Source organism: Spinacia oleracea, chromosome 1 (genome assembly GCF_020520425.1).
Source record: "Spinacia oleracea cultivar Varoflay chromosome 1, BTI_SOV_V1, whole genome shotgun sequence".
NCBI classification, from domain to species: Eukaryota; Viridiplantae; Streptophyta; class Magnoliopsida; order Caryophyllales; family Amaranthaceae; genus Spinacia; species Spinacia oleracea.
Genome location: NC_079487.1, coordinates 84,434,094 through 84,506,182, shown reverse-complemented (window position 1 = coordinate 84,506,182; position 72,089 = coordinate 84,434,094). Strand labels below are relative to the sequence as shown.

The following is a 72,089-nucleotide window of genomic DNA, read 5'->3' as shown; positions in this document are numbered from 1 at the left end:
GATATCCAACTAAAATGTTTTTTCCTTCACGATCTAGTGAAAGTACTCCCTCCATTCCTTTTTGTTGTTCCCATTTCCTTTTTTGGCATTTCTTTTTGTTGTTCCCCTACTGAATCTTTACTATTTTTGGCCATAGATTTTTTACCAATTTACCCTAAGATTCCCCACTATTTACCAAAAAACCCTAAGATTCTACCCTTTTTCCAACCTAAATTTCACCACTTTCATTATTTTATTCATTCCCTCCCCCCAACTTACCCGTCCCTATCTTCATCTCTCTCTTCTTTTCATTATGTTATTCGGACCTCTCTCCTCCTTCCCCTCTCTCTCCTCCTTCCTCTCTCTGTTTCTCTAAAGAACATCTTCATTTTCCATCTTCCTCCTCTCACTTCTCCCTCTCTCCTCCTTCCTCTCTCACTTTTCTCTCTCTATTTCTCTCAAGAACACTAAGATGTTCTTCATTTTCCATCTTTCTCTCACATTTCTTTCAAGAACACTGAAATTCTAGATCGCCGCCACCACCACCACACCTCCGCCACCGCCACCACCTTCCAGAAAAAGTTGTAGAATACGTATTATGGCTTTAGATGGTGAAATTCGACTATGAAAACTCTAGATCTAGAGTTTTCATGGTCGAATTTGACCTCTAAATCCTCAAAATCGTGACATTGAGATAAAGTGAGTATTAATTTATTTTTGTGCGTTTTTTTGTCGAACTTTTTGGGTGATTTTTGTCGAAAATTTGGGTTGATTTTGGTTGTTATTTTGGCTGAATTTTTGGGTTAAATTTGGTCAAATTTGGTGGTTGATTTTGGGTATAATTTTCTCGAATTTCAAGGTTTAATTTTCTGTTTTTTTGGTCGAATTTCTGGGTTTAATTATCTCGAATTTGGTCGAATTTTTGGGTATAATTTTGCTCGATTTCTGGGTATAATTTTGGTTGAATTTTGTTGAAATTTTCGGTTGAATTTTGGTCGAATTTTTGGGTTTAATTTTCTCAATTTTCTGGGTTTGATTTTGGGTTAATTATGGTTGATTTTCTCGATTTTCTGGGTTTAATTTTGGGTTGTTTTTCTCGAATTTTTGGGTTGAATTTTCTCGAATTTCTGGGTTCATTTTGTACGGATCTTGCTTAAGAAATGAAGATTAGTTGTTTTTCTCGAATTTTCTCGATTTTTTGGGTTCATTTTGTCGAATATCCTGGGTTTTTTGGTCGAATTTTCTTGATTGTTTGTTTATCGATTTCTTGATTGTTGATTTCTTTTTCTTGATTTGGTTGAATTCTTGATTGTTGGTCGAATATTCTGGTTTGATTTTTCTTGATTTTTTGTTCGAATTTTTGTTGTTATTTGGGTTTTTCTTGATTTTTTGCTCGAAATCCTCACCCAGATTTTTTGTTGTTGATTTTTGATTTCAAAACTGGGTGATTTTTTTGATATCAAATCTGTTTGTGTTTTTGATTTTTTGATTTCCCCAATTTATCTTATTTATTTAATATTTTCTCTCTCCTTACTTTATTTTAAATATATAATCTCTTACACACAATCATTATTCTTACACCCAATCATTACTCATATCCCAATACAACTCAAGATTCCAGTTTTCTTAAAAACCCCCCAACATTCCTTATGGGAACAACAAAAAGGAATGGAGGGAGTATAAAATAGTTGCAAGAGTTATTACATAGTACTCGTAATAAACATTCATTATTTCAAGTTATATATATTTATTTGGAGTAAAAATCATATCAAGTAGTTGGCTAAAATGGTAAGATTTATGCCTTACATCTTGGTGGTCTCATGATCAAGCCTTGCCATGTGAAATTTTTGTATGCATATTCCTTGCTAAGTTGATGGCGTGTCATGTTTCTATTGAAAGAGAGTTCCACTTGTCATATATACTTTGTTACAAAGTACTTGTTAACCAGTGTTATTTGGTGCTTCATTTCTCACTCTTCTGTTATTTTCTTTCCGGGGGTTTACCAAAGCTAGAGTTCTCTATATAAGAAATAGTCAAATTTCTTCAGATAATTAGTTTATTTATGTATATTTCTCTTTAATTTATTTAAGTTTTGTTGTTAATTTTTATAATACTAACATTGTTTGATGGTAGTGAATGTCCTTAGTGTGTTCGTTCTTTTCGAGTTCTATGACTATAGTTTAGACACCGTATAAGTTATTTACTTAGTAATGATTTATTAGATCGAAAAGTGGTAAGTTCTTCGGATACAATACAACGAATCAAACAAAAATCATTGTCATGATAGAGCCCCTCATTAAAAAGGTCGATATCACAACCATTTTGGAAATTGTGGCATGCTACAAGAACTTGGCACATGTAAATCACGAAACCGTTTATTTTTGCCAACTCCAAAGTAAAAGGCACAACTAGAAACAAAAATAAGTATATTAATGAAAATAGTTGATTACCAAATTGGAGTCTTTGGTTATTGTTACAGAAAGTTGAAGTTCGAATTATCGATATGCAATGATCGTAATTTGTTGAAAGGAAGTTTTTATTTGATTCAATCGTTATATACAATGTATTTGTTAGATTCAAGTCTCACTTATAAACGTTGTATGGATTTGTTTATCAATTATTCAATTTTATTATAAAAAAGGTAGTGTTAGAGTTATGAAAGATTAAGAAATTAATACCAACATCAGGATTTAACATTGCATAAAGAAAGAGACGTAATAAATGCAATTAAATACTAATAAGAGAGAGTAAGGTGGTAGAAGTTATATGGATGATCCGCTCTAGAGAATACCCATTTCACAAATGTGACATTCTAGAAGAAATTGACACATGGAAAGCATGAAGCCAATTTGTGTTTGGTAATTCCTAGGTAAAAAAAACTCAAATTTCAGCTGAGAAACAAAAGAGAATTATGATTGAAAAGAATTGGGCAACCAAATAAAAGTGTTTGGTCATTGTTGATCAGGACTTGACGAGTGGGGTTGAAGATAGCAAAAACAATACTAGTACTAGAATGATTGAAAAGTGAGTGGTTTTGGGCAACCGTCGGCTATAATCTTAGAAACAACAAACAAGTTGTAAATGAGAAGGGATTGATAGTGTCCATAAGGAGATGGATAAACTATTCCGACAAAGTAGGGCCTAAAATGACATGGGAATTTTGGAACATTTCATTTGAGTGGCCAAGAAGAGTGTTGTTGTTTTTTTATGCTTCATCTTGGATTTGTGGCTGGAATTATTCTGTGTCATGGGCCTCGTGGAGTCTTGGCTATTGAAAGTCCGCAATGGCGACTTTGTGAAATCTACGATCTACTCCTTTAAATCTTTTTAGTTACCACTATTTACATGGTGTTAACACTGTCACATTGTGTGAACTTATTATCTCTGTATCAAAATAATATTTACTGTTATTATTTATACAAATATTAAGATAAAATAGATAAAATATGTAAAAATATGAGTAAGTAATAAAATATATACAATGTAATAGAAATGTGAAAATAGATGGGTGAATGTAAAAAAGATATGAATAAAGTAAGAGAAATTAATTAAAAAGTTGTAAATATTGTGGGATAAAAGTGATAGAATAACAAATTTTATAGGAAATATCTATTTATATTTATTATTATTACACAAGGTTGTTAGAGGTTGTTACACAGTTAGTTAGAGTTTGTTAGCCTAGGCTTTACTAGCTTGTATATAAGGCAACTTTAGCTTGTTTGTTGGGCAAGAAATCAGATAATAAAAATATCATTCTCTCTCAATTCCCTCTGATCTTCTGATATTCTTCATGGTATCAGAGCCAAATCTCTCTTCTGAGATTTAGGTTTCGTTTTTTTTTCCTGAAATTAGCACATTGAAATTGTGTGATTTCTCAAATTACTTGCTGCGAAATTTCTTGCAACTGCGAAATTTCTTGCGCAATACGACAATATCTTGATCAAAGTATTGTGATCGATCAATTAGTTGAGCGTAATGGTGATTGTGAATTCAGAAAATTCTGATTCTCAGGTGCACAATGGAGACAGTGGAGGTAATTTTGATCCATTCTTCATTGCTAATTCTGATAATCCTACTGCTTCTTTAGTTTCTGTAGCTTTTAATGGCATGAATTTCATTCGCTGGAGTAGAAATGTTAGGCGTGCATTGATAGCTAAGAACAAAGAAGGTTTTATTAATGGTGAGATACAAAAACCAGCTGTGAATAACAAAGATTACCATAAGTGGAAACGTGTGGATTTCATGGTAGTTAGCTGGATTTTGAGTTCTATGAACAATGAGCTTGCTGATGATTTTGGATATATTGACAATGCTGTGGAGTTATGGAAAGAACTGAATGAAAGGTTTGGTCAATCCAATGGACCTTTGATCTATCAATTGAAAAAACAGATTGATAATCTCAATCAGGAGAACATGACTATAGTCACATATTACGGCAAATTAAAGAAGCTTTGGGATGAAATGCAGAATCTAAGAGCATTTCCTTCATGTATCTGTGGTGCATTAAGTCAGTGTAGCTGTATGTTCTTGAAAAAGATGGCTGAATTTGAGGAAGAAGATAAGATGATGAAGTTTTTGCTTGGTCTTAATTGAGGTTTTGAAGGAACAGTTACTAATGTGTTGTCAATGGATCCATTGCCTAGCATAAATAAGGTGTTTTCTATCACACAACAAATAGAGAAGCAGAAGGAAATGAATAACATAGCAGCTGAAGGAATTGTTATGAGTAGTAGTGCTATGGCTGCACAAACTAACAAAGGAGGACAACAGTTTCAAAGATACACTGTTGGATCTGGCAAGAAAGATTGGAAGGAATTGAAGAAGGAGAAACTGAACAGAGTTTTCTCTCACTGTTGATCAATGTTTCAAGCTGATTGGATATCCTGATTGGTATAATTCAATCAAGGCATCTAAAGGCATTCAATCCAATGGAGGTAGACTTGCAGCTAATGTTCATACCTCTGAAATTGGAGATAATCCATTGGATGACACAACTGGAGATACTGGTACTGTAAGCAATGAGATGCTGAATGCTATTTGTCAAGAGGTTATGAAAGCAATGAAGGGCAAACAAACTCAGAATGGTGAAACCAGTGGCACGAATTGTTCTTTTGCCAACTATGCAGGTACAATATCTCACTCTTTTAATTGTACTGTGAGTGAATTGCCTGATGAATGTTTGTGGATTGTTGACTCTGGATCTTGTGATCATATGACATATGATGAAAGTATACTGATAAACAAGAAAACTCTGCTTAATCCTATTAAGGTTGGTCTGCCAGATGGAACTCAAATGAGTGTTGAAATCATTGGTGATACCTTTCTAGGGAACAATCTGATGTTGAAAAATGTTTTGCTGGTGAAAGGTTTTAGACACAACATTTTATCTGTTGGTAGACTAATTGAGCACACTGGTGTTAATGTCATATTTACTGGGAGTGAATATTGTTTCCAGTACCCCTCTAATTCTGTGCTGCTTGGTGCTGGAAAAAGGAGACATGGTCTTTACTATTTTGTCACACCTGCAGAGAACAAGTCTTCAACTATTGTGAGAAGTTCTGGCATTAATTGTCATGTTTCAAGTTGTAGTACAGTAGCTAATGTTGCTGAGGAAGTTGTGAATAATGTGAACATGATTAGATTACCAAATAAAACTGCTACTGGTATTTCTAAGTCTAAGAATAGTGACAGAAACAATCTTGATCTTCTACATGCTAGACTAGGTCATGCATCTCTGTCCAAACTGAAACATGTAAATGATGAATGTTGCAGAGGTATTTCAGAATATAATTGTGGTGTATGTTACAGCTCTAAGCATCATAAATCTCCTTTTCCTATCAGTGATAGTAAAGCATCTGAGTGTTTTGAATTGATACACTTGGATCTCTGGGGTCCATACAAAACCAGAAGCTTAGATGGTGCTTCTTACTTCTTAACCATTCTTGATGATCACAGTAGGGTTACTTGGACCTATCTATTACATAACAAATTGCAAGTGGAAAGAGTTGTATCTGAATTTGTGTCTATGATTGAGACACAATTTAATAAAAAGGTCAAGAAGATTAGGACAGATAATGGTACTGAAATTGTCAAGGAATCATGTAGATCATTCATTGCTTCTAAAGGTATTTTACATGAAAGGAGTGTTCCATATTCTCCTCAACAAAATGGCAGGGTAGAGAGAAAACACAGAAGTCTTCTTGAGATTGCTAGATCTCTACGGTTTCATGCTGGCCTTCCAAAGAAGTTTTGGGGGGAATGTGTTCTTACAGCCACTTATTTGTTAAACAGAATACCCTCAAAGGTGCTGAACTGGAAACCACCATATGAGGTTATGTTTGATACTAGACCTGTCTATAATAATTTGAGAGTGTTTGGTTCACTTTGTTTTGCCTACAATGCTCAAGTTAAGAAAGACAAATTTGATTCCAGAACCAGAAGATGTTTATTTCTTGGATATCCTGATGGTTTTAAAGCTTTTAAGTTGTATGATCTGGATACACACACTGTTTTTGTGTCAAGAGATGTTGTGTTTTTTGAACACACATTTCCTTACAAACTATCATCTCAGTCCATTTCTTCTGTCAACACCAATCCTCAAATGGTGCAATTTGGCACTGACTCTTCTTTTTTCATTCCCAATTCTTCTCATAATTTTCACTCTACAGCTCAACCTTTCACTCCTGATTTTGTACCTGATACTCCTACTTCTGAACCTTCTCTAGATAGTTCCTCTTCTAAAACACATCACAACTCTTCTTCTCCACCATCTTTAAACCATATTGCCTCTTCCCCTGCTTCTCATTCTTCTGATTTTAGTACTTCAGACAGTCACACTAATGACACTCAACCTATGACTGAACCTACACCAATTCTGGCTACAGAATCTCTTCCTCACACTGATACTGTCATTAGACATATTCCTAGACAAATTAAACCTTCCACTACTCTCAAAGGTTTTGTTGGAGGATATGTTCCTCACAGACATACAGAAACTCCATCTAGCAGTGATTCTCTTTCATTTTCAGTCAATTCCTGTTCTCCTAATTTTGAGAATGATGAAGCTTGGTTGATTGCAATGGCTCTTGATAGTTATGATACATGGGAATCTTTGGCTCTCTCTGTTGGTCTTGCTTCCAATGATCCTAAACACTACAATCAAGCCAAAGATGATGACAATTGGATTCTGGCTATGAATAAAGAGATTGAAGCACTTGAGAGCAATGAAACTTGGGAACTTACTCCTCTTCCTGAGAATAAAAAGGCTATTGGATCAAAGTGGGTTTACAGGACTAAACTAAATCCAGATTATACTATTGACAAATATAAAGCCAGATTAGTTGCTATTGGATATCAACAGGTTGAAGGCAAGGATTTTACTCAAACCTTCTCCCCAGTTGCCAAATTAGCAAAAGTCAGGGTTGTAATTGCTTTAGCTGCAGCAGAGGTTGGGATCTGTTTCAATTGGATGTTAATAATGCATTTTTGCATGGCTTTATTGATGAAGAGGTTTACATGAAGCCACCACCTGGTTATCTTAAAGCTCAACCTGGTGAGGTTTGCAAGCTGAAAAGATCTCTCTATGGTCTCAGACAGGCATCTAGGCAGTGGAACAAGGAGTTAAGCAAGTTCCTGAAATCTTTACACTTTGAGCAATCTAAGCAAGACTACTCCTTGTTTACCAGATCACTTTATGGAGAATTTTTGGTACTTTTGGTGTATGTGGATGATATTCTGATAACTGGTACTTCTGTTTCACAAATCAATGAGGTCAAACTTTTGCTTGATCAAGCATTCACAATTAAGGATCTTAGTCTTTTATCATATTTTCTTGGCATTGAAGTTCACAGAAACTCTAATGGAATTTTTCTTTCTCAAAGAAAATACATCAAGGATATTCTTCTTGATGCTGGCATGGATAATTGTACTGCTGCTCCTGCACCTCTTTCTTGTGGTTTAAAGCTGACCACTGATGAAGGTGATTTACTCACTGAGCCTGATGTATACAGAAGATTAGTGGGAAGATTACTGTATCTCAGTATCACCAGACCAGATTTATCTTATTCAGTGCAACACCTCAGTCAGTTTGTGAGCTCTCCAAGGGTTCCTCACTTAAGGGCTGCTCTTCATGTTCTCAAATACTTGAAAGGGACTATTGATGAAGGCTTATGGTATTCTGCTGATTCCACAACTCATCTGTCTGCATATAGTGATGCAGACTGGAGTTCATGTCAGTACAGCAGCAGATCCCTTAGTGCTTATGCTGTTTTTCTTGGTACAAATTTGATTTCTTGGAAAACCAAAAAGCAACGAATTGTGAGCAAATCTTCAGCTGAGGCTGAATACAGAAGTATGTCAGCTACAGCTAGTGAACTAGTTTGGATTCAGGGGCTTCTTGAAGACCTACAAGTCACTGTCCCATTGCCTGTGCCTCTATATTGTGATAATACTTCTGCTGAGCATTTGGCCAAGAACCCCATGTTTCATGATAAAACTAAACACCTAAAAAGGGACATGCACTATGTTCGTGAACAGGTTGAGGATGGATTCATCCAAACAGCTCATGTTTCAAGTTCAAATCAGTTAGCAGACTTGCTCACCAAACCCCTTTCTTCCTCCCAACATCGATTTTTATCTTCCAAGCTTGGCCTTGCTTCCAAAGTCCAGCTTGAAGGGGGGATATAGGAAATATCTATTTATATTTATTATTATTACACAAGGTTGTTAGAGGTTGTTACACAGTTAGTTAGAGTTTGTTAGCCTAGGCTTTACTAGCTTGTATATAAGGCAACTTTAGCTTGTTTGTTGGGCAAGAAATCAGATAATAAAAATATCATTCTCTCTCAATTCCCTCTGATCTTCTGATATTCTTCAAATTTTCATGTTAAAAAATAGTACAAATGCAAAGTAAAGAACAAAAGAAACATAATAAGGAGTACATAGTAAAACAGAAAGTGTATAACGATGTATATGAAAATTTTGGACATTGAGAATTATTCAGTGAGGTGGCGGTGGCGCTGACGCTGACGATGATGGTGGTAGTTGACTGGGCGACATGTTATTGCTTTAGCTGCAGTCAGAGGTTGGGATCTGTTTCAATTGGATGTTAATAATGCATTTTTGCATGGCTTTATTGATGAAGAGGTTTACATGAAGCCACCACCTGGTTATCTTAAAGCTCAACCTGGTGAGGTTTGCAAGCTGAAAAGATCTCTCTATGGTCTCAGACAAGCATCTAGACAGTGGAACAAGGAGTTAAGCAAGTTCCTGAAATCTTTACACTTTGAGCAATCTAAGCAAGACTACTCCTTGTTTACCAGATCACTTCATGGAGAATTTTTGGTACTTTTGGTGTATGTGGATGATATTCTGATAACTGGTACTTCTGTTTCACAAATCAATGAGGTCAAACTTTTGCTTGATCAAGCATTCACAATTAAGGATCTTGGTCTTTTATCATATTTTCTTGGCATTGAAGTTCACAGAAACTCTAATGGAATTTTTCTTTCTCAAAGAAAATACATCAAGGATATTCTTCTTGATGCTGGCATGGATAATTGTACTGCTGCTCCTGCACCTCTTTCTTGTGGTTTAAAGCTGACCACTGATGAAGGTGATTTACTCACTGAGCCTGATGTATACAGAAGATTAGTGGGAAGATTCATGTATCTCAGTATCACCAGACCAGATTTATCTTATTCAGTGCAACACCTCAGTCAGTTTGTGAGCTCTCCAAGGGTTCCTCACTTAAGGGCTGCTCTTCATGTTCTCAAATACATGAAAGGGACTATTGATGAAGGCTTATGGTATTCTGCTGATTCCACAACTCATCTGTCTGCATATAGTGATGCAGACTGGAGTTCATGTCAGTACAGCAGCAGATCCCTTAGTGCTTATGCTGTTTTTCTTGGTACAAATTTGATTTCTTGGAAAACCAAAAAGCAACGAACTGTGAGCAAATCTTCAGCTGAGGCTGAATACAGAAGTATGTCAGCTACAGCTAGTGAACTAGTTTGGATTCAGGGGCTTCTTGAAGACCTACAAGTCACTGTCCCATTGCCTGTGCCTCTATATTGTGATAATACTTCTGCTGAGCATTTGGCCAAGAACCCCATGTTTCATGATAAAACTAAACACCTAAAAAGGGACATGCACTATGTTCGTGAACAGGTTGAGGATGGATTCATCCAAACAGCTCATGTTTCAAGTTCAAATCAGTTAGCAGACTTGCTCACCAAACCCCTTTCTTCCTCCCAACATCGATTTTTATCTTCCAAGCTTGGCCTTGCTTCCAAAGTCCAGCTTGAAGGGGGGATATAGGAAATATCTATTTATATTTATTATTATTACACAAGGTTGTTAGAGGTTGTTACACAGTTAGTTAGAGTTTGTTAGCCTAGGCTTTACTAGCTTGTATATAAGGCAACTTTAGCTTGTTTGTTGGGCAAGAAATCAGATAATAAAAATATCATTCTCTCTCAATTCCCTCTGATCTTCTGATATTCTTCAAATTTTCATGTTAAAAAATAGTACAAATGCAAAGTAAAGAACAAAAGAAACATAATAAGGAGTACATAGTAAAACAGAAAGTGTATAACGATGTATATGAAAATTTTGGACATTGAGAATTATTCAGTGAGGTGGCGGTGGCGCTGACGCTGACGATGATGGTGGTAGTTGACTGGGCGACATGTTATTGCTTTAGCTGCAGTCAGAGGTTGGGATCTGTTTCAATTAGATGTTAATAATGCATTTTTGCATGGCTTTATTGATGAAGAGGTTTACATGAAGCCACCACCTGGTTATCTTAAAGCTCAACCTGGTGAGGTTTGCAAGCTGAAAAGATCTCTCTATGGTCTCAGACAGGCATCTAGACAGTGGAACAAGGAGTTAAGCAAGTTCCTGAAATCTTTACACTTTGAGAAATCTAAGCAAGACTACTCCTTGTTTACCAGATCACTTCATGGAGAATTTTTGGTACTTTTGGTGTATGTGGATGATATTCTGATAACTGGTACTTCTGTTTCACAAATCAATGAGGTCAAACTTTTGCTTGATCAAGCATTCACAATTAAGGATCTTGGTCTTTTATCATATTTTCTTGGCATTGAAGTTCACAGAAACTCTAATGGAATTTTTCTTTCTCAAAGAAAATACATCAAGGATATTCTTCTTGATGCTGGCATGGATAATTGTACTGCTGCTCCTGCACCTCTTTCTTGTGGTTTAAAGCTGACCACTGATGAAGGTGATTTACTCACTGAGCCTGATGTATACAGAAGATTAGTGGGAAGATTCATGTATCTCAGTATCACCAGACCAGATTTATCTTATTCAGTGCAACACCTCAGTCAGTTTGTGAGCTCTCCAAGGGTTCCTCACTTAAGGGCTGCTCTTCATGTTCTCAAATACATGAAAGGGACTATTGATGAAGGCTTATGGTATTCTGCTGATTCCACAACTCATCTGTCTGCATATAGTGATGCAGACTGGAGTTCATGTCAGTACAGCAGCAGATCCCTTAGTGCTTATGCTGTTTTTCTTGGTACAAATTTGATTTCTTGGAAAACCAAAAAGCAACGAACTGTGAGCAAATCTTCAGCTGAGGCTGAATACAGAAGTATGTCAGCTACAGCTAGTGAACTAGTTTGGATTCAGGGGCTTCTTGAAGACCTACAAGTCACTGTCCCATTGCCTGTGCCTCTATATTGTGATAATACTTCTGCTGAGCATTTGGCCAAGAACCCCATGTTTCATGATAAAACTAAACACCTAAAAAGGGACATGCACTATGTTCGTGAACAGGTTGAGGATGGATTCATCCAAACAGCTCATGTTTCAAGTTCAAATCAGTTAGCAGACTTGCTCACCAAACCCCTTTCTTCCTCCCAACATCGATTTTTATCTTCCAAGCTTGGCCTTGCTTCCAAAGTCCAGCTTGAAGGGGGGATATAGGAAATATCTATTTATATTTATTATTATTACACAAGGTTGTTAGAGGTTGTTACACAGTTAGTTAGAGTTTGTTAGCCTAGGCTTTACTAGCTTGTATATAAGGCAACTTTAGCTTGTTTGTTGGGCAAGAAATCAGATAATAAAAATATCATTCTCTCTCAATTCCCTCTGATCTTCTGATATTCTTCAAATTTTCATGTTAAAAAATAGTACAAATGCAAAGTAAAGAACAAAAGAAACATAATAAGGAGTACATAGTAAAACAGAAAGTGTATAACGATGTATATGAAAATTTTGGACATTGAGAATTATTCAGTGAGGTGGCGGTGGCGCTGACGCTGACGATGATGGTGGTAGTTGACTGGGCGACATGTTATTGCTTTAGCTGCAGTCAGAGGTTGGGATCTGTTTCAATTGGATGTTAATAATGCATTTTTGCATGGCTTTATTGATGAAGAGGTTTACATGAAGCCACCACCTGGTTATCTTAAAGCTCAACCTGGTGAGGTTTCCAAGCTGAAAAGATCTCTCTATGGTCTCAGACAAGCATCTAGACAGTGGAACAAGGAGTTAAGCAAGTTCCTGAAATCTTTACACTTTGAGCAATCTAAGCAAGACTACTCCTTGTTTACCAGATCACTTCATGGAGAATTTTTGGTACTTTTGGTGTATGTGGATGATATTCTGATAACTGGTACTTCTGTTTCACAAATCAATGAGGTCAAACTTTTGCTTGATCAAGCATTCACAATTAAGGATCTTGGTCTTTTATCATATTTTCTTGGCATTGAAGTTCACAGAAACTCTAATGGAATTTTTCTTTCTCAAAGAAAATACATCAAGGATATTCTTCTTGATGCTGGCATGGATAATTGTACTGCTGCTCCTGCACCTCTTTCTTGTGGTTTAAAGCTGACCACTGATGAAGGTGATTTACTCACTGAGCCTGATGTATACAGAAGATTAGTGGGAAGATTCATGTATCTCAGTATCACCAGACCAGATTTATCTTATTCAGTGCAACACCTCAGTCAGTTTGTGAGCTCTCCAAGGGTTCCTCACTTAAGGGCTGCTCTTCATGTTCTCAAATACATGAAAGGGACTATTGATGAAGGCTTATGGTATTCTGCTGATTCCACAACTCATCTGTCTGCATATAGTGATGCAGACTGGAGTTCATGTCAGTACAGCAGCAGATCCCTTAGTGCTTATGCTGTTTTTCTTGGTACAAATTTGATTTCTTGGAAAACCAAAAAGCAACGAACTGTGAGCAAATCTTCAGCTGAGGCTGAATACAGAAGTATGTCAGCTACAGCTAGTGAACTAGTTTGGATTCAGGGGCTTCTTGAAGACCTACAAGTCACTGTCCCATTGCCTGTGCCTCTATATTGTGATAATACTTCTGCTGAGCATTTGGCCAAGAACCCCATGTTTCATGATAAAACTAAACACCTAAAAAGGGACATGCACTATGTTCGTGAACAGGTTGAGGATGGATTCATCCAAACAGCTCATGTTTCAAGTTCAAATCAGTTAGCAGACTTGCTCACCAAACCCCTTTCTTCCTCCCAACATCGATTTTTATCTTCCAAGCTTGGCCTTGCTTCCAAAGTCCAGCTTGAAGGGGGGATATAGGAAATATCTATTTATATTTATTATTATTACACAAGGTTGTTAGAGGTTGTTACACAGTTAGTTAGAGTTTGTTAGCCTAGGCTTTACTAGCTTGTATATAAGGCAACTTTAGCTTGTTTGTTGGGCAAGAAATCAGATAATAAAAATATCATTCTCTCTCAATTCCCTCTGATCTTCTGATATTCTTCAAATTTTCATGTTAAAAAATAGTACAAATGCAAAGTAAAGAACAAAAGAAACATAATAAGGAGTACATAGTAAAACAGAAAGTGTATAACGATGTATATGAAAATTTTGGACATTGAGAATTATTCAGTGAGGTGGCGGTGGCGCTGACGCTGACGATGATGGTGGTAGTTGACTGGGCGACATGTTATTGCTTTAGCTGCAGTCAGAGGTTGGGATCTGTTTCAATTGGATGTTAATAATGCATTTTTGCATGGCTTTATTGATGAAGAGGTTTACATGAAGCCACCACCTGGTTATCTTAAAGCTCAACCTGGTGAGGTTTGCAAGCTGAAAAGATCTCTCTATGGTCTCAGACAGGCATCTAGACAGTGGAACAAGGAGTTAAGCAAGTTCCTGAAATCTTTACACTTTGAGCAATCTAAGCAAGACTACTCCTTGTTTACCAGATCACTTCATGGAGAATTTTTGGTACTTTTGGTGTATGTGGATGATATTCTGATAACTGGTACTTCTGTTTCACAAATCAATGAGGTCAAACTTTTGCTTGATCAAGCATTCACAATTAAGGATCTTGGTCTTTTATCATATTTTCTTGGCATTGAAGTTCACAGAAACTCTAATGGAATTTTTCTTTCTCAAAGAAAATACATCAAGGATATTCTTCTTGATGCTGGCATGGATAATTGTACTGCTGCTCCTGCACCTCTTTCTTGTGGTTTAAAGCTGACCACTGATGAAGGTGATTTACTCACTGAGCCTGATGTATACAGAAGATTAGTGGGAAGATTCATGTATCTCAGTATCACCAGACCAGATTTATCTTATTCAGTGCAACACCTCAGTCAGTTTGTGAGCTCTCCAAGGGTTCCTCACTTAAGGGCTGCTCTTCATGTTCTCAAATACATGAAAGGGACTATTGATGAAGGCTTATGGTATTCTGCTGATTCCACAACTCATCTGTCTGCATATAGTGATGCAGACTGGAGTTCATGTCAGTACAGCAGCAGATCCCTTAGTGCTTATGCTGTTTTTCTTGGTACAAATTTGATTTCTTGGAAAACCAAAAAGCAACGAACTGTGAGCAAATCTTCAGCTGAGGCTGAATACAGAAGTATGTCAGCTACAGCTAGTGAACTAGTTTGGATTCAGGGGCTTCTTGAAGACCTACAAGTCACTGTCCCATTGCCTGTGCCTCTATATTGTGATAATACTTCTGCTGAGCATTTGGCCAAGAACCCCATGTTTCATGATAAAACTAAACACCTAAAAAGGGACATGCACTATGTTCGTGAACAGGTTGAGGATGGATTCATCCAAACAGCTCATGTTTCAAGTTCAAATCAGTTAGCAGACTTGCTCACCAAACCCCTTTCTTCCTCCCAACATCGATTTTTATCTTCCAAGCTTGGCCTTGCTTCCAAAGTCCAGCTTGAAGGGGGGATATAGGAAATATCTATTTATATTTATTATTATTACACAAGGTTGTTAGAGGTTGTTACACAGTTAGTTAGAGTTTGTTAGCCTAGGCTTTACTAGCTTGTATATAAGGCAACTTTAGCTTGTTTGTTGGGCAAGAAATCAGATAATAAAAATATCATTCTCTCTCAATTCCCTCTGATCTTCTGATATTCTTCAAATTTTCATGTTAAAAAATAGTACAAATGCAAAGTAAAGAACAAAAGAAACATAATAAGGAGTACATAGTAAAACAGAAAGTGTATAACGATGTATATGAAAATTTTGGACATTGAGAATTATTCAGTGAGGTGGCGGTGGCGCTGACGCTGACGATGATGGTGGTAGTTGACTGGGCGACATGTTATTGCTTTAGCTGCAGTCAGAGGTTGGGATCTGTTTCAATTGGATGTTAATAATGCATTTTTGCATGGCTTTATTGATGAAGAGGTTTACATGAAGCCACCACCTGGTTATCTTAAAGCTCAACCTGGTGAGGTTTGCAAGCTGAAAAGATCTCTCTATGGTCTCAGACAGGCATCTAGACAGTGGAACAAGGAGTTAAGCAAGTTCCTGAAATCTTTACACTTTGAGCAATCTAAGCAAGACTACTCCTTGTTTACCAGATCACTTCATGGAGAATTTTTGGTACTTTTGGTGTATGTGGATGATATTCTGATAACTGGTACTTCTGTTTCACAAATCAATGAGGTCAAACTTTTGCTTGATCAAGCATTCACAATTAAGGATCTTGGTCTTTTATCATATTTTCTTGGCATTGAAGTTCACAGAAACTCTAATGGAATTTTTCTTTCTCAAAGAAAATACATCAAGGATATTCTTCTTGATGCTGGCATGGATAATTGTACTGCTGCTCCTGCACCTCTTTCTTGTGGTTTAAAGCTGACCACTGATGAAGGTGATTTACTCACTGAGCCTGATGTATACAGAAGATTAGTGGGAAGATTCATGTATCTCAGTATCACCAGACCAGATTTATCTTATTCAGTGCAACACCTCAGTCAGTTTGTGAGCTCTCCAAGGGTTCCTCACTTAAGGGCTGCTCTTCATGTTCTCAAATACATGAAAGGGACTATTGATGAAGGCTTATGGTATTCTGCTGATTCCACAACTCATCTGTCTGCATATAGTGATGCAGACTGGAGTTCATGTCAGTACAGCAGCAGATCCCTTAGTGCTTATGCTGTTTTTCTTGGTACAAATTTGATTTCTTGGAAAACCAAAAAGCAACGAACTGTGAGCAAATCTTCAGCTGAGGCTGAATACAGAAGTATGTCAGCTACAGCTAGTGAACTAGTTTGGATTCAGGGGCTTCTTGAAGACCTACAAGTCACTGTCCCATTGCCTGTGCCTCTATATTGTGATAATACTTCTGCTGAGCATTTGGCCAAGAACCCCATGTTTCATGATAAAACTAAACACCTAAAAAGGGACATGCACTATGTTCGTGAACAGGTTGAGGATGGATTCATCCAAACAGCTCATGTTTCAAGTTCAAATCAGTTAGCAGACTTGCTCACCAAACCCCTTTCTTCCTCCCAACATCGATTTTTATCTTCCAAGCTTGGCCTTGCTTCCAAAGTCCAGCTTGAAGGGGGGATATAGGAAATATCTATTTATATTTATTATTATTACACAAGGTTGTTAGAGGTTGTTACACAGTTAGTTAGAGTTTGTTAGCCTAGGCTTTACTAGCTTGTATATAAGGCAACTTTAGCTTGTTTGTTGGGCAAGAAATCAGATAATAAAAATATCATTCTCTCTCAATTCCCTCTGATCTTCTGATATTCTTCAAATTTTCATGTTAAAAAATAGTACAAATGCAAAGTAAAGAACAAAAGAAACATAATAAGGAGTACATAGTAAAACAGAAAGTGTATAACGATGTATATGAAAATTTTGGACATTGAGAATTATTCAGTGAGGTGGCGGTGGCGCTGACGCTGACGATGATGGTGGTAGTTGACTGGGCGACATGTTATTGCTTTAGCTGCAGTCAGAGGTTGGGATCTGTTTCAATTGGATGTTAATAATGCATTTTTGCATGGCTTTATTGATGAAGAGGTTTACATGAAGCCACCACCTGGTTATCTTAAAGCTCAACCTGGTGAGGTTTGCAAGCTGAAAAGATCTCTCTATGGTCTCAGACAAGCATCTAGACAGTGGAACAAGGAGTTAAGCAAGTTCCTGAAATCTTTACACTTTGAGCAATCTAAGCAAGACTACTCCTTGTTTACCAGATCACTTCATGGAGAATTTTTGGTACTTTTGGTGTATGTGGATGATATTCTGATAACTGGTACTTCTGTTTCACAAATCAATGAGGTCAAACTTTTGCTTGATCAAGCATTCACAATTAAGGATCTTGGTCTTTTATCATATTTTCTTGGCATTGAAGTTCACAGAAACTCTAATGGAATTTTTCTTTCTCAAAGAAAATACATCAAGGATATTCTTCTTGATGCTGGCATGGATAATTGTACTGCTGCTCCTGCACCTCTTTCTTGTGGTTTAAAGCTGACCACTGATGAAGGTGATTTACTCACTGAGCCTGATGTATACAGAAGATTAGTGGGAAGATTACTGTATCTCAGTATCACCAGACCAGATTTATCTTATTCAGTGCAACACCTCAGTCAGTTTGTGAGCTCTCCAAGGGTTCCTCACTTAAGGGCTGCTCTTCATGTTCTCAAATACTTGAAAGGGACTATTGATGAAGGCTTATGGTATTCTGCTGATTCCACAACTCATCTGTCTGCATATAGTGATGCAGACTGGAGTTCATGTTAGTACAGCAGCAGATCCCTTAGTGCTTATGCTGTTTTTCTTGGTACAAATTTGATTTCTTGGAAAACCAAAAAGCAACGAACTGTGAGCAAATCTTCAGCTGAGGCTGAATACAGAAGTATGTCAGCTACAGCTAGTGAACTAGTTTGGATTCAGGGGCTTCTTGAAGACCTACAAGTCACTGTCCCATTGCCTGTGCCTCTATATTATGATAATACTTCTGCTGAGCATTTGGCCAAGAACCCCATGTTTCATGATAAAACTAAACACCTAAAAAGGGACATGCACTATGTTCGTGAACAGGTTGAGGATGGATTCATCCAAACAGCTCATGTTTCAAGTTCAAATCAGTTAGCAGACTTGCTCACCAAACCCCTTTCTTCCTCCCAACATCGATTTTTATCTTCCAAGCTTGGCCTTGCTTCCAAAGTCCAGCTTGAAGGGGGGATATAGGAAATATCTATTTATATTTATTATTATTATACAAGGTTGTTAGAGGTTGTTACACAGTTAGTTAGAGTTTGTTAGCCTAGGCTTTACTAGCTTGTATATAAGGCAACTTTAGCTTGTTTGTTGGGCAAGAAATCAGATAATAAAAATATCATTCTCTCTCAATTCCCTCTGATCTTCTGATATTCTTCAAATTTTCATGTTAAAAAATAGTACAAATGCAAAGTAAAGAACAAAAGAAACATAATAAAGAGTACATAGTAAAACAGAAAGTGTATAACGATGTATATGAAAATTTTGGACATTGAGAATTATTCAGTGAGGTGGCGGTGGCGCTGACGCTGACGATGATGGTGGTAGACAACCTGATAAATGCAGATTGATTGAGTTAAGTTACTGTGTGTTATGGAATGAAGGAGCGATTTCTTGACATCACGTCAAAAAAAAAAAAAAAAAAGAAGGAAAAAAAACAATTCTTAACATGTTCTCATTTGGAATCATTGTAATAGTTCTTGAATAAAATCAACTTGTCATTTGAAATTTTGTGACAATTTGCTAGTCATTGTAATAGTTCTTGATGTTGGCAGCATTTTCTTTACATTCAATCACAATATATAGTAAGTTCAAACGATTTCATTATCGGTGTATCGTTTTCTTCCTGCCATATTTGACTCCTTTTTTCTTTGTTTGGTGGATTGCCTATAATTTGGAGGGATCCAGCCAAAGAGGCTAAGGAGTAAAGTCTATTATTTCCCCTCAATGGTTTTACTTGGCAGTCTAGGAGAATGGAAGGACCATTGAGGAAAACCTAGTTTTATTATTATTATTATTATTATTATTATTATTATTATTATTATTATTATTATTATTATTATTTTTATTTATTTTTTATGTGCGAATGAGCCACAAGAGCAGTATAAATTGATGAAAATCTAGTCAGTAGTGCTAATTGTAAATGCTAATCATTCTTTACCTTAGGCAACGGACTCAATAAGGATGGCTGTTTTCTTGACCAAGGAGGCCGCTTTTTATTTTTTTATTACTCTCTTCGTTGTTTATTTAAATGCATCACTTTGACTTCGACACTATTTATATAGTTTGACTTTTTTTTTCCCCCAATATGTAGAAATCAAATTTTATTAGGCAAATGTTGTTAGAGTAGTCGCTATATATATTTTGATAATATCTACTTTTTTATACTCCCTCTGTATTTAATTAATAGATACACTTTGACCGGCATGTAGCTTTAGAAGAGTGAGTTGAATTTATTAAAATAATATGAAAGTGAGATAGTGGATGAATTATTTATTGTAGTAAAAAGAAGATGTGAGTAAGTGTGTGGACCACAAGGAGATAAATATTAATGTAATTGGAAGTGTGGACCATGACATGCCAAAAAAGGTAAGTGTATCTTACAAACTTTTACATAAGGCGGTCTTACAAGAAAGACCACCTTGTTGTCATATAAGTTAAACAATGAAATCAATTAGTTAAGCATTGTAACTAATTAGTTAAACACTGGAACTATTTAGTTAAACATTAGAACTAGTTAGTTAAGCACTAAAACTAATTAGTTAAACAATGAAATTAATTAGTTAAGCAATCAAAATGGTCTTTCCGGTAAGGCGGTCTTACACAAAAGTTGCCGAAAAGCAGCTTTTGGGTGAGACCGCCCTACAGGCGCGTGTAGAAAAGACTAGATAAGACACCCACGCGCGCGTGTGGTCATGCACGGTATAAATTGTTGTTTTTTCTCTCTCCTCCCATTATTCTCCTGCAAACACGATTCATTTGTCTCTCTCCTACCAACGACTCTCTGCCCTTCCTCTCTCCTAAAATCTTTATTTTTTTCTTTCTCGTAAAACCCTAATTTCACGGCTGGGACTGGGAGGCACAACCATGGAGAGGGCCACGATTTTTCTTCCTCGTCGGCGGTAGCTGCTACGCCGATCTTTCTTCCTCCTCAAGTAATCTGGCGTCACTGCAACTCCTTCGGCTAATTCCATGGCCACCACCACCGAGGTACGACGGTGGTGTTACATCTATCTCGCCGCCAACTTCTCTACCTTCTCAAACTCGTTGGCGGTCTCTCTCCCTCCTCAAACCCTCCGCCTGTTTGGAAGCTTTTCCGCCGCCTCACATGGAAGAGCTACAGATCTAGGGTTCCGGTGAACAAACTCTACAACTCTGCAACTTCCTCTATCCTAAATCCACACTCTACCTCCACAACAATGGCACGAAATCTATCGGAGGAAAAGGCTAACCGTTTCGCTTTTTTTGAGATTGTGTAAGTATATTTTTTATATTCAATTTCACCACTCAATTCCCAGATATCTCTTGTTAATTTTAGTTTGGATTTGTGGTACTCTATTATGTGACATGCGTAGTTATGAATTAAATTAGTTAAGGATTTCTCATATTTAGTTATGTTTCTGTTGTGTTTAGTTTTCAGTGTGAATTAGTTAATGCATTGTCATATTTAGTTATAATTTTGTTTTGTTTAGTTAAGATGTTTGGTGCCTGTTTCTGTGTGATTGACCTGACTCTAGTCAAATTTGCAAATAGTAGACGAAAATATGTCAATAAAATTTGTAGTAACCGAAATCATGTCTGGTTGAGCTTGAGGGTTACTGACAGTTATGGAGTTAGAAAACAAATAGGACATTGTAGCCTTGTAGGTAGGACATTGTGTGATCTTGAACGAACAAGGGAAGCATGGCAGGATGAGGAATATGATGGAGCTAATAATCTAGTTAGCTTGGGTGCCTATATCTCACTTTTTTGTTGGTGATCTTCCAAGGGTGTATTCTGTTTACAACTGAGTTTCTGTTAGCTTTTCAATCAGACTTGATTTTCGTCTTTCTTAAACCCACTTCCGTCTTTCAATTTTCACATGGGACTTCCTCGAGTATTATCATTATACTTCCATCACATTTTGTTTATTGTTTTCCAAAACTTATCAGCATATTGTTCCATGGTTATAAACAGGAGTGTCAAACAAAACTTGAAGCTACTTATTTTATGAAGCTGCAGAAGAATGGACTGGTGTGCACTCCTGATGGAAAGCGCAGGCGAAGATCTAGGTTAGTAGAGTCAGTTGACTTAAATTCGGCGAGATGACATGAATTCAGAGTACTCCCCTGGGTAGGAATTATTGTGGCGTCACAATGTTAGTAGCCTCCCAGTGATGATTTATAGCTTCTAGAGTTCCTTATTCCATCTTTGATTTGCCCTTATGGTGCAGCAATTGTAAACAACTCTCTCCAGTCCTCTCCACTTACATTTTGTAATTTGTATCTATGATTGTAAAATAATTATATTCAGCTATGAAATAAAATGGTTTAGTTAAAAGTCATTTTTTGTTTAACTAATTGGTTTCAGTGCTTAACCAATTGGTTTCTTTGTTAACTAATTGGTTTATTTGCTTAACTAATTGAATTTCAGGCTTAACTAATTGAATTTAAGGCTTAGCAAATACTATCAGTAAATTTATTGTTTCCATTGCTTAACTAATTCATTTCATTGTTTAAATAATTGGTTCCAGTGCTTAATTAATTGGTTCCGGTGTTTAACTAATTGGTCTGATTGCTTTATTAATTGGGTTTATTGCTTTACTAATGTGTTTTATTGCTTTACTAATTGAATTTCAGACTTAACAATCAAACAGGAAAAGTTCATTAATTGTGCTCATTGCCCTAGTCTCCCGTTTTCGGGTGTAAGGTCTAATCTTTTCACGCTGGAACATGAATTCCTCGACCGTTTCATTCTTGTCTTCCAACATATGTAAAAAATCTCTGGAACCATTGCTTAATAATTAGTTTCAATGCTGGACTAATTGAATTCCATGCGTAACTAATTCGTTCTATTTCTTAACTAATTGGTTCAATTGTTTAACTAATTGAAATCCATGCGTAACTAATTCGTTCTATTGCTTAACTAATTGGTTCAATTGTTTAACTAATTGAATTTTATGCTTAACTAATTGAATTTCAAGTTTAACTAATTGAATTTCAAGCTTAACTAATTGAATTCCAGACTTCACTAATTGGTTTCATTGCCCAAGTCCAAAAAAAAACTACAACTTTTAAAATCTTAACTAAAACTAAAAAAAATGTAACTAAAACTTCTGAAATCTTAACTAAAACTCAACTCTTAACTAAAACTTCTCAAATCATTACTAATACTCACAAAATCTTAACTATAACTCAAAAAATGTAACTAAAACACAAAAACACGTAACTAAATTTTTGAAATTTTAACTAAAACTCGAAAAATCATAACTAAAACTTCTAAAATCATAACTAAACCGAAAAAATCTTAACTAAAACTTTCGAAATCATAACTAAACCTTGGAAAACCTTAACTAAAATTTCTGCAATCATGACTAAAATTCAGAAAATTGTAACTAAACCTTATGAAATCATAACTAAAATTCAGGAAATCTTAACTAAACCTTTCAAACTTATTACTAAACCTCAAACAATCATAACTAAAAAATAATAACTGAAACTCAAAAACACATAACTAAACTTCAGAAAATCTTGACTTAAACATAGAAATATTAACTAAAACAAAAATATTTTAACTAAAACATGGAAACACTAGACTAAAATTTCTGAAATCTAACTAAAACTCAAAAATACGTATCTAAAGTTTTTGAATTCATAACAAATTTCTAAAATCATAACTAAAATCCAAAAAACCTTAACTAAAACTTTAAAAATCATACTGAAACTCAAAAGCACATAACTAAAACTAGGAAATTCTTAACTAAAAACTCAGAAAACTTAACTAAAACTCAGAACATCATTACTACACCTTAGAAATTCAAACTTATCTAAAACAAAGTTAATCGTAACTAAAACTCAAAAAATAATCTTAACTAAAACTCAAAAAATCTTAATTAGCCCTCTAGAAATATGTTCTTGACTAAAATGAAATATTCTTAACTAAAACTATTCTATTCTTAACTAAAACATTAATATTTTTAACTATACAAAATGTAACTTTAACTAAAACAAAAGAGGACTTTAATGCAAAAAATATAACTAAAGCACTTTATTTCATCACTAAATATGCCAAAAGTATAACTAAAAAGGTATAATTATTAACTAAAACCAATTTAATTATTACTAAAATAAATAAAACAAAATTGCTTTACATTTAGAATACAGTTCGAAAATCATATTAGAAACGAGTAAAGCATGAATTTGAGCTGCCACCATCGACTGCTGGCCGCAACTGTTCCGCCTGCGCTTGCAGCCACCGCCACCGGCGCAGCCATGGACCACCATTGTTCCTTCTTTTGCAAGAATCGACGGCGAATTTGCTGCCTCTGTTTCTTAGTGGAGCATGATCTCCTTCTCTGCTTGTGCAAAGACATCGACAACCACAAACACCTGAATCGCATAGCCACTAGCGAAGTCATCGACTGCTTGTGCCGCATAACAACTAGCGAAGCCTACAACTGCTTATGCCGCATCGCCGACCATCTCTTCGATCTTCTCCTCGTCGCCTCTATTCATTCATGTCTTTCCACGATCTCACCGGAAAATTAACAAAACAAATCAAAAAATCGTAGGAGTTCCTCTTCTCAATGAATTTCTTCCAAATCAATAAACATTTAATCAAAAAATATATAAAAAAAAATTACAGCATTATAATTGCAGAAAATTCGCGCTTCTCAACAACAAATTCACTTTAAAATAATCAAAATCTATCGAAAATCCAAATCCAAATCCAAATTAATAAAAAAAACTCAAATTAGAAACCTAAAAGTAATAAAACCTAAAGTAGAAGGAAGAGGAGTGAGGGATACCGCATGTCATTCGAAGCGATGACGGAGGAGGACGAAAAGAATGTTCCAAAAACCTCGATCTCTGAGTCTCTTCCCTCGACCCGCGCAACGCCACCAACAACCTAGCCACCACCGCAAGGTTTCGATCGCCGGAATCTATGTCGCCGCCCATATTGAGTACTCATGGAGAGAGCCACAGACTTTTAGGACAGAGAATCGGCGAGGAGCTTTTAGGAGAGAGGATGGGCGAAAATTGTAGACTGATATTGATGAGAGAGAAAATGAATTAGGTTTTGGGACGAGGTAAATTATGTGTTTATATGACCCGAAAATGAATATTCGTGACCCATACCCATGGTTATAGACCCGCGAAAATTAAATTGAACCCAATTATAAGGTGGTCTTTTCTGTAAGACCGCCTTATACAAAAGTTTGTATTTAATTAAATACGGCCGATTATAGTAAGTGTATCTTTTAATTAAATACGGAGGGAGTAACTTTTACAAATAGAAACTAGAGATATTAATGGTCAAACGATGCAGCGTGCCTGCCCAAGTTATGCATTTAAAAAAAAATCCCGTTTATAAAGGCCGATTATGCTTGTTCTTTTTCATGTGATTTGTTGTACACTTGTAGTCAGAAACATTGTTAAGCATGAATACAATACTCCAGTCTTTAATATCACTATACTAAGGCTCATTGGCAAACAATTTTGGTGTAAGTTGTACGGTTTTAAACTCGTACATTACCATATGGTTAAGAGGTGAACCTAGCTTTAACTAACTAGATATTTCACACTGCCAATTTTCCTGGAAAGCTCCATTTTAAACATTTAGTGTATTTTAATTTTATTTAGTTTCAATCTCATCTAGCTGGGCCTTCAAATGAGGGTTGCCTTGTTGATGCAATTGTTAACTTATGCTATGTTGAAGGTATTATTAGTAACTGACTTCTTCACCAAGTTGAGTGAATGAAATTGTTTATTGCCATGTTGGTTTAGTTTATCATCACCAGTTGAAGCTTCTTCAGAAAAGTACCAATGAAAATTTATGTATTGAGTATTTGATCTGAGTTTCATCAAGATTTTTTCCTTGTGTTTTTTGAACTGTATTTTCAATACAGTTAATACCTGACCTTGCAAGCCTGAAAGGTCAGCCTGGCTGATAGTATATTGTTTTCATTTATGTTACGGAGTGCATAACCTCCGAGGATATCTAACATATAACAAATTATATGTGAAAAAGAAAGGGGGGGGGGGGGGGGGGGGGGGGGGATATGGCAGAAGCCATAGTATCCGATGTAGTTGTGAAGCTTCTTGAATATCTCGGGGAATCAGTTGTTGAGGATATAGCGCCTTATTTCAATAGGAGAAAGAAACTAAAAGAGTTAGAGCAATTGATGGGGATGATCCAAGCTCGGCTTCTTGATGCAGAGAGGCTAAGAGAAGAAGAAAATGAAGCTTTGATAAAGCTGTGGCTGAAAAGGCTCAAGCAAGTATTCTACCGACTGGAAGACTTGTTCGAAGAGGTCGTTGTGGCTGATCAAGACAATGAGAAAATTCCTAGAGGTAAGCTTACAAAACCGCTGCATGGTTGTTCTTCATGCTTAAGTCCCTTTAAAGTAAATAAAAAGATGGCTTTAGAAGGCAAAGCTAGTATGGAGGAGTTGAAAGCCATTACATCCGAAATGCACTGCCTAAACCTGATAGTGCATTCTGTTGATGTACAGCCTTCTGTTAGTCTGGTGAGTAGGAGAGAAACACACTCTTTCATGTTGGAGGAAGAGGTAATTGGGAGAGATGCTGATAAAAAGGAAATTACAGCAATGATTTTAGACTGTGATATTGAAGGAGGAAGTATCTCAGTTATCCCGATTGTTGGGATTGGTGGGTTAGGAAAAACAACTCTCGCTCAACTTGTCTTTAATGATGATAATATTCAAAAGCATTTTGAGCTTAAAGTTTGGGCTTGCATTTCTCAAGTCTCCAGTTTGGAAGAGGTAGCAAGAAATATTCTGAAATCCGTAAATCGAAGTGATTGCCATCAGCTGAACATGGAGCAGCTTCAATGTGGCCTTCGGGAAGCTGTCAATGATAAGAAATTCCTGCTTGTATTGGATGATTGGGATGAAGATCGAGAGAGATGGTTGTGTTTGAGGCGTTTGCTATGTGGCTGTAGAAGGGGTAGCAAACTAATTGTGACCTCTAGATCTAGAGTGGTGGCTGATAACATGGGTACAGTTGAACCCTATGAATTAGGGGTCCTGCAAGAAGACATGTCCTGGACTTTGTTTAAAAGCCTTGCATTTAAGCAGGGACAAGACGGGAATAATGAGCATCTGACCAGCATTGGCAAACAGATTGTTAGAAAATGTGGCCATGTTCCACTTGCTATAAGGACTATTGCTGGTCTTCTTTATGTTAAAGATACGGAGCAAGAGTGGGAGAATTTCAAGGAAAGTGAGCTTTGCATGATAGAACAATGTGAAACCAGCATTATGTCTTCTTTGAAGTTGAGCTATGATCACTTAACGCCACACTTAAAGCAATGTTTTGCTTATTGTTCACTGTTTGCTAAGGGCTGCGAGTTCAATAAAAATGGATTTGATTTATCTGTGGATGGCCCAAGGCTTCCTTAAGCCATTGAGGAATCATGAAACTCCAGAGGATGTTGGTAATGGATACTTCATGGATCTACTGAGGAGATCTTTTTTTCAAGACGTTAGTAGAAATGAGTATGGAGAGATAATAAGCTGCAAAATGCACGATTTGATGAATGACTTGGCCAAAAAGGTTGCAGGATATTGTTGTGTTCTTGTCTTGTAGATAAACCTACATTACAGATCATTGATAATACTGTTTGGCATGCAAGCTTTACTGCTGATTCAACATGGAATCCTCCTCCATGGTTGCTAGCTGCAAAGAAAATCCGTTCTCTTCTTCTGACCACCTACAGCCTTTCATTTTATGTACCAAATATTAATGAAATCTTTTCAAGTTTGAGGTGCTTACGCGCATTGGACTTGCCCCGGGTAGATAGTGATAACCTTCCAGATTCCATAAGGGGTCTGAAGCACTTAAGGTATCTAAGACTCAGTGTCTCGTCTAATACTCTTCCTGAATGCATCACGGGGCTACGGAACTTGCAGACATTGGATCTCCGAGAATGCCGGTGGCTTAGAGAACTTCCAAGGGGGTTTCATAAATTGACCAGCCTTAGGCACTTGCATTTCAGAAGTTCTAATGCATTGATTGATATGCCGCCTGGATTTGAGCTATTAACAACTCTTCAAACATTGGACTTATTTGCTGTCGGAGAATATACAGGGTTAGATGCACTGGCTAGCTTGAATGATCTTGCTGGAAAATTAAAAATCCGCTTTTCAGAACATGATAGGAAAGCTGTATCAGTAGACACAGGGGAAACTTTGAGGGGAAAGAAGCTAACTAGCCTGGAATTAACATGGTGGGCGTTGCGGAATGGGGAACTAGCTTGTAAATCTGACGAGGTAGAAGATGAGTTGGCTCTGAATTGCTTACAGCCCCCACCGTCTCTCAAAAGGCTACAAATTGAGGGGTGGAGGGGAGCAAGGTTCCCGAGGTGGGGGATGGATGAATTTCCTTGTTCATTCCCTAACCTCGTGTCTGTAGAAATCGCAGGATGTGAGAGATGCCAACACCTCCCACCATTTAGTCGATTGCCTCATCTCAGGTCTCTTGAACTCTGGTACCTGGGAGCTCTGGAATACATATGTATTGATGGAAACAATTCTGAGGTTAATTTCTTCTGATAGCACCCACCCTGGAACCTTTGTGCTTTTCCTTGGTGTCGCTCTCGCTGTTACCGCCTTCCCTGTGCTAGCTCGTGTTCTTGCAGAGCTCAAGCTTATCAATACCAAGATAGGTCGAATTGCCATGTCATCAGCACTTGTCAATGATATTTGTGCTTGGGTGCTCTTAGCCTTAGCCATAGCCCTAGCCGAGACCAGCTCTTCGAGTTTGACTTCAGTCTGGGTGATTCTCTCGAGTGCCGCCTTTGTGGTGGTGTGTATCTTCTTGGTTCGACCCGCAATCATGTGGATGGTCCGTCGTACACCTGAGGGTGAACCGTTCAGTGATTTTTACATATGCCTTATACTCACAGGGGTTATGATATCAGGGTTTATTACTGATGCTATAGGAACACATTCTGTGTTTGGGGCCTTTGTTTTTGGACTTATCATCCCAAATGGACCTTTAGGTGTAACCCTTATTGAAAAGCTTGAAGATTCTGTATCAGGACTTCTACTTCCTCTGTTTTTCGCCATCAGTGGTCTTAAGACTGATGTTCGTCAAGTTGGCGACTTTAAAGTCTGGCGTAATCTGATGCTTGTCATCATATTGGCTTGTTCTGGAAAGGTTGCTGGCACCACTGCTGTCGCTTACTTCTACAACATGCCAATCCGTGAAGGAATCACCCTCGGCTTGCTCATGAACACCAAAGGTCTTGTTGAAATGATCGTCCTAAACGTTGGAAAGGACCAAAAGGTCAGAAATTCATTTGATAATTTATTTACTCATCCTATTTCATTTTGGGCTCCATTTGGTAGGGTGTAAAACGTTTTCCCCCCTTTCTATCATTTTACGTTGTTTGATTTGACAAGGGGTGGAAAACAATTTTCCACAACTCCCTCAAAGGTGGAAAAACGTATTCCATGTGAAAGGGAGGGAACCCACTTTTCCACCTTTCCTCCTTACCCCCTCTCCCTTTTTCCCCTCATTTCCTTTGGAAAATGTTTTCCATGGAAAATCATTTTACACTAAAACATTTTACACCAAACCAAACGGAGCCTTAGAAGAAGAAAAAAATACAGATCTTAAAAACCAAAGATCTGCAGCAAATACATTCTGATGACCGTATTGAAAGTAATTGTATTAATAACAACAGAAGTATTACCACTTTGATAAATCTTCGTCTTCTGAGATCAATAATGTTATTGCAGGTAATAGATGATGCATCATTTTCGATCATGGTGATATCAGCATTGATAATGACTGGTCTGATTGCTCCCCTGGTCACCGCTATTTACCGGCCAGCAAGAAGATCTGTAGCATACAAGAGAAGAACCATACAGAAATCAAAACCAGACGCAGAACTCAAAGTATTGACTTGCATTCACACACCAAGGAATGTGCCGACCATAATAAATCTACTGGAAGCCAGCCACCCAACCAGAAGATCCCCAATATGTGTGTACGTGCTACATTTAGTAGAACTAACAGGGCGAGCATCAGCAATGCTCATAGTGCACAATACCAGAAAGTCAGGTCGACCAGCTCTCAACAGAACACAAGCTCAATCAGATCATATCATCAATGCCTTTGAAAATTATGAGCAGCATGCTCTAACTGGGTCTGTCTCGGTTCAGCCTTTGACAGCCATTTCTCCCTATAACTCAATGCATGAAGATATTTGTCATTTAGCACAGGAAAAACGAGTGGCCTTTATTATTATCCCCTTCCATAAGCAACAAACTGTGGATGGGGGAATGGAATCAACAAATCCAGCTTTTAGAACTATAAACCAGAATTTATTAGCCAACGCACCTTGCTCGGTTGGGATCCTTGTTGATAGAGGGCTAAGTGGGTCGACCCGTTTGGCTGCAAACCAGGTGTCACACAACATAGCAGTGCTCTTCTTTGGTGGGCCTGATGACAGGGAGGCACTTGCATATGCATTGAGGATGTCAGAACATCCAACCATCACTGTAACTGTAATGCGATTCATACCAGGTGATGATGCTTCTAGAGCAGCAACCGTGGAGCCAAGTCGTGAGCCTGGGGACCCGCGAGTGCTGACTGTGATAACTGATGCCGAACAAGACAAGCAACTGGATGAAGAATATATCAATGACTTCAGATCGAAGACAACCAACAGCGAATCAATCACATACACGGAGAGAATTGTAAACAATGGGGAAGAAACAGTGGCTTCAATAAGAGCAATAGAAACTGTTCACGATCTATACATAGTGGGAAGAGGACAAGGCATGATATCACCGCTTACAGCCGGTCTAACAGATTGGAGTGAATGTCCTGAACTTGGAGCAATTGGGGACATGTTAGCATCATCAGATTTTGCAGCAACAAGCTCTGTTCTAGTGGTGCAACAATATGTTGGTTTAGGGCCACAACATGAGTCTCCAGCAACTCCTGACAGCCCCACTGCTCCAGATCTTGATGAGCAATTAAACGCAGGATTACACCAGCAAAGACAACAACCAGGAAAGGGCCAGAATGCCTTCAATCTCTAAACTGTAGACAAGACCTAGTGAAACCACTCTCAAAGCAGAAACAATGCCTGAACATTTGATAAGAAGCAATGAGAACAATTTATTGCAGCATTTTCTAGCAGGAATAGGATCCCTCCCATCCACCCACCCAATTCCTCTCCCCAAAATATGTGACCTTTATTTTCTCTTTTTCAAAGAAATAGTTTTTATGATTTTGACTTCTGCCTACAACTCCTTTTTATTCACATTAAATATTTTGAAATAGTCTCATTCAAGAATTCCCGGTAACAAATATATCAAGGCCTTGGTTACATATGCCTTGGTGCACCATACCCTTCTCAAAGCAAACAAACAAAGCTATGCCAAGAGTGGATGGTTAGTCTAGCGGCCACGCACTGATGTACTGACAGACATTTGCATATTATTTATCTTATAGAATAAACAGTATACACAAATCTTTTTGCAAAGTCATATTCCCCCTTTAAACATAATAGTGGCTTGGTCGTGCCAGTTAGTAACATCATTCAAAAACATGAGTCTATGGACAAATCAAGCAAGCTATAAAACCGCAAGTATGAGAACTACTTGATAGATTCTTGACTTTAATATACAAAAATCAGGACGTTGCTCTGTTAATCCGATCCCACTCCACACCAGCAACAATAAACCCGCTATACATTCACACATAATATTCAAACCGTAACAAAAGATTTTCATTTCAAAGTTGTGAATTTGTGATGTTCAAATATACCTAATAAGCAAACAAACGATAAATGAAACTTACGAATAAAAAGGAATTGAATCATGTAATTAAGCAATAAAGAACCCTAGAATTAAAGATATCCGATGAACACAAAATCCGCACCAAATTATGATTAATTGTCGTAGGTTGCTGCAGTGAAGGACCTAGGACCATATTGTGAGTTATAAAAGAATAAGCAACTAAATCAAGCAAAATAGATAGAGAGAAAAATAGGAGAAGATAAACCATTAAAAGTATAGATCTTACCTAATTACTGATGGCCAATGGGTAACTCAACTGCTTCTTACAGTTGGCCAAATTAATTATTAGGCGAAAAAATTAGTCAAATCTCCAGCAAAATCAACAGCCAACAGAAATATAAAGTGAGCAAATAAAAGAACCCTAAAAAATAAAAGAAGTTCAACCATAAAAGTTACCTAATAGGGTATCAACCAACTTTGGACAAGCAACATTACCTATGGAGTTCTTTTAATGCGTGATATAATGAAGACCGACAAATTCAAGAATCAAAATAAAAACAGGAACTGTAGGTTGTTTTTGAAGTATTACCACAAGCAACAAATTTGAAGTACTTAGTCGTTCAGTCCGGTGGACAGTATTAGGGTTTGGCTGGAAGATTGCATTATTACCAGCTGTGGTGAATAGTAGTGCTCCCTTATCAATGATAAACCTTGACAATGACTGGTACTACTCTCGTGTGTGGCCACCAGCATCAATTTCCTCTTCACCTTGAAAGTTGAAACTATACAATCGCCCTTCAGATCCTGATTGGACCTCATACAAGTCTTCAAAAACATACACCCGCGAACACTTGTTCTGGAATCTGGATGGCCCAGCAAGGTGTTGCTCATGCTGTTGTCTGATTCTAGAACTAAAGTATGCCCTTTTGTTATCAAAATAATATACGGCGAGGTGCTTTCAACATCATATATAGACACCAAATTTTCCAGCAACTCTGGATTTTAACTGATAAATGCATCACCGGTGTTTGTCAGCAAACCTTGAAAATATGACAGCACTGTCAAATATTTTCTGAGTATCACCACCACAGTTTGGCAGGTGCCGAGGAAGAAGCATCAGCAGATTCTTTAACTTCTTGAGCAATAACATTTGTTTGATCCTGCTGAACAAATGTATTACTTGACTGCAGCTTTTCACAAAGAACAAAGAAAGACTCGATGAAAGGCAATCAGTATCCCCAACACTCATAGAAGCCATGATTGGTGATAAAGTGCTTGGTCCCAGCTCTGACTCGACTCTGCTAATACGGTTGCTAAGTGCCAGACACAATGGCTCCGGGGAAGGATTCAACTTCAACAAAATGGATTTCTCCTCCTCCATTCTGTTGAATCAAAGCAATTTAAGCTAAAAAATTCAAAAACAGAATTATGATACAACACAGAATAAATCATACTTCAATTCAGAGGCCAGCAAATGATAATGTAAATTTTGAGGACTGAAAGGTGGTTTTACACAAATATAAACTCCAATGAAACCGATAACCACATGGGATAATATAGGATCAATGTCAAGTAGTTTTCTAAAAACACAAGCAGACTTCTATGAATACTTGACTCTTTGAGTGACACTAATAGCACCTTCAAAGAGAAAAAAGAAGGAGATACAAAGGGACCCACAGGTCCAAAAACTGAGCTCTCTACATCACAATTTTTTTTATTTTGCAGTACTATAATTTTCTATTGCCAAGTAGTTTTTCAGTAGAATGTTTTTATTTGGTTTATTTCTTTTTCTTCTTCTTTGGAACCACCGGTTTTCTAGTTAGCCCCAACTTTAGAAGGGTTTTATAAGTACTTAGGATTGGTCTTAGAAACATTCACACTCCACAATATGATATCATATGTGAGAAGTCAAGCAAGAAACCAAGACATCATGATTCTCCAATGCAACAATATGATACTAATTCGTGCGGGCTAGGCCCAAAGCGGACAATATCATACTAATGTGGAGTCTTGATGGTGTGTGACCCGGCAAGGTGGGTGATCGAGGCCTAACAAAAGGTAGTATAACATGTACAGATTGTTGTTGCAAGAAGAAGTGATTCAGTAACTGAGGTAAACTTTCAACAATATAAAGTAAAATAATATGACGGCAAATATGCAATGAAAGTAAATCGACTGAGCCAGAACACATACCTGGGACATTAAGCTTTCCCAAAACTCAACCTCCTTTGTGCTTCCCAATCTGAACGTATTGTTAAAAGGGTAGCCATTTTCTGTAGGCAAACCGCCTTTTTCAACTGATAGATCGTTTCCATGAACCAAAATCAATAGATTGGAGTGATATTTCACCTAGATATAAGTCTTTCAGGTGCTGCTTACACAAACCAATGCGTCTTTTATTCAAACTGGGATGAATACAACTTGAAAATCCCGTATTCCAGCCAGGAAATTTTTGCCTTTCCATAACATGAAGAATGTAAACACACGGTGCTGCAGCTGAGCAACCCATAACAAAACAGTTACAAGGCCTGGACAAGCTCACCATCCTGGCAAGAGACAGTTGGCACAACCCACTGTAAGAAATTCCATACATCAATGCCTCGTCATTATCAAGACTACAAGTATCCAACATATCTTCACATATTCCATCCTCTGCATCCTGGCTGAGCAACATGCTGCTCAGCTGCGAACCAAAACTTTTCTCTATCTCAGATTCATGTATTCTATATTTTAGTGCCAGTGTCCGGATGCAAGACTTCCTAACTTGTTCTGAGACAATAATTTTTAACTCGCCAAAGTTTTCACACTCGTTGCACCATCTCAGCCATCTATGTCCAATGCCAGAAAACCAATCAATTATTTGGCTGCTATCCTGTAAAATGAGAGCATGAACTGCACGGGAATATCCTTTGTCACTGACCAGTCCATACCGTAACAGACGCTTCTGAATGACATTGACAGGAGCTATAACCTTTGTGATAGTCTCACATTGTTGAGACAAACCGGAACTTGGCAAAAGAGAAAGAAGGGAATCAGTTTCAGAAGAATTGTATTCTTCAACACGTCTCTGAAACTCATAAAATGACTCCAGCAGAGATGGTGGAAGTGCAGGTTCAGCAATACACTTGGATAGGATATATTCTTCGCTGGTGGCAGCATTTTTCTCCAAATCTTGCATCCAAATTTTTATTAACTGCTTATACCAGTGATCGGTTTCCATGCCAGACTTACGGTAACAAGATATTTTGCTCAAACAAGAGTTATTGTCAGAAAGATGCCTTATCTCTGACTCCTTAACCTTCCTCAAACCATGAGCCAGACACTTTTTACCTATTCTCGCTGTCCCAGCATCCCAAATTTCTTGTTTCTGCAAAGCAAATACTTTCACTTTTTCCTTCAGCTTGTGAACAGCTCTTACTGCTGGACTATCTTTAATGGTTCTAATAAGTAATGCACCAGCAAAACGAACACCTTGGCCATGATTACATGATACTATCTCCATATTTCTGTTGACATCTAAATGAAGACAATCCTGGAAGTAATTCTGCACCTCGGACTTTAATGAAAGTGAAGCCTCTTTGGGACCAGAAACAGCAAAAAATATTTCATCCATGAAGCGACAAGAATAAACTCTAACACCAGAATTCTCACAACCTTTGGGGTTGCCAGCACTACATTTTATTTGCCTCCTAAACCAGCTTCTCAACTTTGACTGAGGCTGTTTTTCATCAAGCTCAATACTGGAATCAAGAGCCTCATATCTCATTGACATTCTGTGGAACTCATCATCAAACAGGCGAAGATAAATATTCATCAATATAGGGGATAATGTTCCCTCTTGAGGGAGGCCCTGACCTTTCGGGAAGCCTCCAAATTCAACATTGAGTACCTGTGCATCAAACATGTTTCGGATCATCTCACATAATTGGTGGTCCTCAATCTTATCCTCTATGGTTGAGATCAGTTTAGCAAGTACTACAGAATCTACCTTCTTGCTAACAAGCACAGTGAACCACCAATCAGGATCAGGGATTTCCTTGCAAATGTACTTAAAAGCTGATAAGTGGCCTCTTCCACTTCGACCACCATGAGAAATCTTAGAGAAGTGAGGCTTATAAACAACTTCCAAAACTATTCTTAATGCTTCTTGAACTACCTTCAATTTCAAATTAGGAAGGACAAGGACTTCTTTTCTAGTACCACCCCTTGTCGAGACTGTACACGTATTAGCTTCTACATCAAACCTCCCATTTGCAAGGTCTTCCGCCAAGGACTCAAAACAAATGCCTGAATCCTCCCATGTCGCGACATCAACATTTGAGCACACTCTAATACAATTATAAGCATCCATAAGGGTCTTAGGATCAGCAACAACTTTCATAAAAAGGTCACTAAACCTCCCATTCATATATTGCTGCTTAACTCTCTTCTTTACACGCATTTCGAATAACCGTTTCATCCCAACTCTACCCATTTCAGGCCTATCAGTGTCCTTTACATCACCAGGAGGTGAAGATTCAACAACCAGAGAAGCTAAACTCTTTGCTAATGGCATTTTCTCAACATCATTTTTGGCTTCTTGAAGGGTTGATAAATAAGCTTGAGCAGTTCTACCCAGATAAAATCCTGACCCAATTCAACAACAAACAACCCATATGATGCAAATTTCACTAACATTAAAGATAGTACTACTAAAATTTAAGTAAAGTATTGAAAAGCAACAACAATTATCATTTGCCACAAAATAAAATGATAAATTTTATGTGTAAATAATCAAAAGTTACTTACTTGGAGCAGCGCGCAATTGAGTATTGATTGCAGAAGCTTTTGCAGTAGAAAAACCATGAAAGAAAAACCCTTTTCTGCTGAAGTTTAAGAACCTCAGGAACCACATTAGTCAAAACAATCAGGTAAAACGATACCCAAAAACAACGGGGATGGATTTTATTGCAATACGAATTAAAATCCGGGGTGAGAACTCTGAGAATTTCTGGAAGGTTGCCTATTTTGTGGGGGTTGGACTATTGGAAATTTGAAGTAAAGCCTGAAGCCCTGAAACAACCCAAATTTGAATGGTATCCGAAATAAGTTTTAAAGCATACGGTAGTCAATGTCATAGGATTCATGCTCGAAATTGAATGACTTGGAAATTGCTCGAATTTAAATTGTATGCACGCGATGCGTGCGGGTATTTAAAAACTAAATATTGTATTAGTATTATATTACATTTAATCCCCTCAAATAATAGGCAAGAAATAATGTTCGATCATAAAGCTTATATAAACAAATTTGACATGTCTATATTAAAAATATCTAAACAGTGCAACAATATACGGATATATACACATGTCTTTACGTGATGAAAAACCAATTGTAAAGAGTAGTACCAAAGTAAAGAAATAAAAGCATAAAAACCAGAGTACACTTTGTAACTTAAAAACATTGTAGCTAAAAATTTAATGTGGCAAATTTAGTTACACCACATTATAGCTATCCATTGGAGTTGCACTAAAGGCTCCTTTTCTTTTTAACGTTTCGTACCAGGCTTCTAAAATGTTAGGACTGGCCCTGGCTCTGGCTCTAAATACAACTCGTAGATTTCGATGCCGATGGTATCGATGATATAAAAATTAGTAGGCCATTGTTTAATTATTATTTTTTTGGTGAAAATAAATATTATTAGACCCACGTCATAGTCATGCATGTTAGTAGGTCACTAATTAGTCATTTTATTCATTTCTTAATCATTATTTGAAATCTACTTAATTAATCCTCTAAAATTCCAATTGTAATCACTTAAATTTAACTAATTTGTGTTTACACACAAACAATTACTGAAATGGACCAAATAACCTCCCTCTCTTTCATTTTCTCTCTCCTCCTTTCCCACATTTCCTTTCCCTCTTTCCACTACAGTGAGTTTGCAACAACCAATTAACAAAATTATCAATTAAGGGATTGTTCTGCATCATTGTAAGTTTTTAATTTTTAGTTTTTTTAAAACTCAAATCCAATTTTGTTTTATTTTTTCCTTTTTCAAAATTGAAACGAAAATACACGGAGTACTTGAAAGTTTTGGTTTTAGGCTCCCTCAAAATTAAATTATAAAATTTTGTTAAAAGTATAGATTTTCATCAACTCATCATGTACCCACTAAGGTTCAAGCCACCTGTATTCTAACTTATGAGCATGCTAACACTTGTATTTCAAAAGAAAGAGTGCAGGCTGCATGTAAACCTCCTTTTCAATAATAAAATTACGGAGTATGCCTTTCATTTCTTCCTTAAAACCAAAAATGAAAAAGTTTCTTTATCCAAATCCATCAATTTATCACCAATTCACCATAGTTTAGTAAGTTTGAGATTAACTTGAAAAAGATTCGAAGCAAAAAACTTTATGAAAATTACCTGATGGCTATTTTTCTGAATCTGATCATCATTCCTTCTTTTAAATTTGAGGTTTAATTTGGGCTGTTATGATTACAATTGGGTGGAGATTAAAAAATCGCCATTTTTTATGGTGCCGGCACGACGAAGCTGCCGTCACCATTTTTGGCGATAACCGGGGGGAGCCAAAAGATCATTGGTGGGGTAATGGGGTAAGGGAAAAAAACAAAACAAAAAAAATTAAAACCTAGTTTCGTGTTTTCCGCGGTTTTGTTTACAATATCTCAAATCAAAACAGGAAACAGGAATCCAAAGCATTCCCGAACATCCCCTAATTTAACCCGAGCAAGCAATTTTTCTAAGCTCCATTGATTATATCTTCAATGGCCGGCGGAGTATTAGAGAATAAACAACCAAAATCATAGATTACGACCCCAAAATCATAGCTTGAAATTGAATCGAGCCAAATCTCTAACACCGCCGCAGCAGCACCGCTAGCAGCAGCACCACCAAAGCCGATCAATTTTGTGCTCACTGCGTGGGGAAGGCTAATGATTCATTTGTCTTTTATACAACATGGTTTGGCCTCTTCTCTCACTTTTACGATGTGGGATGAGTGACTTCAACTTCTAAATTGATATTTGACTGCCATAAATTTCTGACCGTCAATTACGGATGATTGGGCGTTTTATTGCTCTTTAATTTAGTCATTTACTGCTCATGGATTTAGGTGTTTTATAACTGAAATTAAATTGCTAAACTATAGAGGGTGTTTTAGTCTTTTACGTTGGGGACACCAAAAGCGTGATTACGTAAATAACCCTCCCCTCTTCCCTTATGTAATAGAGATAGAGATAGTCAATATAGTGGGTCGCGGGTTGGGTCAGAAAAAGTGGACATAGTATGAGTTGTGTCATAGGTTATATGGGTCGTGGGTTGAGTTGGATTGTGCGGGTTATTTGGGTCTAGAATATTATTTAAGCAGTTGAGCATTAAAAAAATAACAAAAATAATTAGACATATTTAGAAAATAAAATAAAAGAGTCACATGCATTAATAGCCTACAAAATTAATTACTCGTACAAATTAAAGAGCGAATACCTTAAAAAATAATGAATATAAATACTTCTAACACATAAAAATTGTTCCCAGATTGTTAGTCAAATACAATAAAATGGTTTGAAAGGAGTTGTGGAGATGGCGGAGCATGTCCTGATCGCAATTCCATTCAGAATTAGGGGTGTTAATAAAATAAGCATAAAGCTTATTCTTAGCATATGTAACAGGGATTAAACTATGAGTAGCAGACTCATTAATCTACCAAGTGAATACGGCGGATACAATGTGAAGTCTTTCTCCTATTTATATTTTATAGGGTTGTACGGGCAAGTTTCTAACCCTAAAAGGCTAAAACTGGCAAAGGCCCAATGCCAATTGGTAACTTGGTGAGTTGGTGTCCTTTTAGTATTAAAATTTAAGATTAAAAGTTATTAAACTATCCGTTTTTTCGTCAAATATCAGTCAAAAATCCGGGTTGAGGATGGTGGGTTGGGTGGGTCGTGTTCGTGTTCGTGTGGTGGGTGGGCTTGATTTTGTGGACTGGGTTAAGTGGGTCGGGTGTGCAGTGGTGGATCATGTCGGGTTAGTGGGGTGGGTCAAAATGAGTTGTGTTCAAAAAAACTCGACCCACAACCCATCAAAGGAATATTTGGGTTGGGTCGAGTTGTGTTAGGAAGTCATAAGTGGGTCCTACTTGAAGGAAATAATGTCCTTGGTCCAAGTTTCCATTTAATATATTTAATGCCAAGTCTAATAAATGCGGTTCAGTATTTATTAACAAGTTAATAATTCAGTGAGATCAAGTGATCTGAATGTCTGGCTAAAGGCCGCTTCAGTTCGAGTGGAATTAATAATATTAAATATTAATCCACAGCTTACTCTTGACTAAACCTCTAGGGTCACACAAATAGTACGTAAACAGATCAAGTATTTAAGTGAATATAATATTCATTAAGTATTCTATTTATGGTCATTCAGAAATGATAGATCTTGGTTCCAGTGGGAGCTAAAATCATCACAAGGTAAATAAAGGGTATTGCCGAAAATGATGATATTGCCGGAAACGGAAATATGGTTCATGAAGGAAATATAAATATTATCAAAGTCGAAGACATATCCGGAAACGGAAATATAGTTCGAATCGAAAAATATTATCGGAAGTAGAAATATTGCCGGAATCGGAAATATTATCGGAATCGGAAAATATTGCCGGAATCGAAAATATTAACGGAAACGTAAATATTATTCAAATCGGAAATAAATTCCAGAATTGGAAAACGAATCGGAAGCGCGACGAGCGACAAGCCGGCAAGCGAGTTGACCCATCGCTCGACGAGCAAAGGCCACACGCACAGCGTCAGGCACAAGGCCCAGTGCCAACGCCGAGCACAAGGCCCCGCGCCAGCGCTAGGCCAAGCGCCCAGCAATGGTGCTGGCACTTTGTGCGATGGGCAAGCGACAACCAACAACGAAGCAATGGGCCAAGGCGTGCAGTGAGCACTCGCTTGGGCCAAGACTGGGGCGCGCGCCAGCGTACTTGAGCCTTAAGAAATCGGTTTTCCTATTTCTACTAAGCTTAGACTTTTGGGATAAATCTGAAACACTTAGTGTTTAATTAATCCTAAAATTCTAATGCTACTAATTAACTAGAGTCCTAATAGGATTAGTTAATTAATTCCTAGTAGAATTTTAAGTCCCTATTTCCACCCTATAAATATGTGGTTCATAATTACAATTTATACATCAATTATTATAATTACAATTGTCTATCACAAGTATTGTGAGTTTCCCGAGTGCACATAAAACCTTAGAGAATATTCTAGTCGGTTGAATCTAAGGCGGATCCGGACGTGTAGTGGACTATCTACGGAGGGACGACACTTGGACTATTATACTTGTTCTTGTTCGGTTCGGGAGCAGCTAGGGAGCACGCATCGCATAGTATGTATACTAAATTATGCTAATTGACTATGTGGCAAAGAATTTGGATTCCTGGCTTTATGGCTTTTTCGCATGAATTATATACAAAACACATGAAAAATCCAAAACATGAAAAAATGCAATCATTGATTTTGCATCAATTAAGAAAGAAAGTGAAAACAAAAAGATATACAAAACACATGCTCTGAGGAATCAGCAACTGATATCACAAACAAAACTCACATGTCAGTCAGATGAGTGACCAACTCTCCAACAGCTAAGCGAGTTTCCCCTCGTCAACTAAAAGTTCTGTAAGAGTTCAACACAATTCAAAAATATATTTCTTCCTCCAAAGTAACAACCTAATATGACATCTCGGACTCATAGGAGAATGGGATCAAAACATGGTGTAAGCTCCAGAGCCAATACTTCTTCAATCTAGTAATTGCTATACGACCTCGAAAATTATATTCACGACTAGAAAATGAATTGCTTGATAAAGATTCCTCTCTCAAAAAACTTAGGCTCTTTAGGCTAAAGCTTTTTTGAAGGGCCCGGTTTATGACTATTATCAGCAACGAAATTGCCATAAAACAAGTCATAACTATAGTTGTCATGCCTGTCAAATTGAGTGCCCGGTTGGGTTTGGGTTCAATGGCGGGTCCGGGATTTAAGTATGGTAAGCACTAGCCGCCTAGGTAGCACTAAAACGGGTACAGGGACAAGTACCACGACGGGTACAAGACGGTAAACGGCAAAATCAAATAACAAGAAACGAGTACAGCAAAAAAAATATCAAAAAAAAAAAATAGACGTCCATATATTATAACAAACTTATAAGACCTAGAGACGTCCTACTGCTACTACAAAACTGGAGACTTTGCTTTTTAGAAGCCATATACACCACATCAACTGCATTCCAAAAAAACAAAAAGGAGGAAGTGATGTAACGAACCTGTAATTAGTAATTTGTAAGCATCTAAGCAACTTCACAACTTGTAATCAACTTGTAAATTTTAATCCGTCAATCCTTATAAGCATAATTTCACATCCACTGCATTTTTCTGGTTCCTGCCAACTTTAATAATCAATAATCAGTAATTTCACATAAAGTGCATTTCCCCAACTAATCACTAATTAGCCTGCCAATTTTCGGATTACCAATTTGTAATCAATAATTTCATTTTTCCAATTAATATTTCCAGTCACACAATCAATTTATCACCATAGCACAACACAACAGTGAAGCAACTCACAAAACAATTAAATTTTGGAAATTTGGAAACATCAAAACACAAAATTGAAAAGTTGATAAATTAATCGACTACATACTCGATTAAACAACATCATTATTCCATGGAAAAGGTTGGAAAAGAATGATTGAATGAGAGAGTGACATAAATTTCTTATACACAGACAAAGAAATTAGAGAGAAAAGGAGTAGAAAGAGGAAGGAATTAGAATTGAGTGACAGAGAGGAGAAATTATTTACAATACCCCAGCTCTAGACCTTATTAAAATATTACTTAAAATATTATTTTGAGTATAAAATTCGGCAAAGTTTCCTTTGTAAATCGAACAAATCCAGATTTGGGATTATTTAAAACCCGAAATAAATTCAAATAAAACCAACATCCATCCAAAAATGGGATTTACAAACCTATATATTTTTGTAAACATAGTTGGAAGCAACAACAAAGAATCGGAGTATTACCTCCGCATTCACCTAAGGACAAACGCAAGGCTACAAATCTAAAGATCGATAAAAGATAATCAAGATTACAAACCTTTCTACATTAGCTAAATTAAAACTTGACAAATATATAAACCTTCTAAATTAAATTAACTATTAAGAATTTACGATTGAAAACCCCATATAAATCATTTACTTCTATTATCGCCATACTCATTCGAAGCAACTTATGAACTCAACATACTGTAATAGTCATCTGCTCACCATAATAAAATGGGTCGTCGCAGGTTCAATCCCAAATGGGAGAACAATAAAACAAACACCAAACAAAGAAAAAGAATCGGCAAAGCTGGTAACCACCACTCCACTTAGTAAAATAAATATTAAAAAATCATATAAGCCTAAATATATAAGCATAAACAAGTTAAAGAGTACACATGAAATTCAAGACATCGTTCCCAAATAACTTTGAATAATAAAATATAAAACAAATTGGGTTATGTTAATAGTTAAGTGATCATTTGAGGGTTACTAATGGTTTTCTGTTTGAGCTCTTCTCTAATCGTATAAACATTATCTCATATATTCCTAATTCCCGTAATTCTCCATTCTAAGTAGATCCGGGAGTCCCTGACAATCTACTGAACAATAAATAGACCCGGGAGACCTAATCTTCGTTGGCCAACTAATTTCAATAACCTCTAGTGTGCACACACCCCAACTCTAGCTTTTATTGTGACCCGAGAGTCCCTGAAGAGTCACACCAGATATGAGGATGGTTTACCATCTTGCCACATACGGCGATAACTAATTTCAAATTGCCACATACGGCGAGAATCAATCAATAGATCCCACAATCACCTTAAACTCAAATCTCCAACACTCAAAAAGTTTCTCCGATGTAACTGAACACATTAGAAAACCCAAAGTTTAAAACTTTGATAAGAGAGGTTGCTTAATATCGTAAAATGTAGAAATTTGCATTTAAGTCATTGGCACAATTCAAAGGTTATGAACGAAGGAGGTGTCCATGGGTTTACCTTGAGTAAACATTGAGCACAATTTTGGATGCTCTATCCTCAAACTCGTTCTTCTATTTCTATGTTAAATCGAAAGCTATAAGAATAAAGGGAGAGTTAGTCTTCGCCTTAGGAATTAACTACAATGTTCAGACTAAATTCTTAGGCTAACTTATCTCAATCTCTTTTCCGGAAAAGAAAATGTGAAATAAGAATGTTTCATTAAGCTACAATACCATAGTACTGAGTACAGTATAGTTCTACTCATAATTAACAACTTATCATTTACACTTTATAATAACTACCTTTCTACCATAAGTGTAGAGCTTCAAAACTAATCAGTTTTCTACGAAGCACGGAAACGCCAAAAAATCACGACTTACCGTTTCCGAAACGTCCTGGAACGGGGAAACCGGGAAACGCGCGCCGAAACCGTTTCAGAAAAATAGAGACGTGTTTGAAACTGAATTCATCCCGGAAACGAATGGGAAACGAGACTTCAATCTAATATTCACGTTTCCCAAGCAAACTTGCTGATTGTATGAAAAATTTTCCGTCAGAAAACTGAAATTAGGTTGAAGAAGATAGGTTGAAGAAAATCTCAGTTACTCTGTATTTCACACTTGCATAGCCTATATTCGAAACCGTGCTACAAATTTGGGCCTGGCCCAAGTAGACAAATGAAAATTAAATCATTAAGGGTGTATTTGGTTTATCATATTTTGAAATCGTGTTTGAAATTATCCAACCCCATACTTGATGTTTGGTTAACTATTTTTATAGGAGTAAATTTAAAATTTAGGGACCCACCTTCAAAACCTATATGGTATCGAGTTCTCATACTCAAGGGTGAGGTGGGTATATATATTAACTGAAAATATAATCGACAGTACACTCGATCAAACAAACACCATGACAGCCTAACTAATGTTACTCCACCACCGCCGCAGCCCAAGCTACCCAAAAATCAATAGCATAAAAATTATACTACAAAGTTACTACCCTGACGATTCGCCATCAAATCGCCAATGCTACCTAACGCCACCATCAACACCCCCGTAAGAACCCAAAATGACGAAATTAGAATACTGAAAAATAATTTAACTAAACATATCTTTGAATAAAATACCTAGATATATTGTTAATCGTCGAAATTTTGGACGTTGAAGTCTAGATTTGTAGCTTCAATTGTAAAAAAAAACAACCACCAAAAATCAAATTTCGTCTAGTGACAGAAGAATGTGATGGTTAAAGTTGAAGCAAAGCGAGCGATTGTGGTGGAGATGGTGTCATATATCAAAATATAATGTCTGCCTTTTATATTTTATTGAATTTAGTTTTTTTTCCTTACATCTTTAAGTAGAAGGAGGAGGGGAAGGTGTAAAAAACTAAAAGATGAGAATAAGGAGTATGAGAGTATATTATCGGTAGGATTAAATTCTAAATTTATTTTACCAAACAGGTTGAATAAGTTATGATTTTCTATGTATCGTTGATTATAAACCCATGGGTTTAATACTCAAACATATACCTTATACATGTGGTCGAACCAAACGGGGTCTAACTGAATAGTCAACAAAATATGGATATGACTGTATGCATTAAAAGTATCATAAATGTCACTAATTAGAACATTGTATACAAAACTTTGACGTTAAATTTGTGTTTACAATGACAATGGATTTTTATTTATTTTACCTCTTCTCATTACTTTACATCGTAATAACATTTTAAAAATTGATTTTTAAAGTTTAAAATTTATTCATTAATAATTAATCATATGTAAATTAACAATTTTTTTATTATCTAATTAAATATATATTTTTTAATCAATCAATAACTTCAATAACTATATACTAAAATACACATCATGATTGACGCATGTCATCTCTCGATGTGTTTTTGACTCTTATTTTTTAATTTAATTTAATTTAATTTTATAATCTCTACTCCATTAAAGAAACTTTTAAAAACTATAAATTTTATAATTTGTTTCCTTCCATATCATAGAACAATATACGGAGTATATTACAAGTAATATTACGAGTTTTATTTATCATGGCAAAAATCAAAAATAATACACTGCACTATTACTATTGATTTTCTAATATTAATATGAAAAATATCAATCACGTAACATGGAAAAAATTACAAATTATACACTGCACTATTATTATTGATTTTCTAATATTGGTTTATATGTTACTAATTACTATCATAAAAATATATAATTTTACAATCTTAACAAATGAATTTCAACTGCAATATAAAAATTTAGAGAAATCATTTAACTCTTATGATTCTTAAACTTAACTTATTATTAAACATAATTTCTATTCAATTTTCCCGAAAAAAGTGAAAATAAATTAAAAATACGATGTTCAATTTGTAGTTTACGTACGTATTAAAATTCATGTTTAATTGACCACTTTGAACTAATTGTGTCTTATACAAATTCAAAATTTTACTACGTCGTAACAAAATATTAGTTCATTAAAAATATTTCATATTTATAATATTATTTACGAGTAATTATAATACTCCGTAAACAAATTTTAATTTCATATGTGCGTTACACGAGTCCTAAGCTAGCTATTTATTTATTTAAGACGTTTTCCCGTATTTTACAATTTTGAAATTTGAAGTTTCCCCGTATCTCCGTTTCCCCGCTTCCGTTTCCGTTTCCCATTTCCATGCAACCTAGGTTAAAATAATATTTAACATTCAAATAATCTAATATAAGAGTATACTTAAATGATTAAATCTGAAAATATAAACTTACTAAAACATATGGATGTATGCTTAAAGTATTGAAGTAGCCACATTTTATTTAATCTTTGGAAATATAAGTTCTAAAACCATTCTAAAATTATCTGAAAAATGCTTAAAAAAGCTTCATTCTAAAACATACTCCGTATCAAATAATAAAAACTTATTATAATTCAATAAAACAACCTACTAATTTCATGATATCCATAATTTAAAGTAAGGAAATTTAATGAAATTTAAGTACTTCAATAGAATTCTATCATGGTTGAACTGATAATTCTAAACTTTAATTTCAATTCAACTAATTAGAGTTAGATTATATACTTTGAAACTAAGAAAATCATAAAATATAAATCCAATTGAATAGTTAGGGTTTGATGTTTAGGAAAATTATAATCATCATCTATCAAGATAAGGGAAAAGGTTGCTGCCACCGGAAACCTGACGTCGCCGGCAGCAGCGACGGAAGAGCTGCAGCGGCGCGGCAGAATAGCAGCATCGAGTTTTATTTGTTTGATATTGAATTAAATAGAAAAGGGGAGAGAAAGAAGAGAGGAGGTGACAGCTACCTGGAAGCGGCGTGACGGTGACGGTGACGGCGACGGCGACAGTGGGGTGAGGTGGGGCAGCGACGGTCGGGCGGCGCAAGGAGGGGAAATGCGTGAGATGAGTGTGAGCTTGAATATGTGTTCGCTTTGGGCGGACAATCCCACTTGTATGGACCAGGTGTGCACCAGGATATTTTAGCTATTTTACAGCTTTTAAAAATGACATGGACCAACGCTCAGATTGTGCATGGTGCTCTAGGTGCACCTGTCCAAAAACGCACATAAATAACAATAAAACGCAACAAAAAAAAAACGCAAAAAAAAAAACGGAGAAAATAAATCATAAAAGAACATTAACAAGTAAACTAAAAGAACATTAACAAAAAACCAAAAAGAACACTAATATAAAACGCAAAAAATATTAAAAAAAACGCAAAAAAACAAAAAAGAACATAATAAACTAAATAGAAAGAACTTGATAGAGTAAACGAAAAGAACATTAACCAAAACCTGAAAAGAACACTAATGTTAGAAAACCAAATAAAAGGTAAAAAACGAAAAGAATATATTCTCTCTTCTGATAAACTATAAAAAGAACAACTATTTTTCAAAAAGAACATCATGTGAAAAATGCAACAGAAAATAAATAAATAAATAAATAAAAATCAGAATGAACATGATAGAGTAAACGAAAAGAACATTAACCAAAACCTGAAAAGAACACTAATGTTAAAAAAAGAAAAAAGGTAAAAAACGAAAAGAATATATTCTCTCTCCTGGTAAATTATAAAAAGAACAACTATTTTTCAAAAAGAACATCATGTGAAAAGTGCAACAGGAAAAAAACAAAAAATCAGAAAGAACATAATAACGTAAATTAAAAGAACATTAACAAAAACCTGAAAAGAACATATCAAGTAAAACACTAATATTAACCAATCAGATAAAAGGTACAAATATGAAAAGAACATATTCGTTCTCATTTAAAATTTTATAAAAAGAACATCATGAGAAAAATGCAGGATAAATAGAACAAGATAATAATACTTGAAAAATTAAAAAATAAAAGAACAAAAAACCTAAAAAGAACATAAACCATTAAAAATAAAAGAACAAAAAACTCAAAATTAATAAAAACAGAAAACTACAGGGGAAAAAAAGCAACATATGAGAAAGAACAACAAAAGTAAAAGAAAAGAACAATAAACAAAAGTAAAAGAACAACAAAAGAACAATTTTATTTAAAGAATGTAAATGAAAAAGAACCACAAAGTCTGGAAAAAAGAACAACATTATTTTTAAGATTAATGTTCTTTTAAAAGGTCTTTTTGTTCTTTTAATAAAACGACGATACTTGGAAGGACGCAAATTATATTTCAAAGAAAGAATTATATGTATGTTCTTTTAAAAGTAGTTATTGTACTTCTAATACAATTTATTTTTAAGATTAAAAATGTGTTTTAATTTCGTTATTTTATTTATCAAAAATAACTCAACAAAATATGTAAAAGAAAAATTATTAGTGAAGATATAAAAGAACAAACAATGCTGATGACACAGAAATAATATGTTATAAAAAAGAACATTAGAATTTAAAAAGAACATAGAAATAAGAACAAGGAAGTGTAACTTAATCACCCGATGCCCATTCATCAACATCATCAATATCCTTGAATCGATAAAAAGATACAAAAACTAGCGAAATTAAACTAGTATTTTGCTTAATTAGCTAGTTTTCGATAAACGAAATTCAATTAAAATCACATGTTAGAGAGAGAAGGAGGAGAAAATGTATTTCGAACTTTCTCTCTCATAAAATCTCTCTTTTGTTGAGAGAAAATAAAACCTCTCCCCTTTCTCTCTCTAAAATGTGTTTTAAAATGAGAAATGATTGAATTCAGTAGGAGAAATATTATATATATAGAAAATGAAAAAAGATACATAAAAAAAAGAGGAGCTGCAAGGAAGGAGAAGAAATATAAGCAGTGTTCATAATCAGAATGGTGCACTTGTTTTTTTGGTACAAATATGAAAAGAACATATTCGTTCTCATTTAAAATTTTATAAAAAGAACATCATGAGAACAATGCAGGGTAAATATAACAAGATAATCAAATATTGATAATAATACTTGAAAAAATAAAAATAAAAACGTTGAAAAACCTAAAAAGAACATAAACCATAAATAAAAGAACAAAAAACTCAAAATTAATAAAAAACAGAAAACTGCAGGGGGAAAAAAACATATGAGAAAGGACAACAAAAGTAAAAGCAAAGAACATTCAAAATCTGCGTGAATACTAATAAAAAAGAACATTACCAGTACATAAAAGTACAACAACAAAGCCTAAACGAACATATTAAGATAGAGAAACGAACAACTATAAAGAATTTCAAACCAGTACCAAAAGAACTGCGAAATAATTGCGAAATTGCGAAATCATAATCATCAAAATCATCAAAGTATATAATCTAAATACATTAATCAAAGTAATTGAGAAATCAAACTGATCTAAATAATAAAAAAACACGATAACTGCGAAATCAAAATCATCATAACATGTAATTCGTTATTAAAAAAAATTGAAAAATTACCTTCACAAATCTAATTATCAGCTGAGGAAGTCAAATTTGAAGAAGAAGAATCAGTAGAATTTGATATTGAAGTAGAAAAATCAACCAATATATGAGAATTTTCCATTACTTTCTCTCTCCAAAATTAAATTTACAGTTTACCACATTTTCTCTCTCCTCTTCACATTTTCTCTCTCCTCTTCACAAATTCTGATTTCATAATTATGAAAAATACAAGAAGATATAACCGCAAAAAAGAGCAAAAACAAAAGAACATAATAAAACACAGTTGAATAGAACAGAGCATATACCAGAATAGAACATAACAGTCATTGTTCTTTTTTTTTAACAAAAAAACAACGTTTGTTCTTTTCTTCTCCAGATTTAATAAGAAATCCGCGTTTTATATTTGACGCGTGTTGTTTGGACACCAGTGCACCAAGAGCACCCTACACACCCCTGCACAATCATATTTGCGGAAATGGACAAGCAATGTTTACGTGATCTAAAAAATCCGCGGTCTATATAGCAACTCTTACGTTGATATAGTTTACTATATGAAATATAGTTACTCTACTAGTCATACAGTAAATTTTAACAATATAATTATTAATAAATGCGACATAGTTATTGCAAAGATCATATAGTAACTGTTAAGTTGATGTAGTTGTACTTGTATGTAATATAATTACTCTAATAGTCATAGAATAACTTTTTGATGTCATTTTGATAAGAATTCAATTGCTTAATAATGTATACACAAAGATATTGACTGCTTTATATAATATAGTAAATATTTCTATCGTATAGAAATAGTTACTCTTCTATATCATATAGTAACTCTTTCTATTCTGTAGTTACTATTAACTCTTTCAAAAATATAGTAGCACGTCCTCTCATTCCACGTCCGGGTCCTCTCCTTCCTCTACCACGTCATTGGTTTTCATTGTTGTCAGAATTTTCTTCTTCTTCTTCTCCTATTTTTGTTTTCCTTGCAGAAGTTTTTATTCGCACGGCTTCAATTCTAGATGAATCATCTTTGTATTTCTGAATTAATATTATATAAACTAAGTTAATAATTTAACATTTAAGTGTGAAAAAATGACATAGTAACTATGTAAAACATATAGTTTCTATTATGCATCATACAGTAACTTTAAGAATTAATGATGGTAATATTTTCGCAGAAATGCAAATATAGTACCAATTGCTTGTTGGTTCAGTGGTGATTGGGGCTGAACTTGGTAGGGAGAACCCGTATTCGATCCCCCGCAACAACAATTGGGAGGGGACTGGAACCTAACCACCCAGAACTCGCCCCGAATCCGGATTAGCCCTAAAGGTGAATCGGGTGCTAACACCAAAAAACAAAGAAATGCAAATATAGTTATTGTTATAGTCATATAGTTACTGTCATAATAATATAGTCACTCTTATTACTAAAACATAGAGACAAAAAAAAACATAAAAAGAACAAAATGATAACATAGTAACTATTAAAACCATATAGTTACTATTATACATGATATAATATATTTTAATATTAATGATAAGTCATATATTAGCAGAGTTGCATATATAATTATTGTTATGATCATATAGTTAATGTGATCATAACATAGTAACTCTTATTAATAATAGCATAGAGGACAACAAAGAACATAAAAAGAATATTATAATATACATAATAATTATATCAAACATATAGTTACTATTATACAAAATCTAATACCTATAAGTATTATTGATGGTAATTTAGTCACATAGTTGCAGACATAGGTGGTGTGATAATAATATAATAACTCTATCACTAAAAATATAAAATAACATCAAAAACATGCACAGTACATAATAAATTAAAATAGTAACTATTTCAAACATATAGTAACTATATAAAACATACAAATACTGTTGAAGAAAATAAACATATGGTAACTAATCATGATAAAATAAACATAATACCTATTTCAAACATATAGTAATTATATAAACAATATAGTAACTATTGATGAAAATAAACATATGGTAACAAATCATGATAAAATAAACATAATACCTATTTCAAAAATATAGTAACTATATAAACATATAGTAACTATATAATCATACAGGGACTATTATTATAATATAGTAACTATTGTACACATATAGTAACCATTATAATTATATAGCCACTATCTAAGAAGCGAACAAAAATATACTCTAAATAACATAGTACATAATGTGATCGTTTAGTAACTATTATTTATCAAAAAGTCACTATAAACTGTTCATAACATAATAACTATCTTAAGCACATAGTTACTGTTTTAAACTTATAATAACTTTCTAAAAATATAGTAACTATTTTAAACACATAATTACTGTTTTAAAGTTATAGTAACTTTTTAAAAAATATAGTTACTCTAAAAACTACAATTATCATAAACACAACGAACATTCCAATGACTATTAAAAACACTATTTCGCAATATAAATTAAAGGTAACTATATCATTTATATACTAACTATGTGAAACACTAACCCTAATTTCAACAAAACAACAAACATTTCAAATCACTCAACAAAATAATAACTATTGTACACATATAGTAACTACTCCATCCGTTTCTTTTTGTTGTATCCGTTTCTATTTTAAGCGTTTCATATTGTTGTATCCATTTAGAATCTATTCTATTTTTGGACATACATTTTATCCTAAAATACCCTTACATTTCTATCTAATTACCAAAATACCTAAAGATTCTACCCATATTTCCACCTAATTTTCCCCACCCATAATATTTAATTCTTTTCCCTTCCCCATATACCCACTCTCTCACCTCCTTTATCACCTATCATTATCACTCCTCTCTCTTACCTTATTTCTTTATTATTTTCTCACTCCTTTATTTATTATAAACTCTTACACCCAATCATTTCTCTTACACCCAATTATTACACTTATACCCATACAAACCAATATTCCAATTTTCTTAAAAACCACACCAGATTCCAAATGGATACATCAAAAAGAAATGGAGGGAGTATTATACACATATAGTAACCATTAAAATAATATAGTAACTATTGTACACATATAGTAACCGTCAAAATTATATAGTACCTCTTTAAACCATACGGTTACTGTATTACTCATATAGTTACTATTTAAAATCGTGAAGTCACTAATCGAATTCGCGAAGTGAAAACGTTATTTCAGCAAAACACAAACATTAATTTCTCCAAAACAACAAATATTTTCAATTTTAAATAAAAATAGACTTAAAATTCTTTAATAAACAACAAACCGAGATGTGATCTCTAGAAATTCTTGCGAAAATTTGTAGACGAGCGCAAATTCTTCGATTCGGTTTCGGAAACGACGAACCTCCTTCTTGATCTACTACTTCCTCCAATTTTGCCTCACATAATAGATCAAATTATAAGAATTATAAGATAATTACGAAGAAAATCGAACGAAACCTAGAAATTTGGGCTAAATTTTGAAAAGCATAGTGAGAAAATGAAGAGAGAGAAATGAAAGAGAAATGAACAAAATGCAGATCTGAAATTTTGAAAAATAAAAAAGTTTAAAACGTATATAAAGTGGGCTGGACAAAAATCGCATTGAAACTCTACAAAACACATAGTAACTCTTTAAAACACATAGTTACTGTAATACGCATATAGTTATTACTTAAAATCACAAAATTACTGTCACGTGACGTACATTTACACATATTGTCCATACAAATTACTCCGTTGCCCTGGTCCACGCTAAATTAGCATGGACCAGGTTTATACTAGTGTAAATATTGAGCTGAAAGTGAGGATTTTCAAGAAAGGAGGTAATATGAGTTGATGTCGGTGAAAAAACGTCCAAGACCACCGTTTCTTCTTCTCTTATTTTACACGAGTACGATAAATATTGTACACTGAAGTTAAAATTAAGGAAAAATGCTTAAAAGTTACCCTTATATACGTAAAAGTTATCTATTTTTTACTGATTAAATTTTAATTTCAATAAAAAATATTTTTTCAAAATCACTAATATTATATAAAATTTGATCATTTAACCCTTTAAAATGTTTATTTATCAACTTTTTTTAATAATATAAAAGTTAGAGAAAATTGTGTAAAAGTTAGAGAAAACTGGGTAAAAGTTATGTTGGTGTACAATAAATTTATTGTACAACTTGTACATGCAAGACCTTTTGGTACATGAATGCTTGCATATTAAAAAATTTAGGAAATTTTGGTATTTACTACCTTTAAAATACTCCACTTTTGTATTTACTACCTTATGAAATTTTTATTTTAAATTACTACCTTAAACTTCCAATTTTTTTTGTTTACTACCACTTTACAGTTTTCTCATTTTAAAATTAAGATATCTCTTTTGTTTCTTAATCGTTTAAAGTGATTCAAAGTTCATTATTTTTCTTTTTCTATAGGAATTTCATTGAGAATGTCATTTCAAAATAATTCGTTTGATAAATATTTTAAAAATTTACAAATAATATTTAATTTGTTTAAACTTTTATGAAATGTTAAAAAGTAGGATCCCTATGGAATCCTTACACATAAATGAGAAGAATGAGCTTTGAATCACTTAAAATGATTTAGAAACGAAAGAGATATCTCAATTTTAAAATGAGAAAACTGTAAAATGGCAGTGAATACCAAAAAAATGGAACTTTAAGCTAGTAATTTAAAATATATTTTTCATAAGGTAGTAAATACAAAAATTGTGTATTTTTAAGCTAGTAAATACCAAAAAATCCAAAAATTTAAAATTATTTTGTTACAACACATATACCATCCAAAAATCAAAAACTTAGTATCACTTTCTTATTTTGCTCGTAATGTACTTGTTTAACCACATGCACTTCTCTGCCCAATCGATGTGCAACCCATAACGAACAACATAATTATTTTGTTACAACATATACCATCGAAAAATCAAAAAAGTCAGTATCACTTTCTTATTTTGCTCGCAATGTACTTGTTTTACCACATGCACTCATCCGGCCAATCAATGTGCAACACATAACCAACAATATAAGAATGTTCAAGATTAAAATTTCCAGTTGGTGGAGGTAGCACCCACGAAAAAACTTTGTTTCCAAAGCATGATAATACTTTTTCCATGACCCGATTGCGTCCATTAGGCTGCATGAACTTAAAAAATATATTCAAATGTAAAAACAACATGAGCTAATTAATTCAGAAGTTTATGTAGTCAAGGTATTAGATTGAAACTTGTTGAAGTAGTAACTTTATTTCAGTAGCTAGGCAACCTAAAAGGTGTTTTGCAAGGTCATGTAATATTGTTACTCTCAAATTACCACGTTTATCAAATATGGTTAGTCGAAGAAGTAACCTATAAAATGAAAAAAAAAATTAGATCTTTGCTAATACATAATGTGAGTCTAAGTATAGAAAAGATTTAGATAGTTACCTTAGAATAGTTACAACATTGACTAGATTGCAAGATTGACACTTTTGAAGTGCCATTCATTTGTGGTTTCTGATTGCTGTTAAATTTTTTGTAAGTTATTCTTCTTTGTTTGATTCTGTATTTGATTTGGGCGGATGTAGATTTGGGTTTATGGCATCCACTGTGTGTTTGTGTGTTTGAAACTTATGGTTTGTGGTTGCTGAGGTCTGATGACATGAGTGTGTTAGCAGTAGCAGAAATTTAATTATTTTTTAATGTTTTATGTAGGTATAACAAAACGAAACTATTCCATCATCTATCAGCGAGATAAATTAGACTCCCCTCCTATCTATTAATTGCAAAAGGTCCGTATTTTGTGTGTCATTTTTACTGGATTGTGTTTTTTTAGTGTATTTCATTCCTAGAACCTAATAAAATTTGAAATAAAAATCAAATAACAGTTTATTTATTTAACAACATGAACTAAAACCTGTAATAATTATTTAAAATAAAAAAGGGCATGCTTATTACTATTTTGTTTAAGAGATAGACGAGGAACATACCTTATGTCGTTGGTTATTGTATGCCTTGACGAACTTAAAACCCAACTTAAAGTCGAACTTAAAACCGAAATTAAAACCTGCAAAAACCATTTTTGTTTCATATTTTCATGATTGATTTTAGATTTACTTAGCAATGGTTTTATTTTATAGATAATTTCAAATTTATTTTAATCAATACATAATTCATGCTTTTAATCAATAAGATCATGAATTATTATTACAAAGCTGATTCTGCATAAAAACTATTAATTTAATCAATAGAATATGAAATTATAGATAAAAATCAAATAACATATTATTTATTTAACAGCAGGAACTAAAATCTGTAATATCATACTTCCTCCGTCCCAGATTAGTTGTTACACTTTCCTTTTTCGTTCGTCCCAAATTAGTTGTTACGCTTCTAAATTAGGAATGACCCCACAATTATTATATTGTTTCTCTCTTCCCACTAACTTTTTTGTTGTCCCCACACCCTCTCTCATTCAATTAAAAAAAAAACACCCTACTAACTCCTATAACATCTACTTTTTTCAATAAAATAACAATTGATAACCAAACAACCACTTATCACCTAAAACTTTGTGCAAAGCTAAGTGTAACAACTAATCTGGGACAGAGGGAGTATTATTTTTTTGGAAATTTTGTGAAACACTACCTTTAAGTTTGATGGTTTTGTGATTTGCTACCTTATAAAAACTTTTTCAAATTCAACTACCTTATAAGTTTGATTTGTTTGACTAACACTACCATTTGACGTTTTTCGTTAATGTTTTCCTTCGTGTATTTATTCTATTCTTTTAAATATCTCTGTTCATTTGTCGTTTTGTTCATTTGCCATACTAAATAACTAGTGTAGTGGAGTTCAAAGACGGAAAACATCAACAAAAAATGGCAAATGGTAGTGTTAGTCAAACAAACCAAACTTATAAGGTAGTAAAATATAATTTTCTTTTTAAAAGGTAGCAATTCACAAAATCATCAAACTTGAAGGTAGTGTTTCACCAAACTTCCTACTTTTTTTTGTTTAAGAGATTGATGGAGCACATACCTTATGTCGTTGGTTATTGTATGAACTTAAAACTCAACTTAAAATCTGCATAAAAACCGATGCAAGTCAATTATTTTTCAATTCATAATTATGTATTTTCAAAAGCTATTGCACTCTACCAAAAACCCTATAAACATACCTTATATTCTAAATTATGCAATTAGAGATTAAAAAATACTCCGTATAAGAGATTAAAAAAACATAAGATATTATTTAATTAAAAGCATGAATTAAAATATGAAATAATTAATTAAAATCCATGAAAGCATGCATATTACATACCTTATATTTTGAAATCTGCCATAAAAGAAACGCAAGTGTATTAGTCAGCCAGATTCAATTTACATAGAAGCTGTTTGGGAGGAAAAATACCCTCCTCGTGACGTGGTAAGGTGGACCACTCAAAGGGTCATATGGAAGTCATTAAAAACATTGAAAGCAAAGCGGAAATCAAGGGAAGGTTACATTCATTAAATGCAAAGCTGAAATCAAGGGAAGGTTACAACCATTGAAGGATATGAGGGTTACATGCTTTAACTCCTTGTTTAATGACGGTTTTAAGATTCAAATCAATGAGTCGTGTATAAATAGGAGTGGTAGGCTCATTTTATGTATCCCATTCACACTTCATAATAATATACTACCCCTCTCCCCCTTTCTATAAGAGTTTCCCATCCTTGCTCCCATCATCTTTATATTATCTTGCTCATTTAGATTGTTAGCACCCCCTCCCTCCGACGAATTCAACCTAGATAAGATTTGTCCAAAATAATTTGGCGCTCATCGTGGGGCTGACAATCAAGAATAGCCTGATAGTTCCATCCGTTCACTAAAAATAACTCACGTCACCACCATGTCTGTAAACCCAAGCTCATCCAGTGGTGCGACTCGCCGTCTTGAGACCATGAAGCAGTGCATCGACCTCCTCCAAAGGAGAATGAAGCCCTACAATCGTAGATCAGATCCGCAACCTCCATCTCCACCACTCCCCAAAATGAGTACGACCTCCTGATAAACCCACCTCGTCATCAGAAGGTGTGCCAAGACCGTGCCGCTGTCAAGCAGATGTGTCGAGACCGTGTCGTCATTAGAAGACGTGCCGAGACCGTGCCGCCATCAAGGAGATGTGTCGAGACCGTGTCGTCATCAAAAGATGTGTCGAGACCGTGTCGTCATCAAAAGATGTGCCGAGACCGGGTCGTCATCAAATTGCTGGTGAGTGGCAGCATGTGTACGTTGAAGGAAGATGTGACAAGATAATGTTGTCATCAAAATACGAGTCGATGTCGGAGCACGCGTCAACAAAGATGTGTAGAGATTGTGTCGTCATCAATTTACGGCTCGTCATCAGAGTGTGGAGTGACGTCGTGTTAGGTTATAATACATATGACAAAACATAAATCATGCGGAAAACCTTAATGCCAGGAAACATATTATTTACACATAATCATTTAGCATAATTTAGGTGCATACACTCTGTAGCGTGCCCTCCCTAGCTGCGCCCGAACCGAACAAGAACAAGTCTTTAGGACTCCAAGTGTCGTCCCTCCGTAGATAGTCCACAGCACGTCCGTGAAGGAAATAATGCCCTTGGTCCAAGTATGCATTCAATGTTAAGTCTAATAAATGCGGTTCAGTATTAATTAACAAGTTAATAATTCAGTGAGATCAAGTGAGCTGAATGCCTGACTAGAGGCCGCTTCAGTTCAAGTGGAATTAATTATATTAATCCACAGCTTACTCTTGACTGAACCCGTAGGGTCACACAAATAGTACGTAAACAGATCAAGTATTTAATGGCATTAAATACTCCATCTATGGATATTCGGAATCGACGGATCTTGGTATCAGTGGGAGCTGAGATCGTCACAGGCAAGAAATGAATACTCCGGAAACGATGATATTGCCGGAAACGGAAATATGGATCGTATCGGAAATATAAATATTATCCAAGTCGTAGATGTTGCCGGAAACGGAAACATGGTACGTATCGGAAAATATTATCGGAAATGGACATATTGCCGGAATCGGAAATATTGCCGGAAACGGAAATATTGTCAGAATCGGAAATATTATCGGAATCGGAAAATAATTCCGGAAACGGAAATATTAAATATTTGTTCGAAACGGAAATTGATTCCGGAATCGGAAATATTAAATATTGTTCGTATCGGAAATGAATTCCGGAACCGGGAATTTAATCGGAAGCGTATCGTACGAATAAACATCGGACGAGCTTGCTAGACGCAAGGCCTAGCACGAAGCTAGGCCCAACGCCTAGCAAAGCCCGCACGCGACTAAAGCAAGCAAAGCCCAAACGCGAGAGCAAGGCCAGCAGGCGCGCGCCCCTCGTGGGTTGCGAGCACTTGCTGGGCCTGGGCTCAGCGCGCGCGCGCGCATGGCGCCCCTCGTGGGCTGCTGCGCCTGCGTGTGTGTTTGTGCTTGCGTACGAAACCTTGATCGGTTAGGATTCGTATAAGATTTATTTCCTAAGTCTACTAGATAAATTAAGTGATTGAATTTTAGATTAATTCAGATTCACTAAATCGTTTCCTAGTAGGATTATAATATCCGATACCCATGCCCTATAAATAGGTGATCAATGCTCACAATTTATATCGAGTAATTCAAGTATTCAAAGTGATTTTTGAGAGCAAAAATTCAGTCATATAATTGCCTACAATAGCCGAAAATTCTAAGTACCTTAAGGGCGATCCTAGTTGGTCAAGCTTAAGGCGGATCCGGACGTGCTGTGGACTATCTACGGAGGGACGACACTTGGAGTCCTAAAGACTTGTTCTTGTTCGGTTCGGGCGCAGCTAGGGAAGGCACGCAACAAAGTGTATGCATCTAAACTATGCTAAATGATTATGTGTAAATAATATGCTTTCCTGGCTTTATGGTTTTTCCGCATGATTTATGAATTGTCATATGTATCATAACCTAACAGTCCGGATCCGCCTTAAGCTTGACCAACTAGAATCGCCCTTAAGGTTCTAGGAATTTTCGGCTAACAGGTTGCAAGTGTTTGGCTGATTTTTGCTTCAAAGTCTTACCTTTGAATACTTCAATGGATGTATATAAATCTGTGACCCTAGGCACCTATTTATAGAGTTTATGGAAAGGAATTATAATCCTATTAGAATACAAATCTATTTAATTATAATCCTACTAGGACTCTAATTAAATAAACTTTATCTATTAGGATTAGATTTAATCACATTACGAATCCCGGTAGCCTTAGGATTCCGAGTAACACACACGAGTGGCATAATGCACCGCACGCAGGCCTTACGGCCCACGCACAGCGCAAGGCCCCAGCTCGTCGCTGCCTTTGATCCGCGCGCGCCCAAGGCCTTGGCTGGGCCTGGCCTTCGCGCTGGGCCTGGTCGAGGCTTTGGCGTGTGTTTGCACTTTGTCTTGCTGGGTGATGGTCCGACTTCGTGCTGGGCCTTCGTTTGGGAGGCCTCGTCCGATGCTAATTCGTACGATACGCTTCCGATTAAATTCTCGATTCCGGAATTTATTTCCGATACGAACAATATTTAATATTTCCGATTCCGGAATTAATTTCCGTTTCGAAGAAATATTTAATATTTCCGTTTCCGGAATTATTTTCCGATTCCGATAATATTTCTGATTCTGACAATATTTCCGTTTCCAGCAATATTTCTGATTCCGGCATTATTTCCATTTTCGATAATATTTTCCGATACAAACCATGTTTCCGTTTCCGGCAACATCTATGACTTGGATAATGTTTATATTTCCGATACGATCCATATTTTCGTTTCGGGCAATATCATCGTTTCCGGAGTATTCATTTACTTACCTTTGACAATCTCAGCTCCCACTGAAACCGAGATCCGTCGATTCCGAATATCCATAGATGGAGTACTTAATGCCATTAAATACTTGATCCGTTTACGTACTATTTGTGTGACCCTACGGGTTCAGTCAAGAGTAAGCTGTGGATTAATATCATTAAATCCACTTGAACTGAAGCGGCCTCTAGCTAGGCATTCAGCTCACTTGATCTCACTGAATTATTAACTTGTCAATTAATACTGAACCGCATTTATTAGACTTAACATTAAATGCATACTTGGACAAAGGGCATTATTTCCTTCAGTCTCCCACTTGTCCTTAGGGACAAGTGTGCATTTCCTAATTCCTTTGTCGCTCGATGCTTGCTCTTGAACATAAGGTAAGAGTTGTCATCCTTATTACGTCCAGAGGTGTTTCTCGGTTTCAGAGTTCAACTGATCAAATAAACAGATAATCATAGCCTATGATTCATCTGAGCACGACCATGCATTTTACAGTTTCTAGCTCTCCGAGTGGCCTTGTACAACTTTTAGCATCTCATCCCGATTTATGGGAGGACAATCCCAATCTTCCGATCTTGAGATTAGACTTCGTTTGATAGGTGATTACCTGAGCGTTGCCTTTATAGCCTCCTTTTACGGTGCGACGGTTGACAACGTCAAAGTAAGCAGTTCTCAAACAAGTAATCTCAAATCACTCAGGTATTGAGGATTTAGTGTCTAATAACTTTAATGAAATTTACTTATGACAGATTTTCATCTCTTACAGTAAAGTTTCATAGGTCTGTCCGATACTAGTCTTCTCAAAGTAAGTATCTATGCAAATGATTACGACATTGCCATGTCCACATAGTTCAAGAAACAGAACTACTAGTCATCTTGCATTCTAGTCGTCTAACGTTTTCTATGCGTCCATCTTTATAGAAAACTCCGACCAGGGACCATTTTCAACTTTTGACATTCAAGTTCACTTGGTAGACATTTCTTAGTCACAGGACTGGTCCTGACAGTCTATCTTGAATATATCGTCAAATTGAAGGGACTCATCATTTAATACTAAACCAAGATTAAATGGAATATGAAAATACATTTCATATATGATAAATGTTCAACCCCAATGTTTTACAACCATGGGCCTCGAACCCATCTTTTAAAAAATTCATGGAATTCAAAGCTATGCTTGATTTCCAGTGCTACAATGTGAGTGTTGCTTCTCACTTGTTGCATAGGTTTAGTTATCATGATTTGCCAATCTTAATATCCTTTTCATCGAATGTTCTTCGAGATAGATGATAAGATCTTTTGAGTGTGTTTATTTATTATGTGATCTAGTCTTTCTTACTTCGATAGTGGTTCTACGCATTTGTAATGAAGAACCATCAAGTCAGCAAACCTATGATCCACCCAAGTTCAGTGAAGAACTCTTTAACATAAACAACCCTATTTTATTGCTTCTTAGGCAATAAGTAGTTTTACTTCAACTGTATAGGTTGCTAGTGATGCTTTGTTTGGATTTACTTATCCAAGAAGTTCACAGATATGTGGAAGACTTTCCATCTGTATCTCAGAACATAGAAATTAATATTTTAATTTCCCACGAAACAACTCATGGTCTCCAATCCATGTTGTCATTTCAAACCACGATGCGTATAGCTCGTCCTTGCCAATGGTTAACTCCAAAGGGATCTTGCTTGATCCTTTGCCAGTGTTTATGCGTGTAGCATCAATATTTAGCATATCTTTATTTCCTTGAATCAAGAACTATTCCTATGTACCTTTTCAAATACCATAAGTTTTCTTGATCTCAATCTACTTTATCGTTTGCTTAGACCAATAGAGATTGGTATATGTTCGTCATGCCTAAAGCCATACGATACATTTTTGGCGATCCTCATATTATATTATACATGATAAATTCTTTAGCAAAATAATTCCCAATTGAGTTCTATTCATGTAACTTTAGCTCATCTAGTTTCAGTAAATACTAAATCCAGCTAAATTCTTTGAAATATAATATAGGTAAAGAATCTCATCTAGATCCTTTGATGTTTAACTTAGTAAATGCTTATACATAGTTCAAACATTCTTTACTTAGATTTATTCACATGGGTCGAATATCTCCAATGGAGTCTTTCGTGTTTGATTTAGTAAATGCCATTACTTAATCTAAAACAATATTCTAAGATCTTTGTAAATAGATCTTAATACCCAGTATGTACTAAGTTTCGCCATGGTCCATCATTGATGAATAATTTCAAATCTAAGTCATTAGCATTTGAATGTTATTTCACAATAGAGAGATATGTGTGTGATACACATAGGACCAATTAAGTTTTATGTACTCCCACTAAACTTCTGATACATCTATAAGAATTATGTACATTTTATGAAACTAAAATACTTATTAGCTTCACTAAAATACATTTCTAATTCCCAATTGCTTGTTTAAATCTGTACTTAGATTTCATAAGCTACCATTCATTTCAAGCATTATTTCGATCCACAAACCCTATGACATGCCATGTGCATAGTTTCTTCCAACATTTGATTGAGGAATACGTTTTGTCATCCAATTGCGATATGTACCAATATGAATTATTGCTTGAATTATAGACTTGAGCATTACGATTTTGCATGAGGTTTCAACATAATCCATGCCATGAATTTGCTTGTAACCTTTAGCAACTAATCTATCTTTGTGTGAAGACACAATTTCATGTTTGATGGTTTTTATCCTTAAAACAAACTTGCAACCAATAGGTGTGAAACTATTCTTGCAAATCAACAAAATTTCAATTTTGTCATCAAAACGTTGAGTATGTTTTTATGGCCTTTAACCAATTAAACATTAAGTCTATATATGGCCTCTAACCATTTTAGGGAATCTAGGTTTCGTCATAGCTTTCTTACAAGTCACAAACTCATTAATCTACATGATAATAGTTTGACTGTAAGTTGTATGTTTCTTCACTATCTAATAGAAGAATTGCATAGCTTCAGTGACCTGAACTCCATGTTTCTTCACTATCTAATAGAAGAATCTCATAGTTTCAGTGACTTGAACTCTATGCCTACTTGGGTATAGAACATCAAACGATAGAATATCAACAGACACAAGAAAGTTCTTTGAATATTCTGTTCTCCTTGAAGCACTTGTAAAGTCTTCTAAGAGATGTCTATTCTTTAAAGCCACTTCTAAAGTCCTTAAAGAATACGTGTTCGAATTTTCTAAAGAACTTCGAAAAGCCTCCGAAATGTCCGTTTATTTTTGTTGTTCGCCTCTATGACTTACGAGGTCTATTTTCTCCCACTTGTCATTTTGCAAACGAATCTCCAAAAGGACATTATTTCGACCAAACAAACATTATGTTCTCAAAAATTCGTGGTAGAAACAATACCCTTGTGTCTTATTTGAATAAATCACAATAAAACATATATCTAGCCATGGTCCTTAGTTTGTCGAATAACAAACACTAAGCTCCCACTGAGTATAGCAGCTCTTTATATATATATATTATGAAAAGATATTCTGAAATTACTTTTCAAATAGCTTTGACGAATTTGGTTTAGTTTGGTGGTAGTTGAGCAATTTGTTTTAGAAATTATAGGAAAAGTCTTTATGATTCATCATTGATCGAATCAAGTACCAATTGACTTCGATTATTCCAACTTAGATATACCATATCTTATGGAGCTAGATCATGAAATTACAACACACAATCATTGATGATCATTTTTGGTCTCAAGTAATCATCAACATGATCTAACCTAGATCTTTATGATTTCTTGCCAAGTGGATTTTATACTTCTGAATCTTTGAACTAGCCAAACAGATCCAAACTTATATCACTTTGAGTAAATAAACCTACATTCACTCAAATCTGTGTGAAATAATAAAGTCATAAAACCTTTCTTTAGCTTTGAATTCTATTGTCTAGGCGTTCTAACAATAGTTCATATCTTCTATTACTTTCAACAAGTAAGACTAGCTTGTCTTAAATTGATCTCGAAATCAACCAACTTTCAAAAGTCCATCAAAATCGAGCTTTTGAATGTTAACTTGTTCATATGGTCTAAGCAACAATGCCAGAGATTAGTGGAACTCAAATCAAGAGATTGATTTAAACCTAGTAAAGTTCTTTATTGTTAAAGATTTGTTTGTTTTAGTCAAGCATATTGACTCAACCCGTAAATGACCATTTCATTCAAATAAACAAACACACATTGTTTTTGTTTTTCTTGAATGCGAGTCTTTCTGTGTTTGAAGCAGAAATTTAGGTGTGCTGATTATGGAACAAAATAGCCATCAAGCTCCAGCCTTTGAAAGGACTTAAAACAAACTAGATGACCCTACAACTAATGTAGCATTGCCATGCTTCATTTCCCACTTGTAGGTCGTTAGTGTAGCCTAGCTTCCATTGTTTGAGTTATTACCGAAATAAGAACCTCAAGCGTATGATACCAAGGAAGTTTTATTGCTAGGTCACTTCTCTTTAAACATAAACTTATAGTTAGAAACGGAATCGTAAATTCCTTTCATTTGTTCCTTGTTTTCCTATTTCTTGTACCCTTTCTTATAGCCTTAAGAATTGAATTCTCTAGTGTTGACTTTTATACTTTTTTTAGACATGTCCAATGTCATTCCAACAAAGCTCTTACCATTTTATTTATGTTGAATATTCTATTTCAACTAGATGATCTTACCAGAAGCTTCTAAAGTTCTATAAGCATCGATCTATTCGAATGTCTAGGGACTAGACTCATTCGAGAATTAAATGGACAAAGATATTAGGTTGTTAACCATTGGTAAAGCTGAGTGTTTAAACTCAATGCTTTATGATCTCAAAACTACATTGTATTTTGAATCCACAAGCACCAATTGGTTTGCCATTCGACTTTGATACTCGAAAACAACCATAAAAGTCGCTAAAAGAAACGTACATTTTAAGTTGCTCATTTTCTCTCATTTCCGTGAATCGTTCTTGGATTCACTACCAATCGAGGAAATTTACTGTTACCTTTCTAAAAGGGTTTACTGCAGTGCAAGATTTTTAATTATAAACAATAATTAAAACATACATTGAAGCATGCAAAGTCTAAACATTTATCATGAATAATAACTTGAAAATTAAAGCAATCATGCTGTTTAAACAAGTCATTTGCATTTTATTCGAATTTATTGTTCCGGCAGGTGTGAATAAAATGATTCCAAGACCCTAAAAACCATTGAAGAATTAAGCACATTATGTATTTTGACTCAATTCTGAAATCTTTTAGGTAAGCAAAAGCCTTTTGCTAATAGTCTAGAAACTACTCTTGGTTGATAGGTACATCTAAGAACTTATTAGGTAAACCTATCGATTTTTCCACGACATAAAAGGACTCCTTACTTATATCGTTGAGTTTCACCAAAACTAACATGTACTCACAATTATTTGTGTACCTTACCCCTTTAGGATCAATAAGTGACACCTCGCTGAGCGTAAAACTATTACTAGATTGATGTAAAGGTTATCCAAGTAAGTGTTATTTTGGCATGGCACCTTTTAACTCAATTTTTAAACTTTGGAACTTAAGGCTCTTACTATGTTGGTTAGATTTTAAGTGAACTAAAATCCTTAATCATGCAACATAATCAAGCCACAATCTCATGCGTATTTAAGACATATTTAAAAGCAATAAATAATTTAAAGCATGCATAAGATAAATGTGATCTAGTATGGCCCGACTTCATCTTGAAGCTTCAACTTCAAAGTCCGTCTTGGAAATGGATTGGAAACTCCGTCTTGAATTTCACCGTGGGAGGCGCCATTTTCTTCAAATACGATCAGCTATAATTAAACTAATTACAACTATTTGATGGTACGCATACCATATTTGAATTGAAAAACAAATTTGGTGCTTTAGACCAATTACATTCAAATTAATGGTACGCAGACCATATTTTCTATCCTATTTGGGCCATACCAGTCACTTCATAACCTGCAAAACAGTACATATACAATATATACCATTCACCCATTCATTATCATGAATGGCCCACATAGCTGGTTAGTAAAAACACGTCGTATGCATCACATAAATATTTGCAGCAATTAATCAAGGGCACCAATAATCTACCAATTATTCAGTCCTTATTAATTCTAATCAAGTTGTTTAACCTTAAAGGATTTGTAGACCTAATCAAGAGTTTATGACTAAAATTGCTCCCACTTAAACCAATAACTTTATATGCTTTACTAATTTTAAACATAAAAATGTATTTCTAGTCTAACCGGAAACATACAAATTTAATTAAAATTTAAAGCTCATATAAAATTATAATCGAATCCATTTAATTTAATTTATTTTCAGTTGATTTAAATTTAAATTAATTCAAGGTTTAATTTTAGTAAAATAATTAGTATAAATTAAAATTTATAATAATTATAATATTCAAAATTAAAAACCGAGAAAACAATTTAAATAATTAATTTTAAAGTTAATTAAAATTATTTCCGAACTGAAAATTTAAAATTAAAACGAAACGCATCAATGGTTTGCAAGACGAGGCACTTGGGCTTGCGCACAAGCCCCATCGAGCTACGAGGCCCATTCCCCGTGCCAATTGACCGTCGCACATAGCCCGCACAGCCATACGCACCCACGCCCCATGCCACGCACACACGCAGCCTTGCGGGCTACGTTGCGCGTAGCTTCGTGTTGCGTCGTGGCTGCTGCTCCTTGGCGAGCTTGGTGCGTTGTGGCGCAGCGCACTGCTGCCCACACGCATCTTGCTCAGCGCTGTGTGCCCCTGCCCTCGCCCATCGCCCTGCGCGCACGCCTAGGCGTAGAGCCTTGCGTGCCGCACAGCTCGTTGCTCGCTGCATTCGTACCGCACGGGCGGCGAGCTCCCTTGCTCGTCGTTGCGTGCCCGCACTATACAACACCCCTTAAGGGTAACACGTAGCTTCCATTGCTTTGTGCGTGCAACATTTATGGGCGTTTTCATAAAAATTTAAAATTTTTAATTTAAAATTAATGACAAATTAATAAAACATATTAATTTCATAATTTTAGGGCTAAAAATCCAAAATTTATTAATCAATTAATTTCCGATTAACATGGATTCAAGTCTAGGTCATAAAAATTTAAAATTTATCACAAATTAACAATTTTTATGGTGGATTTTAATCATGGATACCTAATTAAATTATTAATTAATTATGAAAATCAAATCAATTCTAAATTATTCGAATTTCAACAAATTAATCATAATTACAAATTAGGTTGTATAATTAACAAGTCTAGGCATTCATAATTGTTAAACATATACTGCAGGTCAATCAAAAATTCAAGATTTATCAACAAGAATCGCAAATATTCAATTTAACATCTTAAATTTACAAACTTTTGCGTTCATAAAAATTTAGCAATGGTGATCATGCAACGAAATGGTGATTAGGCAAATGGCATCTAAAGACGAACCCGCCACCTCTCGGATAGGGAACGCTAAGCGTCTAATCCACGGAAGAGCTTTCGCCTAATCCTAGATTAAACTAACTAGCATATAATAGGTACCGCCATTTGATCAACACAAGATAGGCCCACAATGTCTTGCCAAACCTATCCTATGGTTCCACGGGGATCTAATCGAATAGCATTTGCAACTACCACTCAACTAGCATGGATTTCCTATCATCAAATCTTATTTAATCACATGAATCAACCAACAATCAATAATCTATTTCCCCTAATTCATCCCCTAGCTTCTCCCCTTTCCCTAACCTAAAACTACTCACTAATCATCCTAACAATCAAGCTATCCATTAGTTCAAAACTAGCTAACATGAAATTTAAGGAGAAGAAGTAGAGAATTGAAAATTCAATTGCACAATCAAATCAAAAACTGAAAATCAAAGTAACAAGCAAATTCAAATCAAGAACTCAAGGTATTGAGGAATTGCAAAACAATTATCAACTAAGCAAGTGCAAGAATTAAAGAACTAAGAATTTAATTGCATAAAGAAGAGAAGAGTTGAAGAAATTACTGAATTGTTGCTTGGAATTAAAGAGTTTCTCTCTCTAGTTTGAAGAACCTCTAAAATGTATTTCTGAAAATGAAAGCGTAAATTGAAAATAAAGAAAATCCTTTTTATACTAAACCCCAAAAATAGGAGATTTAAACTCGAAAACTGAATCCCGCGCAGCCGTGCGAACGGGCAGACCCAGGTGCGATCGCACCAGTGCGATCCTGCTGTGCATCTGTGCGAACGGGCCCTGCGACGAATCTTCTCCTTCGTGCCGTGCGAACGTGCCCAGAAAACGTGCGATCGCACGGCTGTGACTTGGCTAATCCTCAAAGAATCCTTGTGTGCTCGCACAGGAATTTAGTGCGAGCGCACAGAAATTCCGTGCGAGCGCACGTTTCTTCCGTGCGAACGCACCACATGCCTTGGAGTTCCTGCATCATTTTTCTGGATTCGTGCGAACGCACACTTCTGCCGTGCGATCGCACAACATACCTTGGAGTTCCTGCATCGATTTTCCGGATTCGTGCGAACGCACACTTTTGGGGCACGAACGGACACATTGCCTTGGCCTTGGAGCCAACTTTGTAGACCTGTGCGAGCGCACAGAAATTCCGTGTGATCGCACAGGACCTGCTCGAGCAAATCTCAGCTATTTTCCATCATTTTCAATATTATTACCTGAAAAGCATAAAGATGGAAAAAGGGAATAAAAATGCAGCAAAACTATATAAAACTATCAAAAAAGCATAATAAAACTCTATAAAATCCTAGCCTAGAGCGACATAAATGCCGCTCATCAAACTCCCCCAAGCTAAGCGGTTGCTAGTCTCTAGCAAACAAAACTCAACTAGGGAAGAAATAGCAACTAATCAAATTCTAAAAATCTACCAAAATCGAAATCTAGCAAATCTAATCAAGGCAAGACTAAAAATGGAAAAGGCAAACCAAGAAAAGAAAGAAAGAAAAGAAGAAAAGAAAAGAGAAGAAAAGAAAAGAAATTAAACTACAAAATCCAAGGTGGGGGCCTTATTATGGAACAAGTATAGAAGAACACTAATATTACTAATCAAATAAATGAGTACACGCCAACTAATGTCCTAAATCGAGTGAAAGATTCGAGCATCAAGCAAAGCGAACTAAGGGCAAGCAATAGTCAATCTCCCTACATCCGGGCATACCACGTCAAAACTCTAGATCTTATTCACCTTTGAGAATAGCGTCTCAAGACACCGCGAAGGCGCCAAAAAATCAATATTAGGCTACCCGACATCTTAGCATGACAACCTTGTTCCTTAAGCTTGACCAAATCCTCCCTCCACCGACAATGACTCAACTCTAAAGGGTCAAGAGGGCTTTTAGGGCGTAACGTAGGCTAGGGGTAAGGTGTGGAATAAATTTGGCAATTTGGTGCTCATACCTAAAGTGAAGCGCAATGAGAACCCAAACTCAAGCATAATCAACCAAAAACAAACTTTTCCACTTATTTGGGGTACCCCCAAGCTTATTCAACAACAATTCTAAACTACAACTCTTTTTGCATTTTTTTCTTGATTTGATTTTCCTCTTTTTTTGCGTTTCAAATGAAACTTTTCATGCCTTGTTTTTCTATATTTTTGGCTTTTTCAAAATTTAATTCTACCCTTTTTTTTTGTATCAATTATTCACTATATCCAACATTCTTCCAAAACTTTGCCATTCACACCAAACAACATTCATTCCTCAACTTTGCATAATCAATCCAAAACATCAAGCATCATAACTCTAAGCTTCACTATCACTTCTAAAGGTGAAAAAAAAAACAAAGGCTATTAGGCTTGTATTGTGCTCATAAGAAATGAAGGGTCAAGGCTCAAATGGCTAGCAATGGGGCAAATGCAAACAAAAACATATGAGAAAAATAGAAAATAAAGTCCTAAACTAAAAAGAAAAATAGTCACCGAAAGAAATGCCTCTATCGTCCCCTAAAGTAGTTCGGTCGCGGTCTCGGGAAGGAAATGGTCAAACTCGGGAGACAAGAAAGTCAATGCTAAGGATCCATGCCACTCAATGAATATATATGTGTTTGGGCCTATTTTTGAACATGAACCTCACAAGGGAGCAAATACCATTCTCTCTGGCTTCAAATCACTAGAGAATTCGACACCATCTTACCACAAGCCAAGAGTTCATGACTCATGCTACCCATAGTTCAACCAACTTCCTTGACACCAAATCCTAGACTCGACCCAAGACATTAAGAACCGTGTAAAAATCTACCAACTAGGAATAAAAGCATTATAATCTACAAGTTCCAATTTTATATGCCCCAATCAAGAATATTGCCTAAGAAAACCTAGAAAAACTTGCCTTGACGAAAAGGAAATCAAAACAAAAGAAAAAGGAAGAAAATAAGAAAACACACCAAAAAGGAAACAAAAACAAACAAAAAAAAGAAAAGAAACTAAAAACCAAGCGAAATCAAACTAAAAACAAAGAAACAAGCACGTAATGGTATGATTTCAGAGCATTGAGCATCAACAAGTAGGCATCCACAAACAAAACTCCCCCCAAGCTAGAATTAGGCCATGTCCTCAAGGCCTAAAACTAAGCAAGGAGGGGCACAACTAACCATCCAACCAAATGCCCCAACATGATGTATGCCCGTCCCCTAAAGAACGCAATAGAGTTGGAAGGATGTTACCGGAAGTATCGTGGGAGAAAGTCCCGCAAAGAACCGTTAAAACCCGAACAAACTCACCAAAAATGGACGGACAAGGCACAAGGTGGAAAGTGAGAACCCACCGCAAAGAATCATACCAAAACAATGGTAAAAAACAAGCAAGAAAAATTGTTAGTAGACAAGGGCCAAATGGCCAAAACACACCAAAAACATCATCAAAGACTCATCATCATCATATATACAACCACATGAAGTGGCAAGAAGACCAACAACACCAACAAGCTGCAAAAGATCCCTAAGCAAAACCCCCACTCCGCAATTCTCCCCCAAGCTAATCGCAAGCATACCATCACATCAAGATGGGGGAGAAACGGAGGGAACCCTAAGAAGAAGGACCCGGGGCATGCGCCTTACCCTTTGAATCATAGATCCTCCAAAACTCATCCCACTCAAGGCGATGAGCACGAGCCGCATCGTCGGTGAAAGGGTTGAAATTGTAGGTGGGGTCCACATTGGGCCCCGAAGCATCGGTGTAAGGCGACCAACCATATTCGGGCCGAAGGGGGTAGTTTCCATGGGGTGGCTCTCCTCGGGGACCATCCCAACCTCCCATGTACCCCCCTAGGCCACCCGATGAAATCCGCAGGCCAACCATCTGGCCGATCAACCGGTGGGGGAGTGGGATATATAGGGTCACCTCGGTAGTCACTCCCGCCCATCATGGTATAATCATAAGGAGGAAAAGAGGGAGGAGTGACTCCGGGTTGGGATGGGCCCGTCCAATACGGGTAGGTGGGTGTACGCTCCTCATTCCAACTAGGGATGTGCCCTTGTTGGGGAGGGTGATAGGGATAGTTGACATAGGGGGAAAAATCCCCTTTGTCAACATGGAAATCATACACCCGCCTACTGTAGTAGGACGAGTCATAATCGGGATAAGAATCCCCCGTGCGGCTCCCACGAGAAGCAAGAGAAGCCAAGGTGTTAGCTTGGTTCTCTTGTCCTTGCAAGATAGCCGCAAGGGTAGATTGCAAGCCATGTAAATCAAAAGGAGAGGAAGAAGAGGACATACCACCCTCATTAGGGGAAGGCTCCAAGATAGGAGGAGGACCACGGGGAGGAGACTCCGGAGCGGATTGAGGAGGAGGAAGCCGTTGTTCTTGGGCAATGAATCGTGGGTCACGGGGAAGCAAGTACCGGACATTAGGAGTCCAAGAAGTGATGGCGGGATTGGGAAGGATGCACCAATCTCGCTACTTTACCGTCCAAATGTACTTTTCATCCTTGGTGGCCTTGATCCACTTGGCATTGGTGAGTGTCCTCAAG

At 35.7% G+C, this 72,089-nt stretch overlaps 3 protein-coding genes across 8 annotated transcripts; 2 read left to right on the top strand and 1 right to left on the bottom strand.

The window, feature by feature from the left end:
* Window positions 1-25,543: 25,543 nt before the first annotated feature.
* Window positions 25,544-27,933, top strand: LOC110800449 (putative disease resistance protein RGA4). Its single transcript, XM_056834264.1, has 4 exons — window positions 25,544-26,726; window positions 26,896-27,059; window positions 27,110-27,858; window positions 27,918-27,933. Exons 1-4 carry the CDS (start codon window positions 25,544-25,546, stop codon window positions 27,931-27,933), a joined length of 2,112 nt encoding a protein of 703 aa, XP_056690242.1.
* LOC110800448 (nuclear intron maturase 4, mitochondrial-like) lies at window positions 27,005-43,956 on the bottom strand. 6 transcript variants are annotated; one of them, XM_056835323.1, is made up of 8 exons: window positions 43,722-43,956; window positions 41,582-41,704; window positions 36,050-36,313; window positions 35,250-35,887; window positions 33,455-35,150; window positions 29,853-32,643; window positions 29,203-29,351; window positions 27,005-28,769 (listed from the first exon to the last, which is right to left on the bottom strand). In XM_056835323.1, the coding sequence occupies exons 3-5, from the start codon at window positions 36,153-36,155 to the stop codon at window positions 33,555-33,557; spliced, it is 2,340 nt and encodes a 779-aa protein (XP_056691301.1). In that variant the 5' UTR covers window positions 36,156-36,313; window positions 41,582-41,704; window positions 43,722-43,956; the 3' UTR covers window positions 27,005-28,769; window positions 29,203-29,351; window positions 29,853-32,643; window positions 33,455-33,554. The 6 variants fall into 6 exon arrangements, with proteins under 6 accessions (XP_056691301.1, XP_056691300.1, XP_021861447.1 ...); XM_056835322.1 differs by having other exon boundaries at window positions 29,203-29,694; window positions 29,853-30,136; window positions 30,313-32,643; window positions 33,455-35,887; window positions 43,722-43,955; XM_022005755.2 differs by having other exon boundaries at window positions 29,203-29,694; window positions 29,853-30,606; window positions 31,851-32,643; window positions 33,455-35,887; window positions 43,722-43,955.
* LOC110800450 (cation/H(+) antiporter 15) lies at window positions 28,026-30,559 on the top strand. The gene is made up of 2 exons (XM_022005758.2): window positions 28,026-28,793; window positions 29,249-30,559. The coding sequence occupies exons 1-2, from the start codon at window positions 28,026-28,028 to the stop codon at window positions 30,557-30,559; spliced, it is 2,079 nt and encodes a 692-aa protein (XP_021861450.2).
* Window positions 43,957-72,089: the final 28,133 nt, after the last annotated feature.

Bases quoted from the DNA above. Each gene is read 5' to 3' on its own strand.
- LOC110800449 (XM_056834264.1), top strand. From the start codon at position 25,544: ATGGCAGAAGCCATAGTATCCGATGTAGTTGTGAAGCTTCTTGAATAT. The intron at 26,727-26,895 runs GTGAGCTTTGCA...GGATGGCCCAAG, and splicing joins GTGGGAGAATTTCAAGGAAA to GCTTCCTTAAGCCATTGAGG. The intron at 27,060-27,109 runs GTTGCAGGATAT...CCTACATTACAG, and splicing joins TGAATGACTTGGCCAAAAAG to ATCATTGATAATACTGTTTG.
- LOC110800450 (XM_022005758.2), top strand. From the start codon at position 28,026: ATGGAAACAATTCTGAGGTTAATTTCTTCTGATAGCACCCACCCTGGA. The intron at 28,794-29,248 runs GTCAGAAATTCA...ATGTTATTGCAG, and splicing joins ACGTTGGAAAGGACCAAAAG to GTAATAGATGATGCATCATT.
- LOC110800448 (XM_056835321.1), bottom strand. From the start codon at position 36,155: ATGTGGTTCCTGAGGTTCTTAAACTTCAGCAGAAAAGGGTTTTTCTTT. The intron at 35,888-36,049 runs GTAAGTAACTTT...GAATTGGGTCAG, and splicing joins TCAATTGCGCGCTGCTCCAA to GATTTTATCTGGGTAGAACT.